This window comes from Gambusia affinis, linkage group LG05 (genome assembly GCF_019740435.1).
Source record: "Gambusia affinis linkage group LG05, SWU_Gaff_1.0, whole genome shotgun sequence".
NCBI classification, from domain to species: Eukaryota; Metazoa; Chordata; class Actinopteri; order Cyprinodontiformes; family Poeciliidae; genus Gambusia; species Gambusia affinis.
The window spans coordinates 8402481-8463428 of record NC_057872.1 but is presented as its reverse complement, the minus strand read 5'-3'; the positions used below and the strand labels follow the sequence as shown (position 1 = coordinate 8463428).

The following is a 60948-nucleotide window of genomic DNA, read 5'->3' as shown; positions in this document are numbered from 1 at the left end:
GAGGCAGAGCCTCGCCTGTCATAATGGAAAAATAATGATAAAATAATTTATATTGCTATTTTCACCCTGGGGTTTGTAATGTCAAGTATTTATTTTTATTTAGCGTAGCGTATAGCCCCTAGTTCCCTTTTTGAGTTTTTTTATTTTATTTTATTTTATTTATTTATTTATTTATTTATTTATTTATTTATTTTATATGTATGTCAGAAGGCCTGCTTGTGCCCCTCCGCAATAACGTTTAGCTAAATATAACAATTTAGCAAAATGAACTAGTCTAATAATGACTCTCAGTTTCTCTGCCTTCATGTTGTTCTGTTCTTATCTGTGCCCTCTAATTATCAAATTATGGGCAAGAATGTATTTTCATTCACCGGTTTGTGAATAAAAACGTAGGTCTGATGTTGACATTAGAAAAACGATTTATATTTTCGTAATTGTCCTCACAATAGAGGGGGAAAAAATAAAAAATGAAAATGTTCCCAAAGTACCGGCGGACTGACCAAGCGGCCACCAGGTGGTTCCAGGAAGATTCCAGGTAGATTCCTGGAAGATTCCAGGTAGATTCCAGAGATGCGCATCGCAGCGGCTGTTCATGCAGGGTGGATGAATGACTGGTTGTATTGTGAAGTGCTTTGGGGTCCAAGACATTAACCATTTTTTACCATCTTTGCACAATCGTGGCTTCCCCAGGAGATGGCGCCATTGGTAATAGTTTATCCTAGCAGAGGCACTGTAGTAGCAACTTTCAGATGCGTCTCTGCTCCAACACCTGAATAAAATGGCTGAATCCTCTCAGCAGCAGTCGTGCAGTTCTGCAGAAGTCTGATATTTTGTTCACATGTGTTGGAGAAGGGATGCAATACATGGTGCAGTTGTTAGCGCTACTGCCTTGCAGCAGGAAGGCCCTGACTTTGAATCCCAGCCAGGACCACAGAGCCTGCATGTTCTCTCTGCATATGCTTGGGTTCTCTCCAGCTACTCTAGCTTTTTCCAATAGTCCAAAAATATGCATGTTAGCTTATTTGGTCATGCCTAATTGGCCTTAGGAAAGGGGATGTATATGCATGGTTATTTGCCACGTGTCCAGGATGTACCCCAGCTCTCAGCCACTGAATACTGGAGATAGGTATCTGTCCTCTTGTGACTTTGCATGGTTAAATAGGTACAGGTGGTAGATGAAAATAAGATATAGTGAAGAAATAACTTAATCATAACATTCTTGCCCTTTTCTCCCCCTAAATTCTCATCTTTTACTAATTCAGATATGTGACATTTTGAGTTCTGGTAGGTGGCAATTCCAAATGTTTGACAACTTCAGCTTCCTTGATCTCCATTATCAATGTAATAGACCACAATCCTTCCTCTTCTTTTCTTTTAGGGTAGGTTGTGCAGATAGCATGATGTACACAGTACTGCAACAATCAAACACATACATCTTCCGTTTTTGCATGCGCACCATTTTTCAAACACTTATTGTACATCCATGTACGTCCAGGAGAGGCTGAAATGTGTGTGTGAGGACGTATTTGGTTGTAAGAGCGAGGGTGAATTTCACAACAACATGGCACCCTGGGCGGTTGCCCATGTCGTCCACGTCAGAAAGCGCTACTGATGTAAGGAATTCAAGTCCAGTCAGATTTTTCATGTTTGGAATACGACCGAGTTAAATCACATTAGTTGTTGGACAAAATAATTGTGGGAAAAGTGTTTTGTGTGCCCTCATAATTTTTGTAATGTTTTTATTTACAAACTTGTACTTGTTTGCAGTCATCTTTAATATTTCTCCCTGTGTGTAAGAACATATTCATTAAGTGTTGAGATGGAAATGTCATCAAAAGTATCCAGTTGAATTGGTCCACACAGTATGAAGATATTACTGAATTATGAATATATGAATCAGAATAATCTAGGCTAAATTGGACATTTTGATTGTTTTTTTCCTGAACTTTTTCTGATTGCCAGTGCAATGTGTGCTGCATTTGTCGCACCAACCAGAATGCAATACAACAGCATGTCTCTAAACAACTAGAATGATGACCTGATAGCAAGTACCTATATATAATCCTGGCATATGCTGCCATTTTACTAATTAAGCCCTAATAATATCTATTTTACCTCTAGAACAACGTGGCTGCAGACTGCAGATCAAAAGAGCTCAAAGGGGTTAACTCTATATAAGTTTTTGATGTTAGCACCTCTGAGATCTAGAAGCTGCTGATAGGGGCCTCCAGAGATTCAGGGGCCCCTAGAAATGGTTGAATTGTAACACAAACCATAGATCTAAACCTGCAGCATCATTTGTAGAGAATAACAATGTTATTAAATTTTATTAAATGCATTCACCTGAGGAAAAATAAATACTATATTTAGGATTAAATTAGGACGTTTACTTTGTAAATGTTTAAAGAATCATCTTGGTAGTTTGATTGTTGTTACCATGGCTACAATATGGTGTAATCTTTGTGTTTGAATTAGATTTGTTCACAAATACATCACAGCAAATAACCAATAATCAGTGATTGATTTTAAACTCGGCCAATAAACTTGGTCTCCCTTTCACAGATTCACCTTATTAATATTTAAACATGTTAGTGATGCTGAGGTCCTTAGTAGGACTGGTTTCGGGGGTTCGTTCTAAGGCCCCACCTTGGGCCGGCCCTGCATGAACAGCCGCTGCGATGCGCATCTCTGGAATCGACCTGGAATCTTCCTGGAATTTACCTGGAATCCTCCGGTGGCCCCTGACAGTCCGCCGATGCTTTGGAGACATTTTGATTCATTTCATTGTAGCGTGTTTGGCTTTATGCTGCGGTTCTAATTATTGCTACAATATTTTCTCTGATGTTTATTTTATGAACTCTAATTGGACCTATCTTCCTTTAACACTTGAGGTTCTGCAGTAACTTCTATTTACAGCCGCGAACCTCTATAGCCCAGATCCCGTCAGCAGCGGCTTCAACCTGCCAGGTAGAAACGTTAAGGAGAAGCAGAGCGAGCAGTCACCAGGTGGTACCGGGTGGTACCAGGTGGTACCGGGGCTTTGAGCTGCGTCGCGACTCGCGGTGACAATTGGTACCATGTCTTATATCAGGATGTCTGACATAAAGACAGGTATTCTTTATATCTGTCGCTGGGACCGACTCAGACTGCCTGTAGCGAACCGAACCGGGCTTTTAGCAGAATGATTAAGTTAAAGTCAGAAGTTTCTCTGCAGCTGAAGCATTTCTGTGTTTAGGGGTGAGGCGGGTTTTGTCCCGCTATTGCGAGGACAATTATGAAAATATAAATAGAAACAGTTTTTCTAACGTCAACATCAGACCTACGTTTTTATTCACAAACCAGTGAATGAAAATATATTCTTGCCCATAATTTGATAGTTAGAGGGCACAGGTCAGCCCTCTTCTCCTCACCATGGACCCGGTGTCTGAACGACAGGAAGAGAAACTGAGAATCATCATTAGACTGAGGGCAGCCAGACTAGTTTATTTTGCTAAATTATTATATTTAGCTAAGCATTATTGCTGAGGGACACAAACAGGCCTTCTGACATGTAGATAAAAAAAGAAAAAAAACTAAACTAAAATAAAATAAAATAAATAAAATTAAAACTCAAAAAGGGAACTAGGGCATCAAGGATAAAAGGGGCAGGGGCTCAAGCCCCCTTCGCCGCCCCTCCCAACATTTAGATGTCTTACTTTTAAACTAGCTTTATTAAAAATTTTTAAACTTGTGTCTCATACTAAGGAATATTTATCATGTGCATTGCCTACTAAATGCCAGCCACGTGGGTTTGAGTCATTGTTGAAATAAATTTGTTTATGCTGGCTGCCAGTAGGTGGCAGTAATAAAATAGAGAAGTCTGAGTCAAACCCCAAACTTAGAAAAACAAGTAGCTCTCTACTGGTAACATTCATGATTTTGTTTGTTTGTTTTGCCACTGCGTTGAGAGGACGTGTCTCCTTTGTACAACAGGAGAAGGCGAGTCGTGCTATAAAATGTTGGACTCTCCATTAAAATGATGAAAGCGGGAGAGCAGTGAGTTGTACTGCAGGAATTTCCCATGTTCCACCACAGTACGCATCCTGCCTCACGTACGCTTTCTCTGAGTCTGACGTGTTGTGACGCTGGGGGTAAAGGAGGAAGAAAATCAAACTTTGATTTCCTCAATGCGAAGAGTGATTTTAATTATTCAGACTGAATTAAAAAACACTTTATTGATCCCAGAGGGAAATTAAATGTTGTAACTCGTTAATTCAGATTCAGAAGAGGTAGCATAGTGAAATATAAGTGAAAATCAGTAATCAAATGCAATAGTAATAATATTGTATAAAAAGGGAAAAATTAGACCTTCAAATTTCTTCTTACATCAGTGCTGCTTCCGCATATAAGGTCTGTGTTCGTGACAACCCCCATAGGGGATCCATTCAGTCCTTTAGGAAAGTATAGGCAAAATAGGGTCTGGGTTAAATTGACCGTGCAGTTTAATCTGAACAGTATGATGCAATGCAGAGGGTCTAACCTGCTAACGACCACCCTAATAGTTTTTATAATTCCCACCTGCTGCAGCTCATTTTCATAAGTCTGTCTTCAGATAGTGATGGTTTCCAGGTTTTATGTGAGCAGTATTTGGTACCATTAACTCATTATTACGAGAATGTGAGAAAATATTACATCATTCTCTACCATTCGGTCTCCGGCATCCTGCCATCGGTACCTGTCTCTGTCCGCTTTGATCGCCGGCCATTGATTTAATAATCCGTCATCAAAAAACACGGCTTTCTTTATTAGATGATAAAGTTCTGCGAACATGAGATCAACCAGACCACCGGCAAACCATCAGTCCGGTCGCCATAGCAGCTGCAGAGAGACCGTGAGGAGTCCCTCGTTCAGAATGGATCTTGTCAGCGGCGGATGAAGTGACGTCACGTCGCTATGGCGACCCAGGCAGTATAAAATGTGAAGCCTGAAAGGCGAGCTGCGCACACTGACTCGAACAGCATCAGCAGTGAGGTAAGTCTGAGCTCCTCGGTTTAACATTTAGGTTTCTAAACTAAATTTCTAAATAAATTTCCACACAATTTCCATGATATCAATATTCTTATCTGAAACCCTTCAAATATAAAAATCCTATATCGCCATAGAGGTTCTACGTCACTTGCGGAAGCTTGTGGCCATGATGTGTTCTCATCCGCTTCCAATGTTAATAAATCAGGTATTGTGGTGCAGAAAGGACTACATTGGGATGTGAAGGAGTGCTATATAGCTTAAGTTATTTTTCTGACCAGTTCTGTTCGCAGTTTGCTTTTAAACGATGCCTGTAGGAAGACAGACGGGAGAAGGGGAGGAGATGCGCAATGGCCTCTTAATCTGGAAGAGAGACTGTCCTTACTCCTTATAACAAAGTTGGTTTGCTGCATATTGTTACGCTTGCGCTCAAAATGCGCCACGGTGGAAATTGTGCTTATTGGGAAGCGGAGTCGTCCCAATTTTCGACAAATGTGTTGAAATGTAGAAGACTACTCTGTGCGAGCAACGTGACTTTGTAAACTCGCAGCGCTGCATCTGCGGAAGTAGGCTGGACTCCATGTTATGTAATCCGCTGCACGAAAACCAAGCTGTATCTCTCCCTTAGTTTAGCTAAAATACTGAAAACACTGAGTTTTTTAAAAAGAAAGATCGTGATGGAGAATCCCACAGAGTGCCTTCTTGGTCATATTGTTTCACGCGTGCATCACGCAGAGTGATAACACTGGTACTGAGATGAATAAATGAAGCTACGTGCTTGCTCTTCTCTTCCCCATGAAGTCTGACGACGTTACACACTCGAGGGATGAATGGGATTCCGTAGTGACGGGATTTAGGGGCCAGAGTGACGAGAAACAAAGTGACTAGGAATGACTTGATGTAGAAGGATAGAGGGGGAAGCAGGTTAAAACTCGTATTATTGTATTCCTTTGATGCAACCGTGGGGCAGAGAAGAAGTGGCGCAGTGTCGCGTGATTCTGCCGCAGTTTGACACGACGCTTGACGGACCTGTTGATGAGGCTTGTTGACGAGGCCTTGTTTTTATCTGAAAGCATTTAGGCATTTTTTTTACTGCATTAAAACTGATAAAAGAATGGACGTTGTGAAAAATGAAACCATGGATACTTTTCTGTCGTGTGGTTTTGGTAGCTTACAGGAAGATGCAGCCATGTCAGACTGGATGAAGGTCATGACTCGACATGATGAAGGGCACACCAGGCCCCAGGCTGCTTCACTGATGCTAATCGACATTCTGTTTTTAATCTCAATAACTTTGTATTTTTCACATTGTAGTCGCAGCTTACCTAACACCATACCGAAGTGAAGGTTGCAGGCAGTAAGCAGTATCTTAGCATTAGCTGTGACCTAGCTTGCTTGTAAAGGCCTCAAGCATGTAGTAGTAGAAAATAAAGCCTTATGCTTTAAGTAAATATTTTCTATTCTCTTGCTGTTTTGAACATTAAGACATATTTACATCAATAACTTATAACTATTTTGTCATTTTTAGTAATATTAACAAGTCATGTTAGCTAATTTGGCTCCTCATGCTAACGATGTTCATACATATAATAACAGTTTGTGTTAGCTCACTCTGCTTATACTTAAGAAAAGGCTACAAACTTACAAATATCTTCTGACTACCACTAATTAGCCTGTTAGCCAATGAGAGAAGTCACAGCTAACCTAAGCTACCACAGCACTGAAGAATGTGAATAGTCCCTGTCAGTCATGGCAGGTTGGTGGTACAAAGGTATTGTAGGCTCTTACAAGTGCATGTGTTTTTCTCACATCTGTTTGCTGCAAAAGCACAGGGTAAAGCAATGATGAAGTTGCTGCTCTCTGCTGGTCAGCTGGATTAAAGATGGCAATTAGGTTTTTCTCATGCTTACAGAAAAGTTCCTCACCAAGAAAGTGCCTAGCTTTAGCTTTAGCTTCAGCTTCCATCTTTACAAGTTTCAGAACGTGGCTCCCAGATACGCCTCCTACTAATGGTCATTTACATACTCGACTCATTCTTTCCCTCTGAGCTAGTTCTAGATTAACTAGGTTTTCCCCCCCTGAGTGGGGGTTTGGTTAGTATGAGTGTCCCGTTTCATCATGCAGCAGCGCTGACTCGGCTTTGAGCGAGAGGAAGAGAGACTCAGAATGACTCAGCATCCTTTGCCTAACTGCCACCACTTTTAGGAAATGAGCCATCCCACATGGCGCCGTAGCTCAATAAAATCCTCTCAGTGGAATATTCCAAATCAGCCTGTAAAGTTTCAAAGAAATGTGAGAAACATCACATTGTTGCGCATATTCTTTCATTTCCTTTGCTTAATTGCACCTCTTCCTGAATTTCTGCATTTTGTTACATGACACATCTGCAGAGTTTTCTGGATGTGGTAGCTTTTTTTATTATTTAAAAAAAAAATGCAATTTACAGTATTATGGTGCAGTATCTGCTTTTTCTTAGTATTGTGCCAGTTTAATTTAACCAATATTTGTAGCACCGGTTCGCTACAGCAGGAAACACAGCCAATGTGGGGTCAGTTAAAAGCCAGACGCATCCGTGTAAGGTTTGACTGTGTTTGCAAATTTTAGACAAGTGATGTGATGGTGATGAACATTTGAGTGACTCGTTCAAAGCCGCAGAGAGACATCTCTAAGGTGAGAATAAAAAAACTAGCAGACATGGTGCTGAATAGGAGGTGAGAGAAACTGTAAGTTAAAGGAAAGTCCTTTTTGTTGCAGATAAAGAAAAATCTGACTCCAAAACTCAGAAAAAGGCAGGACAGAGGAAAAGACATTACCTAATTGGCTGTTCTGCAATGTCTCTGTCCAATCGACCCACTGCAGTGGAAAAACACTGAGGAGAAAGAGGGTGTGACAGGAATAGGAAGCTGGGGGAAGGTTTGAATAACCAAGGGTGGACGAAGGAGGAAGGCTGGGGGGTGGGGCGCTCTGGTGCGGGAAAGTGAGGATGCAATCGGTCAACTTGCTCGCATTCACTCGCCCTTGTGAAATCTCCAACTAGTGCATAAACTGAGGCAAAGTTACGGAAAGAGACAACTTGATGAACTAGGGAATAGGGTTTGCAGGAAATAGGACAAATGAGTGGAGTGAAAATGCTGCATCATTCCGTTTTTCTCTGATCCTCTCGCGCATGCAGTTTTTAAGTATCTGCACCACCTGATGCAGTCTGGTGACTTTAACCTTTTTTGGTCACTGGTTATGAGTCATTCCTCCCCCCCAGTGGTCCCTCCTGCTGTTTGTGAGCTGAAAATGGGCCAGAGCTCGGGGGAGGGGAGGTTGTGCAAAAACAAGAGATTCAGACTCAGCAGCCGCTGAGGGGTCAAATTTAAGCTACAGGGGCTCACTGAATTTTAATGATTGCGTCTGGATTTGGGGTCATGAGAGAAGTCGTGTCGGAGTAGTTGTGGGTCAGACAGAAGAGGGGAAATGCATCAGAAAATTGGGGGTTATCTGGGACAGACTTGTGCAGATCAGATGGAAGATCAGTAAAATGCTGTAGAAAGTTGTTGTTGCTTCTTCCATGTTTGAGTTTGCTGTACTACATTTCCCATAATTCAGTCTGATCCACATCTCTTTTTTTTTGTCTTACCTTAATCATTTAGTTGGACCTACTTTCAGTTGGAGTAAATGATACCCTGAAGCTTTGTCTTATTTTCCTGACCCGCCTTCATTGTCAGATCTGAACTGAAGGATTTTCTTCGCCCTCCTGTCCTTCCCTATGGAGGAAACTCCAGAACAAAACATAATAACAGGATATATCTTGCAGAGTTTTGGTTATTTTGTCCTGTTTTTTAATTGCCTCCTCTTCTAACATATTAATGAGTGCCAGCAGACTGGAAGCTGCAGCCATCAGTGTGTTACGTCGCTGCTCTCCACCACACAATGGTGTCTCTGTGAGCGGTTCAGAGTGAGTGCAGTCCGAACACCAGACTGCGGCTGACTGTGCCGCCTGTTGAAAAGAGGCACAACTTCAGGGTGAAGTTACAGTGAAGATAACCCTTGGAACTTTTTATATCTGCTTGCTACATAAAACGTGGGATACATTTATACTTTGAGCTTACTTAACCTTGGTTAAGTTTAATTACCAGATTATTCCTGTTTATGCATCGAGACGTATGACCCCTAACTAGTTTAGTAAACTCTTATAAAGTTAAGCCATCAGGGCAGAAAAAGGTCTGATAATTGCATCTTTAATAGAAAAAAAGCATAAATAGTTTACACCACTTGCAACTCTGGTTTGCGTTTAGGTTTCATTTGAGGTTTTCAAGCTGACTTTAAAAGGGATTCAACAATGCAATCAAATTGCATTGTTGAATCCCCATTTATTGGCTGCATCCAAACATGATGTGAGAAACTTTTCTGCAAAACAGAACTCCATTACTACCCTATTAAAGAGATTTGCATCTATGCTTCTACTTTTTGCAATTATTGTCTATTAGTTGAGAAATTCTTCCTTTTTGCAAACCACTTAAACCAACTATTGCAACTTCCATCCTCCTTCCTCCGTGCCTTTCCATTTGCCAATCCCTCAAACGTCCTCGGGGCAACACTGAAGGACACAAACGGGATTGTTTCGTCAAGCGTGTGCAGGTTTACATGCATGACGTGCCTCGGCGTATCGCCTCATCTGGGAAGCGGTGATATTATGAAACTTTCCACATCTGGAGCCACAAGTTTGAGATCCAGCTTCTTGTTCAGCAGAAATTTCCACCTGCTTTAAGACGCAGAACGGACCACACACTGTCGGATCGGCTGTCAGCAGAGCGGCCATTTTGTTCTGGGAACCCAGGGCAACTGCTTCTGTGCAGAGAAAAGTGAGACGTTGGTATCCATGCAGGAGGAGAGGAAGCAGATTACAGGAGGAGGAAAGCTACCCTTGAATTTTGAGAAAACACAAAGTGGAAACAGATCTGTCATGTTGGACACACACACTCTCCTGTTTGTCTCTCCTTTAGTGACCTTGTGTTATGGATGCTGGCTGCAGAACATAAAATGGCTGCTCTACCTTGAAGAAAAAACAGAATAAAGCACAGAAACAAGATCATAAAGACCCTTTTGGATCAATCAGACAGAACATAACAGTTAATAGCAGTTCAATAGTTGACTCCAGGTGTGAAGAAGTACAGTAACGGTGTCATTACGGTCACAGGATACTCCAGATATCATCATTGTGTGTGCTGTTCTGTGAGGCAAAAATTCATGAATTGTAATCTGGTTACCCCTGCAGTCTATTTAAAGTACTCCCACAATGCATTTCAGCGGATTGACAGCTTGTCCCCAATGCCCCAACACACAACAGATTAGGAGATTAGAGTGGCTGAAAATGACAAGTCGGTGCCACCCTACCTGTTCCACACACACACACACACACACACACACACACACACACCAAGTTGAAGTATTCTGGACACATATCGTTGCTATATTAATATAGTTTTCTGTTACAGACGCACTAATCAGGCTTTTTTCAAGCCGGTTTTTCAGCTTTCTAAAATGCCTGACCTGCTCATTATTCTTTTAAATAACTTAGTTTTTATTCTGTGGACTAAACTTCAGGTTCTTTGATAGATGAATCTGATCTTTACTAAACTCAAAGTGTATCAGGCTTCTTGATGCAATGAATAAAAAGAGGGGGGGAAACCCCCCAAAGATTTGTAATAATTTGATCTGCAGATAAAGGCAAACTGGCTGATTTGCAGGCTTTGGCCAATTTATTACTGCATTTCATTTGCAGCTGTTGCAGCACTGCAGCATTTCATGTGTTTAGCCCTAAATGGGTCACATGCGGTCACATGATTTCCTCAAAAGTTTTGTCACCTACTATAATATAACCATCTGTATTTAACTCATAAGCAGAAATATTAAGGAATACCATGAATACTTATCAGATTATGCTACAATCTCCATTATTTGAAGAAGATGCAGTCCTGCTTAGAGTTGAAACAAAAGGGACATGAAGGTGGTTGATCCTCCAGATGCATGAACTGTATGAAACAGTGAGGAAAAGCAGAGAGAGAAGGAGGTTGAATAGTTGTGTCACAGCCAGACCTTCCCCTCTGCTGGGCTGGCGGACTCGTCTCTTCGCTGCGTTGCATACCAGCCGCTTTCTCCCGGCCTTCGGATCGCTTTGTTTTCTAAACATGTCCCTGCATGGTGCAGCTCCTCCACGCCTCAGCAGAGCAGGCTGGGGAAACGCAGATTTTAATGGCCTGTGTTTTTACCTCCTTCGTCGATGTCGACCAGAGCCGCAGAACCTGGTTGTATCGAGGTTTCAGCTGCTGCCGGCCTGTTGCAGCAGCTCTTGCAGCACAGAGAAACTTCAGGCGCTGTATTTTCATCAGAAATGACACGAAAGGAAGATTTCTGCATGGCTCATTTCTAATGCACGTTCCTCTGCGTGATTGCAGAGATGATTTTTAGAGATACGATGACAACTGCATGTTGCTGTTGGCTCTCTCTTAACTTGAATCTGTGGAGTTTCAGCCTACCTGATCGCAGAAAAATACAGATTTCATATAAACAAACTAAATTTTCTACAGTTTCACAAATAGTCCATGCGGCTCAGAATTCACCTTTATCCACACAATCTGTAATTTTTTTCACTGTTTTCTTTTTATTTTCATAATATTACTCAGGCTTGTTGTGTAGAAAACAGAGTTTATGGGTTGGTACCACCAACACGATTTACCAGTCCGACCTGATATTAGCTAAACTCGTTTAAGATCGTCCCTTTTGTTAAATCCCTCACAAATCATCTTGCTTGTGTTTTTTTTTTTTTTTGTCACCCCTGATGTCTGTTGTTTAAACTCCGAATGTTGTTAAAATGTTGACATTTTAGGTTACTTTACGTCAATCATTTGGCTTGTGTTGATTCTGACCGGCTTTTTTTTTTTTCTTCTTCTTCTTCTTGTGCAGGTAACTCCACAGCCCCTAAGAAACAGCAACCATGTCAGACCTCTGTGTTGGAATCAATGGGTGAGTCTGAACCTCATGTTTTATAAGCAGGATCAGAAGTGACTGTCAGGAAAAGGAAAGGGTCAAGTGGTGATGGTCATTTCTCAGAGTTATCCGTGACATATCCCCTTCTGACACCGTCACGTTTGTCCCCAACATCAGGGAAAGTATTTAAATGTGCAGTCGAGTTTACCTTTTAGCATCATTTTTGAGGTTCATATGTTTCATGACAACTATTATTTAACATTGATAAAGATTTAGAAATTGGTGTTTGACATCTATCTGCCCATCGCCGCAGCTTCGGTCGCATTGGCCGCCTGGTCCTGAGGGCATGCCTCCAGAAGGGCATCAGAGTCGTAGCCATCAACGACCCCTTCATCGACCTGCAGTACATGGTGAGAGATCTTTTTGCTTGTCGGGTTACAGCATGTTATCACACTTTCACTGCAAAAGTGAAAGTGTGATTAAAGCAGAGATGTGGAAGAGTCCCATACTTAGAACCAGGGGTGGTGATTGGCACCGGCGGCTGGTCGAATTCAGACAAATGTGTGGAATGGTGAGAACAAAGCAGGAAAAACACAGAAAAATATGTCAAACTAACTGTTTACCCTACAACCTGCTGGAGTAGCTTCAGGGCCGGAGAAGGAGGGAGAATTAGCCATTCAGGGGATTCATCGTCTGAGGATGAGGAGAGCGACGTGACCGAGGGACAGATTGAGGTCAGAGGTCAGATTAGCTGCTGCCAGCCTGGTAAGAAGAAGTCCAAATGTTCATAAAGAATTAGGGATGTGCAATTTCAGTCATTAATCAATTTTTTGGATTTTGAAGATTAATTTATTTTTGAAAAATCTTTTTTTTTTCCTCACCAATGCACCCTTTGGGCTTCTGTAGTTCAGAGTCACCATACCCAAGGCCGCCATCTTGTTTGACAAGCGTGTTTTACAGCTTCTATTTATATTTATTTGGACTTTCAATGTAGGTCGTATTTGGGCCAGCTTATGATATTTTTAGTTATAAGAAAGAATCTTATGATCATACATCTGAAATAATGCAAAAAAAAATCTTAATTTTATGACAACTGCAACATGAAAAATAAACGAGGAATGTTGTGCCTGGCCTTAATGCTCGTACAACTACATACAGAAATAAGAGCCTCATTTTGAAAATGTTTTCTGTCTTTAGTGGAAAAAAAAATGATAAAAAAAAAAAGATTAAAATCGGATCTGGTGTGAAAAAAATCTTACATTTTATTCTGAGACATATCTATGAAGAAGGAATGTTTCATTTAAGGACGGGGCAGGTGTGTGTGTGTGTAGGGGTGTATGTGTGTGTGTGTAGGCGTGTGTGTGTGTGTGTGTAGGGGTGTGTGTGTGTGTGTGTGGCGGCTGGCTCGCAGTCAGAAGAACACTGTAATTACACAGGAATGATGGCGGCATGTGGAATGAACAATGAACATGTTTTGGCATGTAATAATAACAATAATTCTGAATTAAACAGAAAAAGTAAGAAAAAAAATAGAAGTTAATGTGATTAAAAAATGTTTCAAAAAAGGAATAGAAACACACCTTCACTAATTACCGTCATTGTGGCCAAAATGCTGAACATCGGAAATGTTGGCGAGACTTATTCTATTCAATTAGACGTAAGAGATAAAACCAGAATATCTGAGCAGTAACTTCAGCAAAGTGATGTTGCATTATGTTAGTTAAGCTGCTGGCAGAGAACAAAGACGTTTCTCAAGGAGTCGAGGGAAGAACAGAAAGTTAAATGTGGGTTTCTTAATGAAAGGATTGAGAGGCGGTTTAATGTGACGAAGCTTGTTAAAGTGACTGGAGGTCTGGACTTTCAGTAACTACCCACCAAGGAGGGTTTTGATCTCACACATGCCATCCAGCTGTGGCACAACTGGAAGGAAAAACACTGTCAGAATCAAGTGTACCAAACCACTGCATTTAGCTTAATTTTAGTGAGAGTAACTAAACTGTGTATTTAGACCATCTGTTTTTTCATTATCAATTTAATTATTATTTTAAAGTTATATCTAAAACTCTCTGAACCCCAATATTAGATGTTTTTTTTTATTATTAGTAACGCTGTTTAAAATGTGTAGGTCTTGACCTAATATTGCTAAATGTCAAATATTGTAAGAAAATGACAATGGCTAAAAGTGATGCATGCATATTTATCTATTCCAAGTATTATTGTAGGTTAATATTAGTTTTATATGGAAAGATCGTTCACGTAAAAAAAAACTACAGCTTGTGAAACTTTTCGCCGTGACTCGTTATTTCCCGCCCTCCTATTCACAGGTCTACATGTTCAAGTACGACTCCACCCACGGTCGTTACCATGGCGAGGTCTCCCATGATGGTGGCAAGCTCTACGTTGATGGGAAAGCCATCTCTGTTTTCCAGTGGTAAGTGAAGACGCTCGATTCTCCTTCAGACTTCCTGACATCTGCAAATCCCAGGAGGCTGATGTGGTGTTGGACTTAGCATACAGTGTGATTATTGTTTTAAACAGATTTTTTTTGTGTGTGAATTTTGTGTTGTTTTTTTTTTATGCGTCTGAGCGAATTCCTGGCATTGTAATGAGGCTTTCTGCTTCACTGTCTGCGGCAGCTGTTGGTTTAGCTCATTGTGTTTCAGAGTCTCAGCTCCGGCGGTGGGGAAACCGACAGGATGGTTATAGAGGAGACATTCCAGCTTCACGACACATAAACCTTCCTCTCAGTTTACACGCCAAGAACCTGAACGCTAAATTACAGTGGACAGGATCTACTTTTCTCACACTGACGGGGCCAACACTGATTCATTTGTCGCCGTCTCCTCTGTTTCCTCCAGTATGAAGCCTGCTGAGATCCCCTGGGGCAGCTCCGGCGCCAAATACGTCGTCGAGTCTACTGGAGTCTTCCTCAGCCTGGAGAAGGCCAACGTACGTACACACAAAGAAACGCTCAGCGGATAGGACACGGCGTGGAGGGATGGCTCGGTTTCTAACCTGTGTTTTCATCACATTTCAACCTCAGGCTCACATCCAGGGGGGAGCAGAGCGTGTGGTCGTGTCCGCCCCCTCACCTGACGCCCCCATGTTTGTCATGGGAGTTAACGAGAACAAATACGACCCGTCCTCCATGACCATCGTCAGGTAACGATCCCCTGGAATCAAGTTATTTCTAACTTGCAGTATTTTACACGCCTGTCTGTGTAATGATGAGTTTTTGTCTGTTCCTGTATAGTAATGCCTCCTGCACCACCAACTGCCTGGCTCCCCTGGCCAAAGTCATCCACGATAACTTTGGCATCGAGGAGGCTCTCATGGTAAGAAACACCTGATAGTCCGGTAAACTCGGTTTGTTTGGGGACCAAAGTTGCATTGTTTGTTAAATTTTCAGCCGGTGCGTTAGTTTTCACATTGCACTGTGTCAAATGAGCCAAAAGACACTGCACACAAATTCTTTTTTTTATTTGCAAAATGGGAACAAAATGGCACGGAATGGCAACCAATTTTAGCTTTTGTTGAATTTCTTTTTTTGTCTTTGATCAAAGACTGAGACAAATTTTTCTGCTAGCGTTAGACTTGTGTGTTTTGGTGGTATTTTCCCAGAATCCCCTTTGCCATAGTCCACTTTCTGCTTCTGGAGTGGTCTCCCATCTGCTTGGTGTTCACATATGTACAGGAGTTCATTGGAACCAAACCGAGACCTTGGTTTATTAGAGGACCAGAGTTCACCGTATCAATGTTCTATTGATGCGCACCAATCGAACTTTAATATGCACCAATAAACAAACAAACAAGCTGTGTGTGTTGTCCCAAACACACCTGGTTTGGGAAAACACACCTCCCCAAACAAACTGGACTTTCTAGGTGGACAGACTAGAGTTTGACTGAACAGGCCTGGTGATAATTCACCTTAAATCTGAGTGTTATCCGGTAGTCTTAAAGGCGTCAACTCTGCCTTCTGCAGACCACAGTCCACGCATACACAGCCACCCAGAAGACAGTGGACGGCCCCAGCGCCAAGGCCTGGCGTGACGGCCGCGGCGCCCACCAGAACATCATTCCAGCTTCCACCGGCGCTGCCAAGGCTGTGGGCAAAGTCATTCCTGACCTCAACGGGTACACGACTGCTCTGCTGCTAAATCTGTCAGAAAGCATAAAGCAGCAAAGCAAAAGGGTTTAATCTTTCTCTCTCTCTTCTTCTAGCAAGCTGACAGGAATGGCTTTCAGGGTGCCAGTGGCGGACGTGTCCGTTGTGGACCTGACCTGCCGTCTGTCCAAGTCCGCATCCTACGCCGAGATCAAGGAGGCCGTCAAGAAGGCCGCACACGGACCCATGAAGGGAGTGCTGGGCTACACTGAAGACCAGGTATTTCCCTGAACCTTTAGCTCTTTATTCATATAAAACTGAGATCTGTTTGTAATCTATAACGTTGGTGTTTGCCAGGTTGTGTCCTCTGACTTCATTGGAGACACCCACTCCTCCATCTTCGATGCTGGCGCCGGCATCTCCCTGAACGACAACTTTGTCAAACTCATTTCCTGGTGAGTTTCTAACATATGCTAAGCCTGCAGAGAAAGAATCCTTCCTAATCTAATGAGATGCACTGAAATAAAATTAAAATTAAAGTCAACTTTACTTACCTTTGTTTTTCCTTCCAGGTATGACAATGAGTACGGCTACAGCAACCGTGTTGCCGACCTGCTGCTGTACATGTACTCCAAGGAGTAGACACTTCCTGTCCTGAGAGGAAGTGAGCAAAGGGACCACCGCTAACCATCATGAATCCTTCCCTTCTCTTTTACACAAAAGCCCCACCCATAGCCAAATCCTAGCATCTTCAACCCCTTTAGCTCTACTACAGTATATGTAGGCAGCAGCAAATGTGTGTTTGAGTGTTTTGAGTTCATCTGTGTTTTCCTTTAATGACAAGGCGGCAATTCGGTGAAAGTATTTGTGTCCGTGTTCCCCCTCTCCAACTCCCACGGCTGATTTAGATGTGTAATTATGACTGATTACTATGGTAACTACTGTATCCATGTCACTGTTAGTGTGATTTTAAAAGCTTCGTCACCAGAGGAAGGAGGAACGTGAGCGGCAGACCTACTGTTGCTCTAATTATGAGTCAAGAGATGATAAAAATAAAGTTTGAAAAAACCCTTAACTTCTCTTTCTTGGTCCAGCTTCATTTCTTTAGAATGGATTAAATGTAGGTGAAGAAATCAATCTGTCATGTTTAGTTTGTGTGTAAAATTGACTGAAAGGGTTAAAAGATGCAGAGTTTAAAGCAAATTTTGTGGCTGACAAACAAATCCTGGAAAGCTTGAAGATGATGTCAAAGCAAAACAAAAAAAAGGCTTATGAGTATTGCTTCAAAATATCAATACTTAAGTATCACATAGTTGTACTGATTAGTACCATTTAAAATTTGACAGTGGATGAACCGCTTTGTTCACACATAAAACGATATGTGATATATATATATATATATACATATATATATATATATATATATATATATATATATATATATATATGTGTGTGTGTGTGTGTGTGTGTGTATGTAATCCTTCTTCTAATCATAAGAAGGATGCGACATCTGCTGGATAAAGAAGGTATTACCATCAAACAGCAGCGGATGACTAAGCTGGTAGCATCAGAAATATGTGCCTGGGTTTTATGTTTCTGTACAGATCACAGAGGCTTAAAGGGTAGTTATCAATATATATAAACTACTGGTTCTATTTGTACTAATGAGAAGGTACTAGCATTTTATTTTTACAAAGACTTTAATTAGGTGTATTTTCCCCACTTACAATAAAAAGTAGGGAAAAATTAGGTTTTTAATCATAGAACTTTGACAGAGATGTCCAAAACGACAAACGCCACTATACACACGCCATATGAAATTTAAAAGCACAAATTGTTTAATTTAATTTCAGCAAAAGTTCTTTGGTAAACAGTTCACTTATACTCATATTTCCTACAACATTTTTGTGCAATCTAAACTTCCTCATTACAATAAAAGCAAATGAGGCACTCGATCATCCACGTGTCTTCTGAAAAATTCAAATCCTGCGTTTTACATGTAGCTTGATATCGCCCGTCAGACCTCCAAGACTACGTCGAGTTCGGTAAATTTGAATCAAATATGGAGGAAATGCTCAAGATTTGATTGGCTTAACTTCTCTTTGCCTATCATAGACGTTGCTGTTTACATGCTAAGCTCTATAATCTCTCTGATGCACAAGTTGGAATATGATAGATATACTGTGTTCACCTGCTGTATTGGAAAATGCAATATTATTGTATTGAAGTAGAAACCTCTGATGCTGACCGTCTTTGTGATCAGAAGGACCAGAGTCTGTCATCAGTTTGTAGATAATTGATTGTTTGAGCCAATTCAAAGAATACAATCATCATAAAATATGTCTTTGAATTGTTTTCTGTCGTTTAGATGACATTACAGTTGAGTTAGTTACCCAGACGTTGTTCATGACTTACTGTTTATTTACAGTACCAAGGTTTCAGTGCTGCCTGAGCGTTTTCTTTTCTTTCACATTTTGTCTCATCACACCACAAATTTCACAAATCTCTGGTTTTATTGGGATTTTATCTGATAGGCTCACAAACGAAACTGTTGAAATTTCTATTGAATTTCTATCCAGACCTCTGAGTAAAACGGAGTGCATCCAGTTGCCTCGAGAAGACTCCTTTATAGTGAACTCGATCCCAAAAGACTTGAGATTGGGGGGAAAGTTCACCTTCCCACAGGAACACCAGTCACAATAGCACGATTCAGACCACATTCATGTGTTAAAGGGCCCAGTTAAAGTGCCAAGTCCAACTTAGAATCTGATTCACAGACAACCCTCCATGCAGACTCACTGATCTTGAGCTAATTGGCAAAAAATATAACCCGTATAATTATAAAGCTGTTACAGACATAACCCCCCTCAAAAAACTACATCTTTGGCTGCACTGTAAAAAGTAATAAGTTCACTTTACTTAAAAAAAGTTAGGAAACCGATTGCCTCAAAATCTTCAAGTAAAGTAGCTAATTCATTTTAAGGTGTTATTGCTAAAAATAACTATGTTTAGACCACTCAGATAAAGGCAGTAAACCTGAGTGCCGTTAACTCAAAATCATTAATTGGGTTAACTGTAAAATATTCATTCAGACAACTCATGCAATGGCAGTAAACTTGAGTGCCGTTAACTCAAAATCATTAGTAAAGTTGACTATAAAATGTCAATTATGACTACTTCAAATTGTGAGTTATGTCAATTAAGCAGTACTCATAAAAATAAGTTATACTTACACGTTTAAGAGTTCACATTACTTGCAAAATATCAGGAAACCGATTGCCTTGATATGTTCAAGTAAGATGAACCAAAAGTGTTAAGTTATTGGAACGAAGAGCCAACAGACAGTTTGAATGGAAAAAAATGTTTAATAATTAAACAAGTTTACCTTAAATACAAGGTTCTCAAGTGTGGTTACATACACACTAACCTGGAAACAAAGTTTTCCACAGACTTTTTTTAGGGAAAAAAAATGACATGACTTTTTTTCTAGGGTAGCCTTCAATCTAATATTGAATCCTTCAAATGGCCCTCAGTCTTTAAAACTTTGAGAATCCCTGCTTAAATGTCTTTGTTGACTGGTGTGAAACAAAAACTAAATTCTCAATACTAGAGCCTAACATTTATCATAACATTGATAAAGTAAATAATGAAGTAGTGAAGTGAAGTAATGTTTCTCCTCATTAACATAAAACCATTTAGTAGTCTGCAAATGCAATGATGCTCTCTCCAACAAAAAAAGAATCAAACAAGAAATAAAAATCACTTTTCCAATAAGGGTAAAGGTATCAACGTTGATCCATAATGTCACATCACATTCACTCATTGCATCAGAAGATTTTTGAGTGATTGTATTTTTGGTTTTAGGGATTTATGTCCAAGTGACAGAAGCACCCTTTGGATGAAGTCAAAGGTGTACTTCAGTTGTTGAGGGTACTCCAAATTCAGAGTATAAATAAGTCCAAAGAGCAAGCACATGGCATGTGGAAGATTTCCAAGATCATTCATGACAAGACTTCCTTCCAAAATGATGGCAGTACTTGAAGACTGGAGGTGCAGTGAGTCAGTGGAGGCCTGCCTGTCCTCAGGAATGATGGTCAGGATCCCAATGGGGGTGTGAGACACGTCTGGGTCTTCGCAGTCCTAACAACAATAGAAGCAACACCACAATTACATATCAACATAACACTTCTTTAGGGTGACCAGACGTCCTCTTTTTCCCGGACATGTCCTACTTTTCAGACCTAAAAAAATGTCCGGGGGGAATTTAAAAATCGTTAGGGATTTTGGTCAACTGCCTCAAAACACATTACATAGCTTACAGTGCATTGTGATTACATTGCCACTCCGTTCCACTACTCCATTCCAGGTTTCTTTGTATGGCAAAGAAACCGGTAGCACATGTGTGTACATGTCTACCGATTTCTTGTGCTACCGCTGGTTCTACCCGTGTGTCCGCCGATTCTACCCCCCCCAACAAAAAAAGAAGTGTCCTCCTTTTCAGAAACCCAAATCTGGTGACCCTACACTTCTTCATCACGGCTGCTTCTCCTACAGTTTACAGCTGTCCCACCTATGGCAGTCTACTCATCATAAGCCTTCTATAACAGTAAAGCGGCTTTTTAACCCGTCAACATCTTTATCCTTATCCCTTTTCCTTTTTTTGTTTTGCGCCCCGGACAGCTTTTTTGCACTGCCGCTCCATCTTGTTGCCACTAAATAAACATGATATTTTCGACTAACGTTAGTCCCAGGCATCGCTAAATCATTACACATAAAGTTAACCTCAAAACCTGGACTTACGGATGAATTATACGGCCGAGATAACGAATATAAGTTTGCTAAAAAACAGTGGGACTTACCGTGACAAAACTTAGCTGCAGCAACCGCCGTATTGTTGACAGTTTGGAGCTTCTTTCAAACACGTCGTCACTCGTCAGTGTCCAATGCGCATGTGCGTTCAACGAGAGCTGCCGAATGATGCCGAGTTTTTTGCTGGTTATGCAGATGCGTTTTGCTCACTCATAACTCCAAGTTCGGGTTACTTGCTGCTGATGAGTTTGATTACTTGCCTCAGTAGAAAGTTGTCTTTGCTAAGTTTAAGTTAGTATAGTCAACAGAGTAAGCTGGAATGAGTTCAGGTCACTTTTCTTTTTGAGTACACTTTACTTTTACATTTTACAGTGTGCATCAAAAAGTTGCCATATTTCCTTCTCCATCCACCTTATAGGTTTGCACTAATTTGTGTTGCTCAATCTTATGAAGTAATAAAAATAATAATAAAAAATACATCATAGTGAAGCTTTTAACAGCACATTTTCTCATCATCTCAAACAAACACTTTTTAATTAGGACAATACGAATAAAACACAATCATGTCAGATCTCACAATCTTGTAAGACCACATTACAACCGGATTGAAATAAATTTGCATTCATTTATTTCAAAATCTAAACCAGGCCTGTTTATTCCTGGTTATGTTCCACCAGCACGGAGGCAAAACCAAATCACATGCAGACCATAAACACTGCTGTTCGATGGCGTGTTTATTCATTCATTTGGAAATGCACCGGTGAAATCCGAAGAAGGGTCAAATTTTAATCCGCGCTGTCCTCCTGAAGCCAAATCCCGCGTCCATGTAAATGTTACTCGTGTCGTGATTTCCCTCCAAAAGCAGACGAGGAAGCGGTGCCGCTGATCTGCTGGATGCACTGAGGTGTGTCTAAGTGACACTGACCTGTACGCTGGTATAAAATGACACCAGGCTTCTCTCCAGCACCGAAACATCTCATATCTGACTTGACGTGACAACAGGAGTGAAGATGGAGAGGAACGGCTGCTCTGCGCTCGCGCTTCTCCTCCTCCTTAGCGTTGTGGCCTGGACGGAAGCCGAGGTTGAAAAAACTATTTTCTTTCCTTCTCAGAAGCTGACATGGGAGAAAGCAAGACAGTACTGCCAGAAGCACCATATAGACTTGGTCACCTGGGACACGGTGGACCCAAACCTGCTGACGACGTGGCTGCTGGAAGAAGGCTTCATTAATGTCTGGATTGGTTTACACAGGGATCCTGAGGAGTCATTGGTCTGGAGGTGGATCAATGTGAAGTGAGTCTCCATGATTCAATGACATAAAATGTTCACTGTGACAAAATGCTGAAGATAACTCTTTCTGTGTTTTTCCTTCAGAACTGGTATAGGCTTGACTGGTGATGACGTCTCTCGCAGCAGGAACTGGGGTTTGGCCCAGGCAATCGGCGCCAGCTGTGGCTCCTACAACAGCCTCACCAAAACGTGGGAAAGCTCCCTCTGCTCTTTGGAGAAGCCCTTCGTCTGCTACGCTGACAACCTGGTTGTAGTGACTGAGAACAAAACATGGGAGGATGCTCTGAATCACTGCAGGGAAATGACAAACAAGTCCTTCAAATTCGACCTCCTGAGCGTCACCAACTCGTCTGACTACGGCTACGTCAGCGATCGGCTCTACAGAGCCACCACCGACGAGGTCTGAAGCTTCTTACGCAAAACCGCAACATTTTCAACCCCAACAAGAGTAGCTACACTGGTCTAGATTCAAGGTCAAACATCTTAGTACACCTAAAATAATACAAAACTAACTTAAATGTGACATTTCAGTAAGGCGTAGGAGCCTGTCTTGAGTCAATTTAATATTGATGAAAAAAAGAACTGGTTCCACTGGCAGATTCTTTCACTTATAACAAGACATTTTTCCTATATAGCAAGCAAAATTATCTGCTGGTGAAACTAGTACTTTTTTTTTCAAAATTACAAAAGGATCGACTTAAAACAAGTTACTACTTCTTGCTGAAAAATGTAAGTTAGTTTTGTTTTATTTCAAGCATACTAAGACCTTCGCGCTAGAAACTAGACCAAAAATACTATATTTTGTGTTTTTGCAGTGTGTGCGTGTTCATTTAGATATTCTTCAATTCTTGCCTTGTGTCTACCAGGTTTGGACAGGACTGCGTTTCCTGGGAGGGGAGTGGTGGTGGTCCGACGGAGAGTCGTTGGACCACCAGGAGATGCTGCCGGACTGTCCGAGCCAGTGGCAACACTGTGGGACCGTCTCCAAGAATAACACAACTAACTGGACCCGCAGGGACTGCTCAGAAAGAAGAAACTTCATCTGCTCTTATGAATAAGTAGTAAATCAAGTAGTAAATCGGGATGAAAGTGTGCTATTTGATTAGGTCCATGCTTGCTTTCTGCACACGCAGGCTTTTGTTCCGATAGACGAATCGTATTTATTAGAAAAGTTCAGGAATGTCCAAAATGACATTTTCTTAACTCACACAGGGAGATCAGAGAGGTTATATCACCTGCATGTACTTAGGGGTGAGAAGCATTATTTGGATGAACATTCATTGGGAGCAAGCTTGACTTATGTCATCAACTGTGACCCGTTGGTTTCTTTCATGCGGCTGCACTGGGGCACAGTGGGTAAGACTTTCTGCAACAATAACTTTTCATGTTCTTCCAGCAGGCGTCCTCAAAGGACACTCTGATATGGGCATGTTGGGTGACTTGGTCTCTCTAGAGTGAGCGTGGCTGTTTCTATTGTGTGCAGATTTCAGCTTTATTAAATACAACTCAGTTAAGTTTCATTTAGTTTGGCTACACTGAATCAAAACTTGTTGAGTTCATCTGAACTGAACTGACTCAGTCTGATTTGAACTGGACTGAATTAATGAAAGTTATATATATAAAAATGACCTGAAGGGAAATGATTTGAATAGAACTGGACTGAAATCAACAGAGTTTATTTGATTTCAATCTAACGAAATTAAAATTGTGTGAATGAACGTTTAGCATTAAACTAAAGTTTGCAACTTGGTCTTGAATCTTCAGTTTACCTTTTTTGTTTGTTTGTTGTTTTTTTTGCATGCACTGCATTCTTATAATATTAGTGTGATAATTAGATATATCAAAGCTGTAATATTGACTGAATTAAAGAAGAAAACCAACAATGTGTCTTATGTTGCTTATGTGTCTTGAGAACAACCAGACATCTCAGGGACACACAACCAAATATTAATGGGGATTAAACACATTTTTAAGGCTGTATTATTCGGATCATGAGGATTTCAGAAACAATAAACAATCCTAGCAATGAGAAGAAGCGTTCAGGCTGTCTCTTTTACTGATCTTTGACAAAATTTGCTAATTACACATACGTTCATGTGTAGTAACATTTATTTTGGATTGATTTCAAGGATTCAGACCAACTTTGACATATTAATCGATTTTTGTTTTATTTGTTTAAAACACATTGGTTTAACATTTTTACAAGCAATTGAGAATTACTTTCTCATTTTCTCATCAGCATGTCTTTCAAAGATTCAAATGAAGTGTTTTACATGTAGCCCGATCTCTGGCGCACAAGCCCAAAGACTATTTTGAATGCAGACAATTTGAATTAAATACTGCGCAAAAATGACGTCTACTGTAAGACAGAACATGGCATATGGCTGGGATCTGGATTTTTGTATATAATTAGATTTTTTAAGTGTTTCTGTTGTGCTGTTGTTGCACAGGAGGACAGAAATTCATGGACCAGATTTCATGATAGTTATGGTTACTGCTTGTCTGCCTGTGATAGTTCTGGGAGCTTCTCTGTGATTTCAACTGGTCCCATATGAGCAAATCAAAGGGCATTTCTGTGTCTTTACAGATTGAGAAACTTATTCAGATTTTTTTTTTTCTAAATTGTTTTTTAGCATTTGATCTGCTGTAATCAGGACCTGTCAAAGAAAATTGGCCGATTGACTAGTGCATCACTGATGGTTTCATCTAAACAATACTTTGGTGGCAATCAGAAGTAACCACGGTCTCATCCGAAACTTTAAATCGACAAACCATCCAAATAAATCCAAGAAGCAAATAAACAACTTCATTATCCAAATTCTATGTTATATAATGGCTGAAATCCTTCTGAAAATAATCATTTCATTTAAGGGTACAAAACCTTCAATTGTGTTGCTTTGTGCGTGCGTGTGCGTCTGTGTGTGTGTGTGTGTGTGTGTGTGTGTGTGTGTGTGTGTGTGTGTGTGTGTGTACTTCTCCAGCTATCATATTTAGGATCACTTCTGGCATTTTTAATAACCTTCTGGAGACCGATGGGCCTTATGGCCGACCAAAGACTGGCCCTAATATGGTAGCCCTCCTTGTTTAGGGTTAAAGGTTAGGGGTTTAGAGATATGATGTAAATCAGGTTTGGGTAAAGGTTAGGGTCAAGAAAAGACTAATAATGTTTGGGCTTAGGGAAAAAGTCAGGTTAAGCACAAATGAAGTTGTTGCAAAGAATCGAAGTCAATGCAAAATTCTACTATGGATAAAAATACAAACGTGTGTGTATTGTTTTCATGTATATATATATATATATATTACCTGTTTTTATTATGTCAAATAAGGCTAAGCTAATTAGCATGTCAAATTGGATCATTTACCTGGAGGCAGATTTTCCTAGCAGCCATGCTTTGTAAATGAGGACAATTTGAATAAGTCACCAAACCAATGAAATCGACACCTACTGAAACATGCATGACTGCATTTGGATCTGTTTTATTTGTTCATTCGACATTATTTTCACATATAAAAGCTAAATAATTAATAGGATTGATTATGTTTAATCCCTCCATCAGTGTTTCTCACAAATCAACTCACGTTGATGTGGTTTCTGCTCCTGCGTGACTGAAATGGATTTGAATACGAACCGAAACAATCTGCTGAAAAATGTGTGGCGTTACAGAGAATGAAGACGAATAAAGACAGCCGAAAAGACAACAGGCTTCATGAAACGTCAAACGGAAATATTTGTCCAGAAAAGACCAATTTAATTGTTCTTCTTGAAACTGGACAAGATTAATTAAGCAAATTTTAAATGAATATATTTGGTGTACAGCAGGAAAGTATGACCCCAGTGTTAGTTACATTTCTCCAACAGCAGGTGGGGAAATATTTTTACTGGTCAGCTGGATTCACTAAGGCGTGTCTAAGTGACGCTGATCTCCACACTGGTATAAATTGACATTTTTCTCTCCGGCTGCTGACACAACGGGACAGGAAATGGGGAGGAACGGCCGTCCTGAGTTGATGCTGCTGCTCCTTTTTAACGCTGCGCTTCAGATGGAAACCACGCTCCAAAAAACCATTTACTTTTTTTCTCAGCAGCTGACATGGACCGAAGCAAGAAAGTTCTGCCAGACGAACCACATAGACATGATTACTTGGGACATAATAGACCCGGACCTGCTGACTACGTGGCTGAAGGATGAACAACTGACTGAAGTCTGGATTGGTTTGCATAAGGATCCTGAGCAACAGTCAGTCTGGAGGTGGATCAATGTGAAGTGAGTTTCCTTTTTGGTGCAATCCCTATGTTTATAACAGAAACTAATTTTACATAATTTTGTTTTTTTCAGAACCGGTGAAGGTTTGACAGGAGAGGATGTTTCAGAGAGCAGTTTCTGGGGCAATCAAAAACAAAACCACTACAGCTGTGGCTCTTATAATAGTTCAAATAAAAAGTGGGCCAGCGTTCTTTGCTCTGACACTCTTCCATTTGTCTGCTATGACGACAATCTGGTGCTGTCCACTGAGAACAAGGCTTGGGAGGAAGCCCTGGATCACTGCAGGGAAATGTCATCCGCCTCCTATCAGTACGACCTCCTGAGCGTCGCAAGCCCAACTGACTTTAGTTACGTCAGAGACCGGATCTACAGAGCCACCAGTGAAGAGGTTTGGCTGATTTTGTCACTTGCTGCTTTTGCAATAACCAGACCATAAATATGTTGAGGATTTTATTTTTGATATTGCTGCTGAAATCTTGGCCCACGTCTACCAGGTTTGGACAGGACTGCGTTTCCTGGGAGGGGAGTGGTGGTGGTCCGACGGAGAGACGTTGGACCAACAGGAGATGCTGCCGGACTGTCCGAGCCAGTGGCAACACTGTGGGACCGTCTCCAAGAATAACACAGCAAACTGGACCAGCAGAGACTGTTCTGAAAGAAAAAACTTCATCTGCAGTTATGTAAAACTACAGAAATAAATTACCGAAGAGCAAGACAGAATCTAGCTCTCTGTCTCTCTATATACTAGATACTCTAGATACTATATATATATACTCTCTATATACTATTAGGTGAGTTAGAGATACCACAGTTATTTCTAGTTGCTAACTATAAGTGTCATAATAATGACAGACAACATGAACACATGTTCGAGTTTGTTGGATGTGACTATATATCTGCTCCATATATTGAATCTCAGGTATTGCGAAGGACTTCTTGTCCACAATATCTGGTGAGAACATCAGGGAACGGTAATAATCATCATATTCTTCCTATGAATATTTCTGGCTTGTTGAATGGACTCTGTTGGTGTTGTTACTCCCAACAGAGTAACAGAGAGTCTGAATCTCAAATCACTAAATATGGAGAAATTGAATCTAAATGTTCTGTATGTTTTGGATTTGATTTGGACCACTCTGCTTCTTCTGCATGGATTTGTGACGTAGGATTTTTGAAGAATCACCATTTTAAACTCGCATTTTGTTTTGCTGTGTTTTATCAGGTAGAATTATTTTATTTTATTTCGGATTAAATTAGTTCATTTGTACTGACTCTGAATTGATTTGAGGCATTTTACATTGTGCTTCCAAGAATAAAGGGATTTGAAATAATTTGCTTTCTTTACTCAGCATGTGAGCACCACGTAACCCGTTTCTTGGCTTTATTAACTGTTTGCAATTTAGTGAAAACATCTTGTCAACATGAGAAAGTCCAGCAAGAACTCGAAATCAAAACAGCAAGACTGAGCAGTTCATTACATTTCCTCTCCTGCATGTCTTCTCCACTTTTTGGTATAACTATTACTTGTCATGTTTCATACTTTTGTTGAACATGCTGAGAGCATATTAAATGTGTATTAACTGGTTTTAGGTGCTGGTTTTCTGATGAAATATCTTCATCCTCTTAAGTGTAACCCTGATCTATTTTGAACTGTGGGTGAGGAGGAACCTCTTAAGACTGGCAAACATTACATCAAGTCTTGCCCTGATTGCTTGATCCATTCAGAAGGAAAACATTTAACAACATCTAATAATCAAGACGTCTAACATCTAATTATTGTTTTTTTGTTCTTAAGTTTGCTTCTTTGATTGCATTACAAGACCACTTAATGTTTTTCTTTCAGGTTAGTTGTGTTTTGTCGCCCTCTCCTGGTCATTTTTGAGTAAATAACTTTTTCCCCCCCCATTGTGTCAGTAAGCATGTTGCGATAAAAATTAGAAAGAAACATAATTAAAGTAGCAGCATATAATAACTGGACAGCTTGCCAGTAATTTGTGGCACTTGAGTTTAGGTTAGACTTAAATTAAGACCAGATCAGTTTTTAGTCTCTTGAACAGAATTTTTTTTTTAACCCTCCTACCATAAAACTAGGGTTTGATTTTCTTTCACGCCTAGAAAAAAAATAATGTCATGAAACAATGTCATGTCAGTTTCATCTATAAAAGATATTTATTTTGAAAATTGGTGACGTGTTAAATTCTTGTTAAATACTTTAGACTATACGGAAAATATTCAGTAAATGTGAATATTATTGAAAAGTTCATTTATTTCAGGAACTTTATCACTAATTGAACACATTATGTAGATTAATTACACATGTTTGATGCACTAAATACATGCATGTTTGATGTCCTTTATTTCTGCTAAGTGTGATGATTTTCCTCTAACAGATAAGATCCAAGGGGATCACATTTCACAGGTCAGTAAAAAGCTTTAATTTAAAAACTATAGAGAAAGTGCCGTGGAGAAAAGGTTAGACATTCTAGCTTAACTTTTATCACCTCAATTTGTACTCTTGCTACGCAGTTCGGAGTATTTCAGTCCAATTAACACAAAAACAAGGCAATCCACATAGATTTCCTGACAGATAATCAGCATTGTAGGTGTTTAAGTTAGAGCTAATCAAACACTGCTGGTGTTCAGGCGTTCACTTCCTTCATCCATCCATTTTCTAGTCACCCTTTGTCCCTAATGGGGTCTGGAGGGTTGCTGGTGTCTATCTACAGCTACGTTCCGGTGAGAGGCGGGTTCACCCTGGACAGGTCACCAGTCTGTCGCAGGGCAACGCAGAGACATACAGGACACACAACCATGCACACACACATACACACACTCACACCTAGGGAGAATTTAGAGAGACCAATTAACCTGACTGTCATGTTTTTGGACTGTGGGAGGAAGCCGGAGAACCCGGAGAGAACCCACCATGCACCAATATTACTTTTGCAAGTGTATAAGGTTGAAAATATGTTTCCTCTTTATGCACATTTTTTGACAGTGTGTGGTGTAATGTAGTGCCATAACTCAGTCTTAGTTAACTCCAAAAGTTGACAATAGTGAAAATATAAAATCTTGGAATGAATAACGGCTCCATGCGGAACCCTTCGTTCGGTCGACAGTTTATTGTCGGAGGTAGTTTAGAGTGACATCAACTGACTTCCGCTTGTCATTCAGCTGCTCGACGTTGTGCATTTACTCAGCTATTATATCTCAGTAAGTTAAAATATTAAATATTTTATAGTCTTTGTGTGTAGGTGGTATATCCACCTGTTTAGTGAATGAAAGAAACTTTGTGTTTATCTGAGAAAAAGGAATGGTAGATTTAAAGAGCTTCGTGTTCCCAAAGATGGGGGACGCTTAGCTTACCTAGCGTAAAGCTACATTTTCCTTTACTTTACTTTGGAGACACTTCAACGCATTTTCTGTGTTTTTTATTTCCCCAGCTTTGAAAGACATTTTAGTTGTTTTCACGTCAAATGTAGAAGCTGCGGCCTTTGTGTTGCGGCCTTTTTTGAATCAACTGTCATGTATTTTCAGAAGTAATTGACTGGGCATTAAAATATAATTATTATATCAATTAATTATAAAAGCATGTCTTTCACTCTGCTCAGTATATAAACCAATTTCTCGACCAGACTCAGTGCTTCAACCATTTTATCATTTGCGAATATAATAAGGTAACAGTGAGTCTTTACTGTACCCTTAGAGTTTTTAGTCGAAATGTGGTCTATAATAACCTGTGATGGATGTTTGTAATTTTCTTCTGTTTATTTTTGTCTCTGTACAGGAAGCTGATTTTCACCACAGTCGCGATGACACTTTTTCACTTTGGAAACTGCTTTGCCCTGGCTTATTTCCCTTACTTCATCACATACAAATGCAGCGGCCTGTGAGCATCTCGTTTATTATTCTCTATGCTTTCAACTGCTTGACTAAAGTTACAAAAATAAGAATTATATTGCTTTGTGTACTCATCGGTAGACTCCTGGTTCATTCCCCCCTCAGCTGCAGCAGTAACATATGTTCTGAGACTCTTACGGTCTCTTATAAGCTTCTTAGTAACGTCAGGTTTTGGGAGAGGGGCCCTTTAATCCTTTTACGTGCTGTGCTCTCAAATTGTCCACAGTTAACAGCACGTATGTTGTAAAGCAGTGCGTCATAAAGTGAAAATGTTTTTCCCAGTCTTACTAATTAATTCACCTAACTCTGTTTGTGTTTCACATGTGTAGCTCGGAGTACAATGCTTTCTGGAGATGCGTCCAGGCAGGAGCAACGTACCTGTTTGTCCAACTTTGCAAAGTAAAGAAGCTTTCCTTTTCTGCTTTCATTTACAGAGGGACCAGTCAATTTTTATTTTTATTTCATTTGGCCAATTGCTGATGCTTGGGGTTGAAAACGTTGAAAAGAAATGTTTTGAAAATCTTTTGTCCTTCTTATCGTTTGTGGTTATTAAGCTTTTGTTCAAGTAGAGGCATCATATGTAAAAGAGAGCATCTCTAAAGTTTGTCAATGTTTTAACATCTTTTTAGGGATCCATGATATATCAGCACTAACATCAGTATTGGCTGATATTTTGTATTTTTTAACATATTGACATCGGTCTGATAAAACTGGGCCGATACGTTTTCCAACCAATATTTATTTCCATCTGGCTCCTATTTGTTTATTTAGATGAAAGGGGGGAGGTTGGTCATGTGACAGTGATGCAGCAAAGGATTGTGGGGAGTTCAGCTGAAGCAGAGAAGTAGTGATGAAGTCAGCAGTGTGGTCGTTTTCTTCAAGGTGTCAAAAGGGTAGTAAAATACATGTAGTATCATAAATATTGATTATCTGTTGATAACAGATTTCCTCATCGGCCCAAGTTTTCAAATCGGTGCATCCCTACATCTTTTATTAGTAATTAGTGTTTTTATTGCAGCTGGCATTTCTCAAACACCAGTTTCTCTGTATTCAACAGAAAAAGTAGATCCTTAACTCTGTGATTTCCAAAAGTACAGTTTCGGCATGTTTCCTGACAGACATACTTTGACCGGTCAAAATAAAAACACAACAGAGCAACTTGGCCGTCCTGTTCAGCATTTCTGTTTGTGAGCTGAAAGTCTCTTGCAGCATAAAGACCTGCAGACACGTCTAGAGATGTCATAGACCATCCATCTTACATTTAAAACAGCCTCTCTCTGTTCTTACTCTATAATTTCTGTTTCACACACCTCACAAATCCTGAAAATAGTTTATTCTCGCAGTAACAGCAAGAGGTGGTAGCCATTTTGAATGTTGTGTTCACTGATTCAGATAACGGTCTGGTTTTTGAGTTCCCGGCCGGTTTCTCAGTGCATCTTTACTTGTCAACATTACTCTTTTACCATCGTTGTCCTTCTTTCTTTTTAGATGCTGTTTCTCGCTACATTTTTCCCAACCTGGGAAGGAGGAGCCGGTGCTTATGACTTTGTAGGGGTGAGTAGCAAAAGCTTTTATTGCCGAACTAAAATCAGAAGAGAAACTCAAAATGATATACACCCCGCTTGGTAATTCGGTTTCTCCTTTAATCCCAAAATTGTAAAGTGGTGCAGAGCCGACAGAGGTTTTTGTCTAGGTATAGAGCCGTGTTTATTTGTTTCTCAGGAGTTCATGAAGTCCACAGTGGACCTGGCTGACCTGCTGGGTCTCCACCTGGTGATGTCTCGTAATGCTGGGAAGGGAGAGTATAAGATCATGGTCGCTGCCATGGGCTGGGCGACGGCAGAGCTCGTGATGTCGAGGTTAGCAGCGACTTTTCCTGTGAAGAAAACTTTTCTGTGGAATTACCCCAGCTGTGTAAAAACGGCATGTTTGTTGTTGTTTGTTCAGGTTTCTTCCCCTGTGGGTTGGCGCCAGAGGAATCGAGTTTGATTGGAAGTACATCCAGATGAGCTTTGACTCAAACATTAGTTTGGTGAGTATCTTTACTATGTACACGCCGGGTCTTTTTTTCTTTTTATTTAAACTGTTTAACTCTTCATTGGCTTTTTATATTTCTAATTCCTTTGGTTTTTTTAATGATGGTGTGATTTTTTTTTTCCCTACATATTTTTAATGGGTTTGTTTGTTTAGATATTACATACCTGAATAATAATGTGTGTTTGGGTGCATAGGTCCATTACATCGCCATGGCAGCTGTTGTGTGGATGTTCACTCGATACGACCTGCCTAAGACCTTCAGGCTGCCTGTTACTGTGCTGCTGGCTCTGTGTGTCTACAAAGCCTTTTTAATAGAGTAAGTCTCATATTGAAAATGTCAGCATTTCAAATGGTTGGGAAGCAACTGCATCATTATTAAAATTATTAGGTTTAGGTGTTAGAATAGAATATACTTAGGAAAACTGAAAAAAAGACTCAAATCAGAAAGATGAATATACTGCATGGCTTTAGTGTTTTTCTTTTTACTCGGCTTGGTTATTCTTTTCAAAGCTTGTAGATAAATAGAAATGTTACTAGAATGAAGATCTAAAGGTCGCAAAAGAAACAGACATGCAGTGTACTGAGTAGATGTTTTAGTGAAACGTTGATTCAGTTTAAAATAGGGACGTCAAAAGATCTTGTGGTATTAAAAAAAAACACAAAATAATCTTGTTGACAAAAAGTCTGTTTAGTGATGTGAAGTCTGTCAAAATGAACCTTGTTTGATAAAGTGTAAGAGTCTTATGTAGGAAGGAGTTTTTTAAAAAAACCTTTTTAAAAAACATCATGTATGTTTGAGACTCTTATTTTGAAACTAAAAAAGAAAGCTTCCTATTTTGATGTGTTTTATTTACACATTCTGCTCACATTGCACATAAATCTGGCTGATAGCCCTTGTTACAACAGCTTGGATGAATCCCCGTCTTTTAGGCATTAGCCCTGCTGGAGAATTAGACAAACCCAGTTACAGTGGACCGTAGTGGAATCTATCTGTGGATTTTTCTGTGGAACGTAACTTAAAAGTTATTAGCAAAACATTGTTTGAGTCAAGGTTTCCACTGTACATATTCATGCACCTTAGGGTTTGTCTTGGGTCAAGACTACTACAATTGGCAGCAGTACATGTTATTTGAAGTGGTTTCTAGTATTCACAGATTTCAGCTAATCATGTGGCCCCTAACTCTTGTGAATACTGAGAGTCCACCGTCTTCAAACCTGGACATGGTGCGTTGATTACAAATTCTTTGATTTGGGGAAACCTTAATTCTGTTCATGTGAGCAGAAAAGTGCAGATTTTTAATTTGATCAAAATTTAGCTAATTTCCTGCCTTGTCCTTACAAACCCACGATCATGTCTCATGAGAGGAATGTTTTTTCTCATCCTTATATTGAAAGAATCCGCATAAAATATATAACAATGCAATGACTTAAGGGTTTGTAGCTTCTGTCTTGGTTGTCTGTGTAGCTTTATCATTTTATGGTTGTTTTTTTTTTTAGATATTTCTCAATTATTTTAAAAATGTTTCAGCCAAACTCTTATTGTAATAAATTATTTTGTCAGTAACGTCCGTCTCTCTGGTGTCCCCAGGTTGTTTGTCCATGTCTTCATGCTGGGCAGCTGGACGGTGTTGCTGGTGAAAGCCGTCCTGACTGGCGCCGTCGCTCTCTGCTCACTTTTCCTGTTTGTCACTCTGGTTCACAGCAACTGAAGAAAAAGCAGCAGGCCGTAAAAAAAAACCCTCCACAGTCTCTGCTCAAACTGGAGGAAAGGTTTTCAAGTCAGTTTGAGCTGTGAAGCTGTAAAGGAGGGCTTAGAAACGATTGGTGTTGTCTGACATGATCCACCAACTGGTTCAGCTTCCAGTTCTTCCAGTTTGATTCATTGGTTATGAATCCATGAGGAAAAAGAGCGTTCTCTGGGGAACATTTCTACCCAACTTTTAAGTGAATTATATGAAGCTAAGGACGAACATCAACATCAGGATACTTCTTCAGTGTGACTTTTTTTTTTGTTTTTTAAAGATGTGAATTTTGTATTGATGTGACTACAAATGAATTAACACTTAATAATAAAATAAAAATACATTTCTTTTAATCCTGTTCTCCAGTTTGTGCTTTGATCAGTTATGAAGTTCTATTAGAAATGTGGGACTTTCTTAATATTTAATGTTCCCATAGATGGTTATCGTTAAAAAAAAGACTCCAGAAATAACAGATTGGAAGAAGAACATTTTATTAAACACAGAGTTTCAGTACTGATGAGTTTTACATTATGGACGATTAACAATAGAAACAATAATTAATAGAAAACAGTTTAATCTCCCTTCTAACTATTTATTCTGGTACTTTGCTTTGGCTCTTGAATAATCAGAATCTCGTCTCCAGCCAGGCACCAGAAACCTTGCTGTCCGTTTTGAGAGTCCTTGATGTTTTGACAGGAGAGTCGAGCTAAGGAAACAGAACGTGACTTTTCTGAGATGTCTCAGCAGCTTTAGTTTCGGTTCAACTACCTGTTACATCCAGAGTAATGGTGTCAGGTGAGGTCCATCTCCCCAGCGGTTGGTCTGTCTCAAACCTGAAGTGGTACTGGCCCGCATCGCCCAGCTTCACACCCCGAATCTGAACCGAGCAGCTGGAATAGCTTCCCCCGGTGTAGCTGGAATCCAGGCAGCAATTCAGTAAGGTTATTTTACTGTAACAATAACAGCGCTCGCAGATCTTCTCACCGCGTGCGCCCGCGGTAAGACGGGCTGATCTGATTGGGGTCGGTGTGGTGAGCAAACTCCCTGTGACCCTCAATAGAAACACGGAACCACATAACGCGCCTCACAGTGTGACCTGGGGAGTTTTACACAATGTTGTTGACTTATACATATCCATTGTACTGTCCACAAGATATTTGGGAGAAAATATGGAATAATAGGACAAACTGCCGTATTATTAAGACAAATTAATTAATTTTATAGGTGTACATCTCTGCTGTTGGTTATATGTCAGAGTATGAACGTAGTACTGGTTGTGTGTCAAGTATCTGTGGCTGTTATTGTGAAAAATTGTGGAGCACAAAGGAATTTAGTTTGATTAGCTACAATTAAGATTTTGGTAATTTACAAATGCTATTGGAAACATTTTTTAAACTTTGATACTTTTAAAGTAATAAAGTTGTGTAAGCAGTGATTTAAGTATAATAGCAATGAATGGATCACATATCTTATCCCTGGCTACTATTAAGGATGATAAAATGTACCTGTAGTATCAAAGATTTGTGAGGATGGGTTGTTGTAGAAGCATAAACTGAGTGATTTGTTGCATTTGTTACACGTCTCAGGTGGAATGAAACAGCTGTAACAAATGACGTTTAGTTTTCTTGTCTCTGCTTCTCCTTTCTTCCGGGTGAGAAGCCTGTAAACAAGAACAACTCCAGTGAATGAGAGACCGACCGCCGTCTTCTTCCCCAAACTCTGTTTTTATTAAAAATTCTCAAAATTGTAAAATCATGAAATTAGACAATAACCATTCTTTTGTGCAATCAAGTCAAACTATCGTTCTGTTGCTCCAAAACAACCATATTCTATTCACTTCAACAAACAGTATCTGCTCTCACAGCTGTGACCGCGCCCAAGGGCCAAATCAAAATAACTCCACAATCAATTTAAATCTGTAAGATTTACATAAAAAAACTATTTCTTATGTGCAGTGAAATTTTAAAGCTAATAATCCCCTTGAATTATAATAATTCTGAAAAAATATATAATCATGTGATTAGTTACAAAATTTTATATGGACATATTTAGATAACTAAACCTACTTTAAGCTCTGAATAACTACGCTAGGATCGATTACACAGTATGGGGGGAAAAGGTAACGTCTAAAATAAATAAATATTTGCAACTCTGGTGAGAACTGATTACATGTAGCAAAACAAAAGCATTTTGACTTGATCTCACAGCTCCAGCTGCTGAATAGAAACCTTCAACGGTAACAAGAAAAATATTGTTAGCGAACTTTAAAATTATAATAAAACTTGCTTTGAAGGTTTACCAGCTGGATCAGCAAAACAAATATTTTTTGTAATATTTTGCTAATAAAATGTTACTTTACCCAATACTTTTCTGTTATGGTTTTCAATATAAAAGCTTGCTTTTCATTTGAACAGGTCTAATAATCAGAAGTACATAAACTGCTGAATTTGAGAAGTTACAAAAACTCTCTAAAAATGTTCTTCTGTTTTATGGAATTTAGCAAACACAATTTTGTTAACTTTAACTAACTTAAAACAAGAAAAGTTGTGGTGGTGTGTTGAAAAATCACAACCCTTGTATGGAGGCCTCAGTCCTGAACGTGGACATCACAGGTTTGAGTCCCGGCCTGATGACCTGTGTTGTGCAGTTTCCTCTCTCGTATTACTCAGTTTCCTGTCTGACCACTCAAAGAAAGAGCAAATGAAACCCTAAAAACAAGAACGGTTTTGTTTTATATAATTAAAGACAGTAAGAAAAACAATTTCATATGACTTTTTATTAATTGTTCCTAAATATCTGTAATCAATTGTACTATGCAAAACAAAACAACAACAATGAAGTTCATTTGTTTTTCACAAAAAACAGGTTTATAAATTTATGACATCCTTTTTGCTTTGCTGCCATTTTGATCACATCTAAAACATACATTGTCAATATCTTTAAATTAACAGAGCAGCATTGTGTTAGAAGAAAAATACATTTTTCATTAAGTAGCATACTCATTTAAAAAAATACATTTGGTACATAACTGATTATCACAGAACGATAATTAACTTTGCATCAGCATTGTTCCTTCTAATAACTGTGTGAAAGCAAAACAAACTTTGAATTGGGAAAGAAAAACATCAATCAAACGGTATGTTTAACTTTTATCAGCACAGTAGCAGCTTTGAGACCAGGTCATCGCAGAAAGTTTCATCACAGGGATATTGGCTTTTTGGTGTTCACTCTTCCATATACACAGCAACCTCCTCCATAGAAACAGGTTTGAGTGTATCCTGCACAAAAATATAAAGGATTTCTTTGTTGTTTAAAGACAATCTGAAGTAGGCAGAATTAATTAAAACCCCATTAAACTCAGAGAGCTTAAAGATAAAAGCTACTTTATAATAGGATAATGTTTTGTTGAGCACTATGAGTTTGAAGAAAACAGGAAACAAAAGGATCTCATTATTCATTTAGTAAATAGGAATACCTTTGGTAGCCAAAAGGAACTACAAAACAATTGAAGTATAATTTAATATAAGACAGTAGGAAAAAAAGATCTCCTTTATGTTGTACATAAAAACTTTGGGCTTGAAATGAGAAATGTTTTAAGTTTTTGTTGACTTGAATACATTGTGTTTCCCTTACATTTTTTCTCTCATATATATATATTATTTTTTTTGTGCAAATTGTTAAATCTTAGTTACACTCTTGTCATCACAGATAGAAATTTGCACTCAAAATGATGTAATTCTGCAGTTAGTTCAAAAGCAGGCGATCTACACTACAAGACATTTTCTCATAGAGATATCTGCTAATTATTCAGACTTAAAAAACATTTCATTTAGTAATTGTCAGAAAGTTAGAAAACTCTTCCAATAATCGATCAATAATTAAGTACATGTAATGGTACAAGTTAATGAAATGTCAGAATCTTTCGCTTCACTCACATTAAATCTAAATAATTTTGAATTGTACAAATAGCACAAACGTCCTATTTGAAAAAAAAAAAAACTATCAGTAGATGCCTTGATTTTGTTTCTTCTTACTTGAATTTTCATGTGCGGATCAATCCAAGCTCCACGGCAGAGAGAAGTTCTCTCCCTCCAACTCTTTAGTGATCACAGACTTAACCCTCCTGTTATGTTCGTTTCTGAGGTACAGCAATAATGTTCCCGGGTCAATTTGACCCGGGGAGTGTTTAGTCATGCTATAGTGTCGGAAACCAAAAAAATCCTCCAAATCTTTTTTGTGTCTGATTATTAACTCCTATACGAACCATTCCAATCAATATTTGTGCAAGTATGTTTTTTTATTCCTCACAAATAAAGGATCAATGACGACAATTTACTCATTCGGACATAAAAAATGTGATTTACATTTTTTTTAATGCCCACTGAAAAACCTAAACACAAAATAACACTAATTATCTTTGAAAGTGATTTTTTGTAAATTTTTTTGTATTACATTTTTAATTTTTTTTCTATGGGTGATCTTTATAATTGAACTTGAGACACATTTACTGTTCTTAGTTGGAGATGAAGACCACTGAATTTCACCATTTTTTGACATGAATGTCTTGCTTCGAGAAACATGAACATCATTTTCATCAATTGCTTCATAATCAGAATCATCAGACTCAGAATTGACCTCAATACTGTCTTCAGCTTCAGAAACCTCCTCTTCTATTTCACTGTCATGATCAACAAGAAGTTCCAGAGCTTCCAGGGCTGTCATCTTTTTTTTCCTGCTGCTCATTTCCTGACCTCTGACAGTGACGATATCACATGTACCTTTAGTGTGTAATGTGTTTAGGACTCCCTTGCAGAGAGTATTTATGCCCTCCCACCCCTCCCCTTCTAGTGAGTGTCACTCAGTGTGGGTGGAGTTTTTCCACGGGAACAGAAAAGAGAAAAGGTTCCCGTCAAAAGTTTTATAAACACCTGCTTTCTCAGTTTCCTTGTGAAGTAAAGAGAATAGTGAGAATGTAGGCTTGTGTGCATGCATGTGTGTGCGTGCGTGAGTGTGTGTGTGTGTGTGTGTGTGTGTGTGTGTGTGTGTGTGTGTATGTGTGTGTGGTGAAATATGTCTCATAGGTGCAAGGAAACAAACAGAATTGGACATTTTTTAAAACTTTTTACCCTTCAACTTGTATGCCGGGTCAAATTGACCCGAACAGTATCTATGTAACAAATAGACGCAGAGGGGGCTGCAAGTGTGTAAAATGAACCATTTTTATTTTATACATAGAGTGCACCTATTAAGACAAATAGAAAAAGTTTCATGCAGAAAAAATACTTCTAACTATTTTTTTTTTATTTTTAAACTTTGAAACGGGTCAAATTGACCCGCAACATAACAGGAGGGTTAAATCGGGCCAGTTGCTCTGAGTTGAAGTGGTTTTTCCAGTCTCCTGTGATTCCTGTCGCAAAACAACACATCGGTGAAAGAGTGAAACAACAACAAACTCAACAGAACAGCCAATCTCATGTCATCGACAATCAAGACATGCAAAAAACTCACCTTTCCTCAGGAAAGGAAACTTGTCGATGTCCATGTACTTCTTTGGGCAGAGGCTGAAGTTGGACATGCTGTTGGCCTTCATGCTCTGGAAAGAGCAATGCTCCGCTATCTTCTGAATGACTTCTTCACTCAGATCCCTGCGCAAGAAGTCAGAAATGCGCCTGATGGACGCGGCCAGGTCCTGAATGAGAGACGATACTTGATCACGAACATTATGATAAAATATAGGTATAAACTCTTTCGTCTTGTAATAATTTTTTAATCTTTTTTCACATTTTTCTTTTTCTTTTTTTGCTTCATATTTAGGCACAACTTTATGCTGGCCCAGCAAGTGTAACCCCAATAAAATGGACTGAAAATTGTGGCTTTAAAGTGACACGTGGAGCAGTTTAAAATATTTGCAAACATTTGTAAGGTGCATTATGTTGGTAATCACACACAACATGAAACCCAGTCGCCTCTGATTAGTTTGTGTGAACAACAAAAAAGGAAGAGAGCCGGTTTCATCAGGATATCTTTTAATTTACACAAATAACATGCAACATGATTCAAACTAGGAACTTGGAAACATGTTGGGAAGGTACATAAGTGTAACCCGGGTGTAAATTTTAACCTCCATTCCCTTATTCTTCCACTCCCTGTCCCCTTTATTTCAAATCTCGCGATAGTTTAATACCGTAATTGCAGCAATAACTCAACCAATCACTGTTGAGTATTATGGTCACATGTACCACTACCACTACCTCTGCTAGGTATATTATTTGGAGTGGTAGTATGGAGGATTAGGAGACGCTGGGAGGAGAGAGCTGCAGGTTAGTTGAGCGTTGTCATTCATCATTGGGGCCTGCCCATAGCAATGCATTGCATGGCAGGCACCTATTGTTCTACCCCCAATAGAACGCCTCTTTATTATTATTGGGGCCTGCCCATAGCAATGCATAAGAAGAGCAGTGACTGAGTCACTGCCTCCATGCATTGCATGGCAGGCACCTATTGTTCTACACTCAATAGAATGTCTCTTTATTTATTTTTCTTCCGCCACCATTAATGCGGCTCGTACCGTTGCGAGCCCACCCACAAAAGTGGTATCAAAAGTGGTACCAAATCCCACTTTTGGTGGGATTTGGAGTTACCATGGCGACCTAAAAAGCAAAAACCGACCCCAAAATCACTAACGAGCTCACCAGGTGCAACTCTGGTTGTCAAGGGGACGAGGCAACCACTAAATCCTGAAAATACCCTATTTTTGAGGATTTTTCTGTGTCGTCATAACTTCATGTAGAAACGCCATTCAAACTTCATTTTGTAGATACGTCCGTGATCTCTTTTAAAGTGAAGACAGCACGTCAATATGAATTATGGTTTGTCCACAACTTCTTTCTAAGCGACCCAAAAGTTTTAGATTTTTTGAAAAATCAGAGTGTAACTGCTGCTCCGCTAGAGTGAGAGTCAGAGTGACATTTTGACCCCAAATCATTTTTTAACTCGCCCTCACACTCACAAATATTGCATGATTGGTATGAAACTCGGTCATGACATTGATACGCATGCCTGCTCCGGTCAAATGTTTTCAAACATTATCTAGTGCTTACAGTTTTCTCTCCAGGTGCTTCAGAGCAAAGTCATGCGCCAGGGTATCTGACAGATCTCACTGATTCACTTCCATGTATTTCTGAAAAATTTCAGACCTTGGCACACACCTTTTTTATCTCATCGCTGTTAATACTGTGAGTGAGGTAGAGATATGAATCGCAGGACTATCGGAGACGACAAATAGCCCTCTCATACGCTTCAAACGGTTTTCGAATATGTATTACGGTTCCCGAACAGGAAAGAGTTGTTTGCAATGCTTTTTTTAGTCAAACTGGCTGGCTCAAACAGAATTGTCTCCCCTGGATGTCTCACTCACAGCTGGCAGAGAGGATTATTTACCATGGCAACGAACCCAGAGCAGGGAGAGCTGCTAAGGACTACAACACGCATCACTGTAGTTGAACTACTAGTTCAGTTAAAACAGAGGAGGACTGAGCTGGCCTTTACAACAACTTGCTGCTATGGGCTGTATATAACTCATTTAACCCTGTCACTGTTACACATGGGATGACTTTGACCCTTTCAAATGAAGCTTAACAAAAATTTCAAAATAAAAGCCTTGGGAATTTTTACATCATGTAATTGCTCTTTTTGGCTTTATGTGACTGGTTTATCCAAAGCACTCTTACACATTGGATTAGTGTGGGCATTTAATATGAAGCTTACTGCAAATTTCAAAATAAAAGCCTCAATATGCCCCGGCGGTGCAATGATATCATTCTGTATTATCTGTTTCTCTCAGATTAGCCTTGTAGCTTAAATAAACTATTACCTATTTTTCAGACTTATTAGCCATGTTTAGTATACTTAATGGAGTAAGTAAATGACAGTAAACATTCTAATGATACCCCACATGCTACTGAAAGTATTTATGCTTACATTAGCATATTTGCTCATTTTTTTAGCTAATACACTTTATCATCTTGAATGTTGCATGTCTAGCTTACTTAACATTCTTGTGATTCTCCACATGCTATTGATTACATTGCAGCATTCTTTAGCATTGATGCTAATTTTTAGCATCAGAATGTTGGGTCCAAACCGACGGGCACACTTTGGCAGGCCCCAGTTAAATTTCTTCAGGAATTTTCTAGTTCTCTTTAAATCTCTACGATGCTCACATAATATGCTAAAATATAGGAGCCAACTACTGTGAGCCAAAAAGGAGACGAAAAAAAACAGTTTGTGCGAGATAAAACTGCGGAATCGGTGAGTGTTTTGTGCGTGATTTAGCGTTGGCTCATTGTCACTGTTGCTGCGTATCTGTTAAGTTACTGAGTATGTAAACCAAATTGATGGATAATACGGTGATTTAAATATTTATTGAGCACTTGTTTAGATTAGGGTTTTTTTTACATTTCATGTCAACTAATTTATATGGTGCATATTTATTGGATTTTCATGGATGTAATTTATTTTGAATCAAACACACAACGTACCTGACTTTTATTGTGAAGGGATTAAAGAAAAAGCTACTGAAACTTGTATAGATGGAAAAGAGTCACCACAAGTCAGTGCAACTATAAATAATTCATGGGAAACCTAAAAATGTTTTTTTTCAGACTTTAGTTGACATTTATGAACAAAAATTGTTTTCCCGTAAAAGTGAAGGGGCAGAACAACTAACAGGAAGGCTAAAGATAACACATGCAGTATAACATAGTTTAAAACAGGAAGTCTAAACTAGCCAAAGGTTACAAAAAACTTAAAATTACCTGAACCATTTCCTCATAAGTGATGAAAAGTATCCTGTCTCCTAGCTCTGCATTTTTCCAGCTCTTCAAATGGTCTGTCCATTTCCCAAAGAAAACTGCAGAAAAAAACAAACAGAATCACAGAATAAAAATATATTATTTTTTTGTGCAGCTTAAAACAGATGCAGCATCTGGAAACTGTCTGGAAGACACTCTAGAAATGTATTATTTATCCTTTTGTTTTTGATAAAATGTTATTATAAACATGTCATGTCAAACGTTATTTATAACAGTATTTATACACCCACTCATATAATCTAAACATATAGATGCATATAAATATAGTTTCCTATTTTATTGATGTCAGATGAAATCTCGATGTAGTAAAAGCAGATCACCATTAGGATCCCGTCACGAGAGCAAAACTATGCTGACACATTAAACTGAGCAACTAGTTTCTTAATGTTGATGGACTGAAATACCAACACAGACTACATGGGAAAGAAAACCCCAAACTCTTTCAGGAATATGAATTATGTTTGGTTTCTCTGACCTCTACCATCCAGGAATTTTTCCATGAACTCATCAAAAGTCCCTGGATCCTCCAGGAAGGCGGCCATCTGGTGGAAGTAATATGAAGACACCAGGACGTCTTTTGGGTTCCTCATGACATAGACTACCTGCAAAGTGAAGAACACATGCAGTGTTGTCTGTATCCTCGAGTAGAGTCTGGAAATGTCTGACCGAGTCTCCACCCACTTACTTTGGCTTTGGACGTGTGGAAGGAAGGCAGCATGAAGCTGTAGGGAAAATGTGTGACGAGCGCACGTGGCGACGCCAGCTTATCAACCACCTGCGCCAGCCTCGTTGTCTCCAGAAACGGTACCCGGTCCCAGTTCACCACCGTTTGGACGGGAGTCAGGTCTCCACCACTAAGCACCAGCGGGAGGATCTCCTGCATCCAGATCGTCCCTACAAAGACGAATGAGACACTTCAGAGCTGCTGGAAGTGCTGCTCAAATTTTAAAAAGGGGCACATTGAACAGAAACACTGTACAACAACCCATATTAATCAATAATCTAACTGGATCCTACTACATCATTGCCATCACATGGGGAAATCCAAAGTAAATATAGTCTAAAATTTTCCCAACAGGTATAAAGTTTCTGTTTCTGCTGCTGACAGTCCTGGAGGGCTGAGCTGATCTGAGACTGTAGCTGTTAAACAGACTAGAGGAGAGAAAGTCTCTGGTTATGAAGTTATAAAATAAGCAAAATTGCTGCCATTTTACTAATTAAGCCCCAATAATATCTATTTAACTTCTAGAACAACCTGTCTGCAGACTGATTTATAGATCCAAACAGCTCAAAGGGGTTAACTCTATATAATAGTTTGATGTTAGCACCTCTAGATCTAGAATTATAAGACTGGAGTATCAAGATAAAGAAAACTCAGTAGCTGCTGGTAGGGGCCATTCAGGGGCCTCCAGACACTCAGGGGCCCCTAGAAATTGTTTAATTGTAACACAGACCATAGATCTAAACCTGTAGCATTATTTATAGAGAATGACAATGTTACTAAATTTTATTTAATGCATTCAGCTGAGAAAAAAAAGTACATTTAGGATTTAATTAGGACGTTTACTTTGTAAAGGTTTAAAGAATCATCTTGATAGTTTGATTGTTGTTACCATGGCTACAATATGGTGTAATCTTTGTGTTTGAATTAGATTTGTTCACAAATACATCACAGCAAATAACCAATAATCAGTGATTGATTTTAAACTCAATAAACCTGGTCTCCCTGTGTTGTTGTAATCTCAATATTACTTGTGGCAAATATAATTTCTCTCATAATTTGTTTGGAAAATGTCTTTTTTGTAGGCAGTGAAAAAATACAGGCTCAATTGCTGTCAATTAGTTTTATTTGCAAGTTGGGTAAAAATCTAAACTGTGCCAAATCAGTCCCATTATGTCCTAACAAATTGCTCAGCCACCCCTTTATTTGTTCTTTAGTTTGAAATGTTTCTGTGTATTTCTTGTAAGGGGAAACATCCTGAACCTGTCAGCGACCTGGTGGTGTGGAAGCCCAAAACTATGGGGAAAAGGTATCTGCACTCCACACTTTACAGAGTTTACACAGGTATAACTGTTGGTTTATATTTTTGTATCTGTTTCCTTTGTCAAAACCTATTATGATTATTATGATTTTGTCACTGATGTTTATAGGATCACTTCCAGATCCTGACATACTGGCATCAGGAGAAAAACTTCGCCAGCCGCAGTGCCAACCACTTATGGCCCTTGGTCTTTCAAATTTGGAGCTGGTTCCATCCAGATTTGGGTCTGTGCCACAGGGCTCACCAATGTCCCATCAGTGCCCACCTGACTAGTCCTCTGGTAGCATCATTCTGCACCACATGACTCCAGACTTCCCTTCTCTTCCTTTGATGCTACGTAGTCTTCCGAATATGGGTTTTGTGCCCACAACTTATGCATCTTCAGTCTCTGCAAGCGTCATTGGAAATGTCTTATGAAATAGAGGCCAGAACAGGAGAGCATATATGAGAATAAGAATAATTTTCTGTATTCTGGCTAACAGAATGCTTGTGGACAGAATTAGTTTGTAAAAAAAAACCTGAGGTTTTCTACAACCTCTTTACATTTAAGACCACATTGTTGTGCCACTGTTAAGGTGTACTTTTGAAGTGGACATGTTAAGTGCAATTTGAAATATTAAATATAAAATATGATTTAAAAAAATACTTTGTTGTGTTTATTTGATTCCTATTCAAGACACTTTGATAAGAATGATTATATATTTAATATAAGCGGCTATCGACTATCATTTGTTTCCATTTTTGGTTGATGGTGTGCCTCGTGATTTTTTCAATGTAAACAATGTACCTTGGCTCAAAAAAGGTTGAAAAACACTGGTGTAGATAACTTGAAAAAATGTGTAAAATTCGGCTATTTACGGGGAATGACAAGTCGCGACGGAGGTCTACTGCAACACTGTCGCTGGTGCAAACTTACAATGCAAGATCTGTGTAGTTCAAAGAAGCAAAGTCCATTTTTATTCGGGTTTAATATAACAAACATTGTCATTAATGCATTCTCGGTGCTGTTGGACCATGCGTCGTTACTAATGATATTTAGTAATCTCGGTGTGTTTTAGCGTTAGTTTCAGTAATGCATCCACCCGTAAGGGGGGAAAAAAGTGTCATCTTTAACTAAACTGACCTGACTTCGGGTACGTAACCACGAGAACATCATCATCTTTCAGAGTGAATTCCTGCGCAAACTTCAAACTCTCTGCAGAGTGAGTCTCTCTGGGAAGCAGAAGTCCCCGGTACTCCCGGTAAAGCTCCTCGGAAGACGGCATTATGCTGCAGAAACGGAGTTACTACCAGACCACTGTTCTATGGAGCAGTGAACTGACCGAAAAGTAGTGATGGGTACATGACGTGCAGAGGCTTCGAGGCGTGTGTCGAGTAATGGAGGGGGCGTTACCGTAAAGCGCGTATCGAAGCTTGCTTCATTTAGGTTCAATGATGGTATTGAAGCGGATTTGCTCTGGAATAAGGAAGGTATTGATCTAAATGAATTTTTTTCCCCTTCCCCCATTATTTATTTATTTATTTATTTATTTATTTATTTATTTATTTATTTATTTATTTATTTATTTATTTATTTATTTTTCTGGGATTAATATTTAATGATTTTAGACTTTATTATTTCAGGACTTATAATTGGGTTCTTTATTTAATTTGAGCTTTTTACTAATAATCTCACTATTACAAATAGGATTGGTTAGTTAGTTTTAAAGTTCTTAATTTTTATTTTAGGATTTTTAAGATAGCTGTGGGACAGGATAGGGTTTTCTCTTTTTTCCTTTCTCTGTGTCTTCCTCTCTCTCTATCTTTCTCTATGTATATATATATATATATATATATATATATATATATATATATATATTTTTTTCTCTCTATCTCTATATATCTCTTTCTGTCTCTCTCTCTTTGTCTCTTTTTTTCTTCACCTTTTGTGAAGTCATTCCCAAGAGCCATAATAGACAAAACCTCAATGCATCACACGTGTTAAGATACAGCTGGCTGTGATTATACACCTGGCCAGTAGGTGGTTTCGTGTGCACGTGAAGCTTCAAGAAATGAACCCTTTCTCGAACCAGTTGGCTCAAGTGGTTCAATTCCTCATGAGGCTTCATCTCACCATCACTACCGAAAAGCGCTCGCCTGTCCTGCCGAGACTTCCACCACTTCTCGCGGGAACATGAAACTCCGTGAAGGCAACCTGGCCCTCTTCAATTTTTGATTTAAAAAGTTGTGTTTTTACAATTTTCTTCGTTGTTATACATTTTACAAACGTTTATTTTCTATCCATGAAATGTTCATGTCCTAAAAAAAATAATAGTGCGGGAATAATAAAGTTGTTGTACGGAAGAGGATTAGGGCCACTGAAAAAAATAATATAAAATAAAATAAATAAGCCCAGAGGCTCTGACAGAAATAAAATAAAAATAAAAAAATTCCGTGGCCCGAAAAAAAAGAAAGAAAATTTCAGCGTCCCAGAAAAAAAAAATCTCAGGAACCAGAATTCTGACTGATGGACGCCAGCAAGAAACCAGCTTCTGAACCACAGACCCGAGTTGTTGCGGACAGCTAACGTTCTGGAGAAAATGTCTGATTTAAGTGACTTGTTACGTGCCAGAGGAGTCCCCGAAGCTGCTATTGCACTAATGGAAGAACAAAAGGTGAGTAAATCAAATGAGATAGTTTGGTGTCTAAAGCCGAACGGTTATGGCTAGTAGTTAGCATGTTTGTTAGTTTATAGGAATAAACTGATGTACAAAGTTAATTCATACAGATGAATAAAGGATGTAACAGCTGTTGATTGCTGGAATTGTCCCGTAAATGTTTGTTGCGTTTATTTTATTGTTCTGTTTGAATGTTTTACAATGAAACTAAGGTTAGCTGAATGTCAGCCACCTTCTATATAAGATGTCTGTCTGCTGTGTTAAATTGTGTAACTTTTAGTTCAGTGGAGGACAGAAACTATGGTATAAAGTGACATAAACGTTTATATATGCAAATATTTAAAAGGAAAATGTATGACTTGCACCAATCTGCGGCTGGCTGTAGATCTGATCGTAGGATCTCTTCACCAATGTAAAAGGTCACTTAATGTTGATGTGCAGAGTAAATAATTGTCATTTCTCATCTGTTTGTGTGCAGATTGACTGTGGTGTCGCAGCAACGCTGGAAAATCATCAAACCTTGATGAAATAAATAATTCACAAAGAGCTCGTCCAAAAACCAATGTTCGTCATTGACTGCTGGAGGGAGATCATCTACCCACATCTGCCCCTCAGCCCAGAGGCTCTGACAAAGCTGTTCTCAGACCTGCAATCAACTTCCAAAAAAGTCTGTCAGCTGCTGAAATTTGCTGCAGATTTAACTCCTAAGCAAAAGGAAGTAGAGAATCATCTCAATAGATTCATACGAGAGCTGGAGGACATTAAACTTCAGAAATTTATGAGATTTTGCACTGGATCTGATCTCATTGTAACAAACCATTATTATTCTTGTTTAAAAGAATAATTAGCCATTTAGTTAGCCATTTCAGTTTTGGCTGAGAATATTACAGTTTCTTTTATTATCCCTGGTTTCACATCATACAATGAAGTGGCCACAAAAGAAATGAATAACTGTTTATTACATCCAAAAGCATTTTGACTTGATCTCACAGCTCCAGCTGCTGAATAGAAACCTTCAACAGTAACAAGAAAAATATTGTTAGAGAACTTTAAAATTATAATAAAACTTGTTTTGAAGGTTTACCAGCTGGATCAGCAAAACAAATATTTTTTGTAATATTTTGCTAATAAAATGTTACTTTACCCAATACTTTTCTGTTATGGTTTTCAATATGTTAATAAAGCTTGCTTTTCATTTGAACAGGTCTAATAATCAGAAGTACATAAACTGCTGAATTTGAAAAGTTACAAAAACTCTCTAAAAATGTTCTTTTGTTTTATGGAATTTAGCAAACACAATTTGGTTAATTTTAACTAACTTAAAGCAAGAAAAGTTGTGGTGGTGTGTTGAAAAAGCACAACCCTTGTATGGAGGCCTCAGTCCTGAACGTGGACATCACAGGTTTGAGTCCCGGCCTGATGACCTGTGTTGCGCAGTTTCCTCTCTCGTATTACTCAGTTTCCTGTCTGACCACTCTCAAAGAAAGAGCAAATGAAACCCTAAAAACAAGAACGGTTTTGTTTTATATAATTTAAGACAGTAAGAAAAACAATTTCATATGACTTTTTATTAATTGTTCCTAAATATCTGTAATCAATTGTACTATGCAAAACAAAACAAAACAATGAAGTTCATTTGTTTTTCACAAAAAACAGGTTTATAAATTTATGACATCCTTTTTGCTTTGCTGCCATTTTGATCACATCTCAAACATACATTGTCAATATCTTTAAATTAACAGAGCAGCATTGTGTTAGAAGAAAAATACATTTTTCATGAAGTAGAATACTCATTTAAAAAAATACATTTGGTACATAACTGATTATCATAGAACAATAATTAACTTTGCATCAGCATTGTTCCTTCTAATAACTGTGTGAAAGCAAAACAAACTTTGAATTGGGAAAGAAAAACATCAATCAAACTGTATGTTTAACTTTTATCAGCACAGTAGCAGCTTTAAGACCAGGTCATCGCAGAACTCTATATTTAAATTATAACAATACACTTTCATGTTCTGGCAGAAAGACAACAAAAATTTTATGTTTGCTTGCACACAATATGTCTAATTAGATGCAGTGCAAGAAGACCTGTGTAGAGAGCACCTATCAGAAATTGCAAAAACTATCCAACGGTATGATCGAGATAAACAGCAACACTTTTTAAATTCCTTTTATGAGCACTGAAAGTTGCTAAATACTTTCTTTTCTTAGCCTTATATACAAATCAGCAGCAATAAGTGGATCTCCTGAGGGCTCCCAGTTGTTTTCTACCATAAGCAGACAACAAAGTTTCATCACAGGGATATTGGCTTTTTGGTGTTCACTCTTCCATATACACAGTGACCTCCTCCATAGAAACAGGTTTGAGTGTATCCTGCACAAAAATATAAAGGATTTCTTTGTTGTTTAAAGACAATCTGAAGTAAAGCCTAATTATGTCATCCATCTCTGACATTTTGACATTTTCTGGGACACTGAAATTTTCTTTTTGGGGGGGAGAGGGGGGGCACGGATTTTTTATTTAATTAAATTTTTTTTCTGGGCTACAATTATTTATTTATTTTAAATTTTTTCCGGGCCATATATATATATATATATATATATATATATATATATATATATATATATATATATATATATATATATATATATATATATATATATATATATATATATATATATATATATATATATATATATATATATATTTTTTTTTCAGTGGCCCTAATCCTCTTTTTTTTTATTTTATTTCTGGGCCATATTTTTATTTATTTTTTTTCAGTGGCCCTAATCCTCTTTCGTAAATAATGTTGGTTTCTGCAGAATGAAGGCTGGAAAAAAATATGTGACTCTTTTTCCAAACCAAGCTGATCAGGTTAGAGCTTAACTCAGGCTTCTGCACAAACCCAAACGCATGAAGGTATTTGCATCTCGTAGAAGAGCGCCGCATCACGCAGCTCAGCAGTGAATACGACGATCGTTCAACACGTACGTTTGTTTCCTTTTTGACTGATGCAAGTTAGATTAAAATTGTGAATTTGAATTCGTAAAAGTGTAATTCTGTCGCTTGGAAATATGCTGGAAATTAGCTCAAAAAGTTGCTCTTTTATTTAAGTATCTTATGCAAGATTTGTACTGGAGGATGTTTACCAGGATATTCATCAGTGTTGAAGATTAATATAAGAACAAAGTGGAGATGATTCTGTAGTTATTAGCATGTTATTAACAACACACCACCCCGTTACTTGTCATATTGCTGTGGTCTTCAAAAAAACAAACAAACAAGCAAAACAATACAAAGAAAACATGCCCTAGAAACTAAAGCCAAACAGATTCAAACTTGCCTCTGCATACGAGTCGATGACTAATGGAGGCCGGCGGGGAGACATTTTCCTTCTGCAGGAAAGTCAATCAGACACTGACAGCATTCAGAAACACGCAAAACAATTACAGAACTTAACAAAATCAGTCTAGACACAGACAGTCGCCTGGTTCCGTGCGCCACGTTTCTGACCTTTGAATGCATCTAATGCGGCCAGCAGAGGGCAGCAAAGCGACATTGGTGATTTTCCAAGTCAGGTCCTTTCAGGTTACAGAAACAGACGAGGTCAAAGACAAAAGCTGCACTTTTTACAGTTTTCTAAAATTTCAAAAAGCGTATTTGTGGAAGTGTTGATTTGGGAAGTTGGAAGAGTCCCAGCAACAGTCTCCCTTAACACACTTCTTATTGTTTCCCAGAGTCCGCATGATGGCGTAAAACAAATCAGATGCCAGCAAGTCTTTAGGTTTAATCTGCAGGATTTTTCACCCAGCTCTGTCTATGTGTTCAACTCATGAGCAGAAGAAACATTTACTTTCATATTTTGACGTGAAATCAACCGGAAGTGAATAAATCAATAATTTTTGTTTAAGCTTTTAATTTGTTTAAAAATAAAAAATAGCTTCCAAAACACATATTTTCAAGAAACTCTTTATTCATCAAAAGCAATAAACAATACATATGTCTAATTTTCTTGTTTTTATTTTATTTTATTTTATTTACATTAAATCAATTTGATTTGAGAATTTTTAAAAACTAAAGATTAATGCTAAGAACATAAAATTAAATCTGATTATTTCAAAAGACGCAATGAATTTTATTTTTGAGTTTATACAACCTGATATTGTAAATAATATTTATTTCACTGGGTATTTTTTGTGTACTTTTGTAGTGAGTCTAATTCAGTGGATTCATATATTCATCCAACATATTATCTAATCTTGTATAGTCTGTGTTAACCTTTACCTCGATGTATGTTGAGTACCGAGGCCTTTTCCTGCCCCCTCAGGCCCACACTGCAAAGAGCCTGGAGTTTGCCCAAAATTTTTCAGTGGAAGACTCTGATGTGTTTGGGGTGACATATCCCAAGTCAGGTAAAGTAAACCAGCTCTTGTATTTTCCCATGTGTGCTTAAATCTTAGGTGTAGTCAATGTTCTACCCTGTTATATATAAATAAATATCATTTATGAAGTAAGATGCCATGTCAGAGTTAGAGTAACTTTTATGTTTGTTCCTATCAGACTGATGGCACGTTAATTCTCAGAAAACATGATTCCTTTCTTCCCATGAAGTTTCAGGTTACAAGCAAAACCTTTAAAACACCATTTTGTGGCTTGTTGAGTTCAGACAACAGGAGATTGAATTGCCTTTTATTCTGCTGTTTTAACAAAGGTTGTTTTTCTTCCTACGCCTGAAATGCAAGACACTGTATTTACATCTGCAACATATAAATGCATCAAGGATTCTGGACAAACCTGATATTCACTGGTGACAAAGGTGAACACCTTGGTTTATTAATTATTGTCACCAATGATAAAATAGACTCCATGCCCATTTAAAGGAATTTTATTAGATTTCTTGTATATGAGCTCCTAATTCAACCTGACACCTTTGTTTCATGGATGAATGTGAGGTTTTATCAGCCACAGTTCAAACCCTTTTATACTTAAACATATTGGGTTTTCATTAAAGCATGAATTGCAATCTTATTTTTGAATTCTCCCAAGTCTATTTTTGTTTAAGCTGCATTTTTGAGTCTAGCTGCTGTTGCCTTTTTGGGAAACCATAAAACTCTGCTTGATTGAAGAGTCTGGCACAATCAGTGTTTGTGTGTTTGTATTTGAATGCGTTTGTTTTCTCTGAGCAGATACTGGTTATACCTGTTTCCATGGAAAGTCAGTCACTCCATCACTCCCCTCATTCACTGCAGTTTCGCCTCTCAGATTATCATGATACTAGCAGATGTTGGGACCAGAGACAAACCAAATATTCTGTGAAAATAAATTCCACGTATCTATTCCCAGAAGATGTCTCCTCAATGGGGGCGATCCAGTCGCAGTGTTTCCTATTTTGCAACATGTTGTCATATTCATTTTATGTCATTCTCATCTAAACGTGAGGAAACGAAGTTGATTTTGGAAAACATCAATCTCCTTTAACTCGTTGAAATAAATGTTCCTCTGCTGATGCACTCTCCGTTTGAATAGCTACTAAAACTGTCAATTGTTATATGTTGAGATTCACATTCCAACAAATCTTCACCAGTCAGAGGAATTAGGATTATTAGATTATGAGATATTAAATACTCAGCAGGCTGGAATGCAGCAATTTTGAGTAATTGCTAAAAAATAATTAGTCACGTTGGAGTCATGTGGAGTGAATAAAACTATTGCATTCTGGAAACTCAGCTTGAAGCAGGAACGCTGAATAAAGGCTAATCACAGAAGAAGACCATGAAGAAACAATAAGTTAATTTTTAGTCAACGTAAACAAGTTGAACATGCAACGTTCAAAGTGGCTGACTTTTTAAAAATCGGATAAAAGCTCAACTAAGTGAAAATCATTCAGTGAGGCCTCAATTGCATTTTTGCTCTTCCTCTCGTAATTATTCATTCTGCAACCTCTTAATGCAACATATCTCAGCAGATGCGCTGAAGTTCATAGCAACTTCCTGGATGCTCTCGTTGGTTCAGCTCACCCTGCCTGCGATTCACATGGGGCTTTTAGAATCCAACAATGCGCTCACTGTGAGAAGACCACAATGAAGTGTTTTGTTATGCAACGCACACACACACACACACGCGCCCGCAGTGGAATGCACAGAGAAACAAATACTCCCATACTTGCAAGGAATAACCAATAGACAGCATGCTAGAGGTGCAAACTCACATGATGGAGCATAGCAGCCTTGCAGATTGTCCACATATGAGCATCAGAACTAGAATGCAGAACTTTGGTGAAACTGCTTTCTTTTACATCACAACTTTCATCTGCACTGCACTGTGAGGAGAATGACTCGCCTGGTCCACCACAGGTAGTCTGTGGTCCGCCATCATGGTTTCATGTAAAATGACAATCATTTGCACATCTCTCCACTCCTATAAGATCTAAATTATATTCAACTGCTATTCACTCCAGCGTTGTTGTGTAAGTGCTGTTCCTAATTAAACATTTGCATGAACTTACCTTATTAAGTGATTATTTATGCACAACCATTCAAACTGCACTCATGCACCACTCAGAATCGACACAACTTAACCTGAAATGCTGCCACACTGATCCGATCATTCATAATTTCATGCTGAATTCATCGGATGGTTCACTCACTTTGGATTCTCACTTAGTCTCTGATTGATTTGGACAATAATTATTTAACTATTCTGTGGCACTCAGACAGCATTCATATGTATTTTCTGGATGCTCGGATGATTTTTATTTTTTTTTAAAGAAAAATAAACAAACAAGACAGTGGTGTCAAAGGATGGCAATGTTCCGGTCATCATGGCGTTGGTCACTATGAATTCGACACCATTGATCTCGCCGTTCTTGCTTGTTACCTACACAGCTGCGGTGTCATCTTTTAATTTGTTTGATTTGGGATTTCACCAAGAAGAAGAGAGTTGCTGATTCCTGAATCATGGTGGTGCGGACACTACAAGCCAAGGGTTTCCTGCTCCATGAAAAAGATCACTCATACGCTTTAATTATGCCAGAAACACATTCAAATCAATGATCCGGCCTGATCACTTCTACGGATGGCAACACTCTTGATGCGGGCGCGTTCAAGTTCATTCAAATGGGGTCAAAATACTTTGAAACATAATTTTACTCAACATGACCTGGAGCAAATGAGCTAAATGGATTTGCTTAAGTAACAGGAAAACTTGAGCAAACCATCTTTCTAAACAGGATGAACACATCATAGGTCCAATCCTTAAATTAGAGAAGCCGATGACGTGCAGCACAGGGCCGCCATTCAAAACGCTACACAAGAAAAGAAAGAGGCTTTGCCCTCCCTCTGCAGATCCTGAATTTAAACCAGAGACAAAAACTGCCTCCAGATGGAGCGGGTACCTGCAGCCTGTAAGCCGTCGGCTCCCTGGGATCAGTCCTCATGTCATCGTCGATGTATGTTGAGTACCGAGGCCTTTTCCTGCCCCCTCAGGCCCACACTGCAGAGAGCCTGGAGTTTGCCCAAAATTTTTCAGTGGAAGACTCTGATGTGTTTGGGGTGACATATCCCAAGTCAGGTAAAGTAAACCAGCTCTTGTATCTTCCCATGTGTGCTTAAATCTTAGGTGTAGTCAATGTTCTACCCTGTTATATATAAGTAAATATCATTTATGAAGTAAGATGCCAAGTCAGAGTTAGAGTAACTTTTATGTTTGTTCCTATCAGACTGATGACACGCTAATTCTCAGAAAACATTATTCCTTTCTTCCCATGAAGTTTCAGGTTACAAGCAAAACCTTTAAAACACCATTTTGTGGCTTGTTGAGTTCAGACAACAGGAGATTGAATTGCCTTTTATTCTGCTGTTTTAACAAAGGTTGTTTTTCTTCCTACGCCTGAAATGCAAGACACTGTATTTACATCTGCAACATATAAATGCATCAAGGATTCTGGACAAACCTGATATTCACTAAACCAAAGTGTTCACCTTTGGTTTATTAATTATTGTCACCAATGATAAAATAGACTCCATGCCCATTTAAAGGAATTTTATTAGATTTCCTGTATATGAGCTCCTAATGCAACTTGACACCTTTGCTTCATGGATGAATGTGAGGTTTTATCAGCCACAGTTCAAACCCTTTTATACTTAAACATGTTGGGTTTTCATTAAAGCATGAATTGCAATCTTATTTTTGAATTCTCCCAAGTCTATTTTTGTTTAAGCTGCATTTTTGAGTCTAGCTGCTGTTGCCTTTTTGGGAAACCATAAAACTCTGCTTGATTGAAGAGTCTGGCACAATCAGTGTTTGTGTGTTTGTATTTGAATGCGTTTGTTTTCTCTGAGCAGATACTGGTTATACCTGTTTCCATGGAAAGTCAGTCACTCCATCACTCCCCTCATTCACTGCAGTTTCGCCTCTCAGATTATCATGATACTAGCAGATGTTGGGATCAGACCCAAACCAAATATTCTGTGACATCAAAAATTTTATTATTTACCGAATAATGCAAAGTCAGCTTATATTTTAACTAATGTTCTGCAGATCACTGAATGCGTGGGGAAACAACAAGCAAAAATAGTAGCTATTAGTCTACAAGTTAAGCAACTTCCGTAAACCAGTCTTAGAACTTGTGGACCTTGTGAAAGATCAAGAAGTGTTGAAACACTATTGAAAATGTGGTCGATTATTCAATAAAGGCAATGCAAACTCACTTTGGGTAATTTGTATTTCATGTTCATTTTAAAGCATTTATTTTTTTATTGTTATTGGAGCTTTTCCCGAAGTATGTGATGTGAATTTGCGTAGACTACACAGCAGTTTACCTTTAAGGGATGTATACAAATGTGTTCTCAATTTATTTTTATGCCCTAAAATTGTTTTACTGCGACTTTAAAACATTTGAATATGATAGAATAAATGCTGCAAAAATAAATTGCAGAAAATCCTGCAAGTTTCATTATATCCAAAGTTAAATTTCAACAACTTTATTATTCCCGCACTATTATTTTTTAGGACACAAATATTTTATACGTAGAAACTAAACATTTGAGAAATGTATAACAACGAAGAAAATGGTAAAAAGAGAACTTTTTAAATCGAAAATTGCAGAGGGCCAGGTTGCCGTCGCGGAGCTTCATGTTCCCGCGAGAGGTGCAGGAAGTCTCGGCAGGACAGGCGAGCGCTTCTCGGTCAGTTCACTGCTCCGTACGAACAGTGGTCTGGTAGTAACTCCGTTTCTGCAGCATAATGCCGTCTTCCGAGGAGCTTTACCGGGAGTATCATGGACTTCTGCTTCCCAGAGAGACTCACTCTGCAGAGAGTTTGAAGTTTGCGCAGGAATTCACTCTGAAAGATGATGATGTTCTCGCGGTTACGTACCCGAAGTCAGGTGAGTTTAGTTAAAGATGACACTTTTTTCCCCCTTACGGGTGGATGCATTACTGAAACTAAAGCTAAAACACACCGAGATTACTAAATATCATTAGTAACGACGCATGGTCCAACAGCATCGAGAATGCATTAATGATAATGTTTGTTCTCATATTAAACCCGAATAAAAATGGACTTTGCTTCTTTGAACTACACAGATCTTGCATTGTAAGTTTGCACCAGCGACAGTGTTGCAGTAGACCTCCGACGCGACTTGTCATTCCCCGTAAATAGCCGAATTTTACACATTTTTTCAAGTTATCTACGCAAACTGAAGTATTTTATTGGGATCCTTTTTGCGATAAACCAACACATAGCAGGTCATGTGAAGTGGAAGTGAAAATTATGTGCGGCTTTAATCGTTTTGTGCAAATAATAAGCTGAAAAGTATATTATTTTGTCGGATATCCCTAAATAAAATCCAATTAAACCAATTGCTTTTAGACGTCACCTAAGTTGCAGTAAGTGTTTTTTTACTGATATGTTTTTTGCTGTTGATGTTCAGGTAAGATATTGTAACTCTGGAAGAGATTGCTGACATCCCCATCTCAGGTGGAAGAATCTGACATTGTGTTCTGTACAAATCTGGACTTTGTGAAGAAAAGAAAACTGGCAACAAGTTAGTTAAAAAGGGAAAATGATTCTGGGAGTCCTGCCAGCTGGTGTCTGTAACAAACATTGGACTGAAATGATGACTGCACATCACCCTGTACATCCTGGTGGCAGTGCCTTGCTGCTGGGATCCTTTTCAAGAGCGTTGACCGGGCAGCTGGTTTGAATAGATGCAATAATGGATAAATACTGGAACAAAACCAGCATCTAAATGTAACTTAAAACGAAGCAAGTTGTTGCTTCACAACAGCAATAAATCCTGTCACTGCATGCTGGAATAAAAGGAGGTGCTTTAACAGTATGAAGCTATATGGCAACTAATGAAGTACTGAAACAAAAATATGCTTGCCTTGAGGATTAATAAAAAAAATAAAAAAAATCTATTCATTTGAGTCATTTCAGAAATCCCTAAAGGGAACAAAGTGAAACTTTGAAAGATTGGGACTCATAAGGATCCTCCCTAATTCCCATGCTGTCCATTTGGAGCAGTTCTACTTGTCATTATGATAGAAATCTCAGGCCTGTGCTTCACTTAACACCTTATTTCATGTAAACTGAGAAATATATTGTGAGATGTTTATTGGAATATGCTTCATGACCTGATAATCTGCCCTCATACTACATTTAAAGCTTCAGGATGTCCCTTGTGCACCCTCTCTGATGCATAGTTGTTATCTATAGCTGGAAAAAAACAAAACAAGTTACAGATTTCCATTTAGAGGATCTACAAGACATTTAAGCACTCACAGAGAGACATAAGAACGGCATCCAGGCTAAGGAATAAATTTCTACTTTGATGGAAATCACAGAAGTGGTTTTATAAAAAAAAAAAAAAGCAACACTCATTTCCCCTTTGTTTCTCAGTAAGTCTGAGGCAACGCTCAGTTAAAAACAATCCAACAACAACAACAAAAAAAGAAATCCTGACTTCCAGCAGCTCTGAAGTGTCTCATTCGTCTTTGTAGGGACGATCTGGATGCAGGAGATCCTCCCGCTGGTGCTTAGTGGTGGAGACCTGACTCCCGTCCAGACGGTGGTGAACTGGGACCGGGTCCCGTGGCTAGAGGAGACCAGGCTGGCGCAGGTGATTGATAAGCTGGCATCGCCGCGTGCGCTCGTCACACATTTTCCCTACAGCTTCATGCCGCCTTCCTTCCGCAAGTCCAAAGCCAAAGTAAGTGGGTGGAGACTCGGTCAGACATTTCCAGGCTCTACTCGAGGATACAGACAACACTGCATGTGTTCTTCACTTTGCAGGTAGTCTATGTCATGAGGAACCCAAAAGACGTCCTGGTGTCTTCATATTACTTCCACCAGATGGCCGCCTTCCTGGAGGATCCAGGGACTTTTGATGAGTTCATGGAAAAATTCCTGGATGGTAGAGGTCAGAGAAACCAAACATAATTCATATTCCTGAAAGAGTTTGGGGTTTTCTTTCCCATGTAGTCTGTGTTGGTATTTCAGTCCATCAACATTAAGAAACTAGTTGCTCAGTTTAATGTGTCAGCATAGTTTTGCTCTCGTGACGGGATCCTAATGGTGATCTGCTTTTACTACATGGAGATTTCATCTGACATCAATAAAATAGGAAACTGTATTTATATGTATCTATATGTTTAGATAATATGAGTGGGTGTATAAATACGGTTATAAATAACGTTTGACATGACATGTTTATAATAACATTTTAACAAAAACAAAAGGATAAATGATACATTTATAGAGTGTCTTCCAGACAGTTTCCAGATGCTGCATCTGTTTTAAGCTGCACAAAAAAATAATATATTTTTATTCTGTGATTCTGTTTGTTTTTTTCTGCAGTTTTCTTTGGGAAATGGACAGACCATGTGAAGAGCTGGAAAAATGCAGAGTTAGGAGACAGGATACTTTTCATCACTTATGAGGAAATGGTTCAGGTAATTTTAAGTTTTTTGTAACCTTTGGCTAGTTTAGACTTCCTGTTTTAAACTATGTTATTCTACATGTGTTATCTTTAGCCTTAGTTGTTCTGCCCCTTCACTTTTACGGGAAAACTATTTTTTTCATAAATGTCAACTAAAGTCTGAAAAAAACATTTTTAGGTTTCCCATGAATTATTTATAGTTGCACTGACTTGTGGTGACTCTTTTCCATCTATACAAGTTTCAGAAGCTTTTTCTTTAATCCCTTAACAATAAAAGTCAGGTACGTTGTGTGTTTGGTCTGATCACTTATGTACCTTCCCAACATGTTTCCGATATATTTTAATTTGTCTAAATTAAAAGATATCCTGATGAAACCGGCTCTCTTCCTTTTTTGTTGTTCACACAAACTAATCAGAGGCGACTGGGCTTCATGTTGTGTGTGATTACCAACATAATGCACCTTACAAATGTTTGCAAATATTTTAAACTGCTCCACGTGTCACTTTAAAGCCACAATTTTTAGTGCATTTTATTGGGGTTACACTTGCTGGGCCAGCATAAAGTTGTGCCTAAATATGAAGCAAAAAAAAAATAATTTGAAAAGATTAAAAAATGATTACAAGAGTTTATACCTATATTTTATCATAATGTTCGTGATCAAGTATCGTCTCTCGTTCAGGATCTGGCCGCCTCCATCAGGCGCATTTCTGACTTCTTGCGCAGGGATCTGAGTGAAGAAGTCATTCAGAAGATAGCGGAGCATTGCTCTTTCCAGAGCATGAAGGCCAACAGCATGTCCAACTTCAGCCTCTGCCCAAAGGAGTACATGAACAGCGACAAGTCTCCTTTCCTGAGGAAAGGTGAGTTTTTTACATCTCTTGACTGTCGATGACATGAGATTGGCTGTTCTGCCAGCGAGTTTGTTGTTATTTCACTCTTTCACCGATGTGTTGTTTTGCGACAGGAATCACAGGAGACTGGAAAAACCACTTCAACTCAGAGCAACTGGCCCGATTTAAGTCTGTGATCACTAAAGAGTTGGAGGGAGAGAACTTCTCTCTGCCATGGAGCTTGGATTGATCCGCACATGAAAATTCAAGTAAGAAGAAACAAAATCAAGGCATCTACTGATAGTTTTTTGTTGTTTTTTCAAATAGGACGTTTGTGCTATTTGTACAATTCAAAATTATTTAGATTTAATGTGAGTGAAGCGAAAGATTCTGACATTTCATTAACTTTACCATTACATGTACTTAATTATTGATCGATTATTGGAACAGTTTTCTAACTTTATAACAATTA

General features: G+C 38.8%; 7 protein-coding genes and 1 long non-coding RNA gene across 15 annotated transcripts in view; 6 read left to right on the top strand and 2 right to left on the bottom strand.

The window, feature by feature from the left end:
• The first annotated feature begins 4922 nt into the window (after nt 1-4922).
• Nucleotides 4923-17159, top strand: gapdhs (glyceraldehyde-3-phosphate dehydrogenase, spermatogenic). Its single transcript, XM_044117797.1, has 11 exons — nt 4923-5010; nt 11956-12015; nt 12293-12389; nt 14304-14410; nt 14838-14928; nt 15023-15141; nt 15233-15314; nt 15962-16113; nt 16201-16363; nt 16442-16539; nt 16657-17159. Exons 2-11 carry the CDS (start codon nt 11987-11989, stop codon nt 16724-16726), a joined length of 1008 nt encoding a protein of 335 aa, XP_043973732.1. The 5' UTR covers nt 4923-5010; nt 11956-11986; the 3' UTR covers nt 16727-17159.
• A 4744-nt stretch (nt 17160-21903) lies between these two features.
• Nucleotides 21904-23937, top strand: LOC122831064 (macrophage mannose receptor 1-like). The gene is made up of 3 exons (XM_044116984.1): nt 21904-22187; nt 22269-22584; nt 23051-23937. Exons 1-3 carry the CDS (start codon nt 21904-21906, stop codon nt 23240-23242), a joined length of 792 nt encoding a protein of 263 aa, XP_043972919.1. The 3' UTR covers nt 23243-23937.
• A 2215-nt stretch (nt 23938-26152) lies between these two features.
• On the top strand, nt 26153-28630 carry LOC122831535 (macrophage mannose receptor 1-like). Its single transcript, XM_044117808.1, has 3 exons — nt 26153-26449; nt 26522-26837; nt 26944-28630. Exons 1-3 carry the CDS (start codon nt 26166-26168, stop codon nt 27145-27147), a joined length of 804 nt encoding a protein of 267 aa, XP_043973743.1. The 5' UTR covers nt 26153-26165; the 3' UTR covers nt 27148-28630.
• A 158-nt stretch (nt 28631-28788) lies between these two features.
• Nucleotides 28789-34481, top strand: tmem147 (transmembrane protein 147). 4 transcript variants are annotated; one of them, XM_044117815.1, is made up of 8 exons: nt 28789-28868; nt 30237-30338; nt 30679-30748; nt 31838-31903; nt 32072-32208; nt 32297-32381; nt 32581-32702; nt 33975-34481. In XM_044117815.1, exons 2-8 carry the CDS (start codon nt 30262-30264, stop codon nt 34093-34095), a joined length of 678 nt encoding a protein of 225 aa, XP_043973750.1. In that variant the 5' UTR covers nt 28789-28868; nt 30237-30261; the 3' UTR covers nt 34096-34481. The 4 variants fall into 4 exon arrangements, with proteins under 4 accessions (XP_043973750.1, XP_043973749.1, XP_043973747.1 ...); XM_044117814.1 differs by lacking the exon at nt 28789-28868 and adding an exon at nt 29134-29185; XM_044117812.1 differs by lacking the exon at nt 28789-28868 and adding an exon at nt 29559-29662.
• Nucleotides 34482-34697: 216 nt separating this feature from the next.
• Nucleotides 34698-35234, bottom strand: LOC122831550 (sialoadhesin-like). Of its 2 annotated transcripts, none has more exons than XM_044117834.1 (3): nt 35113-35234; nt 34897-35042; nt 34698-34834 (listed from the first exon to the last, which is right to left on the bottom strand). In XM_044117834.1, the coding sequence occupies exons 1-3, from the start codon at nt 35202-35204 to the stop codon at nt 34713-34715; spliced, it is 360 nt and encodes a 119-aa protein (XP_043973769.1). In that variant the 5' UTR covers nt 35205-35234; the 3' UTR covers nt 34698-34712. The 2 variants fall into 2 exon arrangements, with proteins under 2 accessions (XP_043973769.1, XP_043973770.1); XM_044117835.1 differs by having other exon boundaries at nt 34702-34808.
• Nucleotides 35235-37032: 1798 nt separating this feature from the next.
• LOC122831533 (sulfotransferase 2B1-like) lies at nt 37033-46365 on the bottom strand. 2 transcript variants are annotated; one of them, XM_044117803.1, is made up of 8 exons: nt 46167-46365; nt 43687-43895; nt 43477-43603; nt 42945-43039; nt 39637-39817; nt 39485-39535; nt 38163-38246; nt 37033-37406 (listed from the first exon to the last, which is right to left on the bottom strand). In XM_044117803.1, the coding sequence occupies exons 1-7, from the start codon at nt 46306-46308 to the stop codon at nt 38182-38184; spliced, it is 870 nt and encodes a 289-aa protein (XP_043973738.1). In that variant the 5' UTR covers nt 46309-46365; the 3' UTR covers nt 37033-37406; nt 38163-38181. The 2 variants fall into 2 exon arrangements, with proteins under 2 accessions (XP_043973738.1, XP_043973737.1); XM_044117802.1 differs by lacking the exon at nt 37033-37406 and having other exon boundaries at nt 37783-38246.
• On the top strand, nt 40406-45403 carry LOC122831556. 2 transcript variants are annotated; one of them, XR_006370714.1, is made up of 4 exons: nt 40406-40448; nt 42370-42438; nt 44970-45031; nt 45153-45403. It is a non-coding gene; the product is annotated as an uncharacterized LOC122831556 (long non-coding RNA). The 2 variants fall into 2 exon arrangements; XR_006370715.1 differs by lacking the exons at nt 40406-40448; nt 42370-42438 and adding an exon at nt 43883-44050.
• Nucleotides 46366-55071: 8706 nt separating the features above from the next.
• sult2st3 (sulfotransferase family 2, cytosolic sulfotransferase 3) overlaps nt 55072-60948 on the top strand; it is a 6069-nt gene continuing 192 nt past the window's right edge. Inside the window, exons 1-6 of one of the 2 annotated variants that reach the window (XM_044117801.1) lie at nt 55072-55273; nt 58708-58916; nt 59000-59126; nt 59564-59658; nt 60326-60506; nt 60611-60948. The exon at nt 60611-60948 is cut by the window's right edge and continues 192 nt beyond it. In XM_044117801.1, the coding sequence (XP_043973736.1) occupies nt 55138-55273; nt 58708-58916; nt 59000-59126; nt 59564-59658; nt 60326-60506; nt 60611-60726 (864 nt within the window). In that variant the 5' untranslated portion in view covers nt 55072-55137 and the 3' untranslated portion in view covers nt 60727-60948. Of the gene's footprint in view, nt 55274-56855; nt 57090-58707; nt 58917-58999; nt 59127-59563; nt 59659-60325; nt 60507-60610 lie in introns of those variants that run through there. The other variant, XM_044117800.1, reaches the window with a different exon arrangement.

Bases quoted from the DNA above. Each gene is read 5' to 3' on its own strand.
- tmem147 (XM_044117815.1), top strand. From the start codon at position 30,262: ATGACACTTTTTCACTTTGGAAACTGCTTTGCCCTGGCTTATTTCCCT. The intron at 30,339-30,678 runs GTGAGCATCTCG...TCACATGTGTAG, and splicing joins ACATACAAATGCAGCGGCCT to CTCGGAGTACAATGCTTTCT. The intron at 32,209-32,296 runs GTTAGCAGCGAC...TTGTTTGTTCAG, and splicing joins GCAGAGCTCGTGATGTCGAG to GTTTCTTCCCCTGTGGGTTG.
- LOC122831550 (XM_044117834.1), bottom strand. From the start codon at position 35,204: ATGTGGTTCCGTGTTTCTATTGAGGGTCACAGGGAGTTTGCTCACCAC. The intron at 35,043-35,112 runs GTGAGAAGATCT...CCTGGATTCCAG, and splicing joins TCTTACCGCGGGCGCACGCG to CTACACCGGGGGAAGCTATT. The intron at 34,835-34,896 runs GTAGTTGAACCG...CTGTTTCCTTAG, and splicing joins CATTACTCTGGATGTAACAG to CTCGACTCTCCTGTCAAAAC.
- LOC122831533 (XM_044117803.1), bottom strand. From the start codon at position 46,308: ATGCCGTCTTCCGAGGAGCTTTACCGGGAGTACCGGGGACTTCTGCTT. The intron at 43,040-43,476 runs GTCAGAGAAACC...TTTTTTCTGCAG, and splicing joins AAAATTCCTGGATGGTAGAG to TTTTCTTTGGGAAATGGACA. The intron at 38,247-39,484 runs TTAACCCTCCTG...ATAACAGGAGGG, and splicing joins CTCAGAGCAACTGGCCCGAT to TTAAGTCTGTGATCACTAAA.
- gapdhs (XM_044117797.1), top strand. From the start codon at position 11,987: ATGTCAGACCTCTGTGTTGGAATCAATGG. The intron at 14,929-15,022 runs GTACGTACACAC...TTTCAACCTCAG, and splicing joins TCAGCCTGGAGAAGGCCAAC to GCTCACATCCAGGGGGGAGC. The intron at 15,142-15,232 runs GTAACGATCCCC...GTTCCTGTATAG, and splicing joins TCCTCCATGACCATCGTCAG to TAATGCCTCCTGCACCACCA.
- LOC122831064 (XM_044116984.1), top strand. From the start codon at position 21,904: ATGGAGAGGAACGGCTGCTCTGCGCTCGCGCTTCTCCTCCTCCTTAGC. The intron at 22,188-22,268 runs GTGAGTCTCCAT...TTTTTCCTTCAG, and splicing joins TGGAGGTGGATCAATGTGAA to AACTGGTATAGGCTTGACTG. The intron at 22,585-23,050 runs GTCTGAAGCTTC...TGTGTCTACCAG, and splicing joins ACAGAGCCACCACCGACGAG to GTTTGGACAGGACTGCGTTT.
- LOC122831535 (XM_044117808.1), top strand. From the start codon at position 26,166: ATGGGGAGGAACGGCCGTCCTGAGTTGATGCTGCTGCTCCTTTTTAAC. The intron at 26,450-26,521 runs GTGAGTTTCCTT...TGTTTTTTTCAG, and splicing joins TGGAGGTGGATCAATGTGAA to AACCGGTGAAGGTTTGACAG. The intron at 26,838-26,943 runs GTTTGGCTGATT...CACGTCTACCAG, and splicing joins ACAGAGCCACCAGTGAAGAG to GTTTGGACAGGACTGCGTTT.